This window comes from Triticum aestivum, chromosome 3A (genome assembly GCF_018294505.1).
Source record: "Triticum aestivum cultivar Chinese Spring chromosome 3A, IWGSC CS RefSeq v2.1, whole genome shotgun sequence".
Lineage (NCBI taxonomy): Eukaryota > Viridiplantae > Streptophyta > Magnoliopsida > Poales > Poaceae > Triticum > Triticum aestivum.
The window spans coordinates 336,543,213-336,611,088 of record NC_057800.1 but is presented as its reverse complement, the minus strand read 5'-3'; the positions used below and the strand labels follow the sequence as shown (position 1 = coordinate 336,611,088).

Genomic DNA, 67,876 nt, shown 5'->3' with positions numbered 1-67,876 from the left:
TCTAGATTTTAGCAAATCTGTTTGCTATGCTTTTGTGTGCAAAGAGGCATTATTTTCATTCGAGGACGTGTCTTCCCCTTTGCCTCCTGTTGTCACTAACATTTTGCAGGAGTTCGCTGACGTCTTTCCACAAGACATGCCACCGGGATTACCACCTATTCGAGGGATTGAGCGTCAAATTGACTTAATTCACGGTGCATCATTACCCAACCATGCACCGTACCATACCAATCCAAAGGAGACAAAGGAGATTATGCGTCAAGTACAAGAATTGCTCGACAAAGGTTATATACGCGAATCCCTTAGTCCTTGTGTTGTTCCTATCATTTTAGTGCCGAAAAAGGATGGTACGTCGCATATGTGCATTGATTGTAGAGGCATTAATAATATTACTATTCGTTATCGTCATCCTATTCCTAGGCTAGATGATATGCTTGATGAATTGAGTGGCTCTACAATATTCTCCAAAGTTGATTTGCATAGTGGATACCATCAAATTTGTATGAAATTGGGAGATGAATGGAAAACGGCATTTAAAACTAAGTTTGGATTATATGAGTGGTTAGTCATGCCTTTTGGGTTAACTAATGCACCTAGTACTTTCATGAGATTAATGAACGAAGTTTTACGTGCTTTCATTGGACGATTTGTGGTAGTTTACTTTGATAACATATTGATTTATAGCAAATCTTTGGAGGAACATTTGGAACATTTATGTGCTGTTTTTATTGCTCTATGTGATGCACATTTGTTTGGTAACCTTGGAAAGTGCACATTTTGCACCGACCGAGTATCTTTTCTTGGCTATGTTGTTACTCCACGGGGAATTGAAGTTGATAAAGCCAAGATTGAAGCTATTGAGAGTTGGCCGCAGCCCAAAACGGTCACACAAGTGAGGAGTTTCCTTGGCCTCGCTGGTTTCTATAGGCGTTTTGTGAGAGATTTCAGCACCATTGTTGCACCTCTCAACGAGCTTGCAAAGAAGGATGTGCCTTTTGTTTGGGGTACCGCACGGGAAGAAGCCTTCACGGTATTGAAAGATAAGTTGGCACATGCTCCTTTACTCCAACTTCCTGATTTTAATAAGACTTTTGAGCTTGAATGTGATGCTAGTGGAATTGGATTAGGAGGTGTGTTATTACAAGATGGCAAACCTGTTGCATGCTTTTCTGAAAAATTGAGTGGGCCTAGTCTGAACTATTCTACTTATGATAGATAATTATATGCTCTTGTTCGGACCTTAGAAACATGGCAACATTATTTATGGCCCAAGGAATTTGTTATACATTCTGATCATGAATCTTTGAAACACATTAAAAGTCAAGCAAAATTGAACCGTAGACATGCTAAATGGGTTGAATTCCTTGAGACTTTCCCTTATGTCATTAAACACAAGAAGGGTAAAGAAAATGCTATTGCTGATGCATTGTCTCATCGTTATACTATGCTTTCCCAACTTGACTTTAAAATATTTGGTTTGGAGACCATCAAAGATCAATATGTGCATGATGCTGAATTTAAAGATGTATTGCAGAATTGTAAGGAAGGGGGAACTTGGAACAAGTTTGTTCTTAACGATGGATTTGTGTTTCGTGCTAACAAGCTATGCATTCCAGCTAGCTCCGTTCGTCTTTTGTTGTTGCAGGAGGCGCATAGAGGAGGATTAATGGGACACTTTGGCGTCAAGAAGACGGAGGATATACGTGCTACACATTTCTTTTGGCCAAAGATGAGACGGGATGTTGAGCGTTTTGTTACTCGCTGCACTACATGTCAAAAAGCTAAGTCACGACTCAATCCTCATGGTTTATATATGCCTTTGCCAGTACCTAGTGTTCCTTGGGAGGACATATCTATGGACTTTGTTTTAGGTTTACCTCGAACAAAGAAGGGGAGGGATAGCATATTTGTTGTCGTGGATAGATTTTCGAAAATGGCACACTTTATACCATGTCATAAAAGTGATGATGCTGTTAATGTTGCTGATTTGTTCTTTCGTGAAATTATTCGCTTGCATGGTGTGCCAAATACTATTGTTTCAGATCGTGATACTAAATTTATTAGCCACTTTTGGAGATGTTTATGCGCTAAGTTGGGGCCTAAGCTGCTTTTTAGTACTACTTGTCACCCCCAAACTGATGGACAAACTGAAGTAGTCAATAGAACATTGTCTACTATGCTTAGGGCTGTTTTGAAGAATAATAAGAAAATGTGGGAAGAATGCTTGCCTCATATTGAATTTGCTTATAGTCGTTCATTTCATTCTACTACTAAGATGTGCCCTTTTGAAATTGTGTATGGTTTCCTACCTCGTGCACCTATTGATTTGTTGCCTCTTCCATCTTCAGAGAAGGTTAATTTTGATGCTAAAGAATGTGCTGAATTGATTTTAAAAATGCATGAGTTAACTAAGGAAAACATTGAGCGTATGAATGCTAAATATAAACTTGCTGGAGATAAGGGTAGAAAACATGTTGTGTTTGCACCTGGAGATCTTGTTTGGTTACATTTGCGTAAGGATAGATTTCCTAATTTGCGCAAATCAAAGCTAATGCCATGTGCTGATGGTCCTTTTAAGGTGTTAGAGAAAATAAATGATAATGCATATAAACTTGAGCTACCTACAGATTTTGGGGTTAGTCCCACTTTTAACATTGCAGATTTGAAGCCTTATTTGGGTGAGGAAGATGAGCTTCCGTTGAGGACGACTTCATTTCAAGAAGGGGAGGATGATGAGGACATCAATACCATTGTTACACCCACAGCCCCTGCTGCTATACATACTGGACCAATTACTAGAGCTCGTGCATGCCAATTAAATTATCAGGTACTTTCGTTTCTTGGTAATGATTTTAATGTTCATGAGAATATGATGCTACCTAAATTGGATACATTTGTTTAGCTTGCAAATGAAGGGCCTCACATGGATGAGGGGGATGAACACTGCAGCAAGACCAAGCATGGAGATGATGGCATGCGCAAGGGGATCCAGAACGGAGTTACAAGTGATGATTTCAGGACTTTGAAGCCACCATAAGGATTGCATGAAGCCTTGGACGAAATATACAAGATGCCACTTCATAAATTTCGCCCAGAGGCTATTCTATGTGCTACGTCACCTTATTATTGGGCCTAATGTTCATGAGAATATGATGCTACCTAAATTGGATACATTTGTTTTGCTTGCAAATGAAGGGCCTGGCATGGATGAGGGGGATGAACACTGGAGCAAGACCAAGCATGGAGATGATGGCATGCGCCAGGGGATCCAGAACGGAGTTACAAGTGATGATTTCAGGACTTTGAAGCCACCATAAGGATTGCATGAAGCCTTGGATGAAATATACAAGATGCCACTTCATAAATTTCACCCAGAGGCTATTCTAGGTGTTGCGTCACCTTATTATTGGGCCAGGCCCATGTATTTTTGAAATACTTAAGTATAGGTTGTTTTTAGAGTCTGTATGTGTGGGGAAACAAGAGTTAGGGTTGGTTTCGGACCCCTCCTCCAAGGGCCACGAAATCCCTCCACCCCCCCTCTTCCTCCATATATACAGCCCTTAGGGCGTCATTTAGACTTTGGGTTTTGTTTAGATTAAAATATCACCATAGCTGCAACTTCGCGTAGTTCGTATGTGTCCAACGACCAGACCAAGACGTCACAGAACCCCACCTTCATTAATAAAGCTTTCCTCTTTTATTCGCAATATCCATATTGCAATCTCAGTTTCTTGCTTGTTCTTCGTTTGCTCGCAGGAAATAGACCCTCGTGGTTAGGTTGATCGTGCTCCGGCGTGGTCAATAACCCTCGGAAGATGGTTTAGCGATTGCTAAGGCGCGACGTCTTCGCACGTTCGTAGTCGGATCGTCAAAGTCAACTCCCGCAGTAAACGATATCTATCTCATCGATACATCAGGACACCTTCGCCTCTATCACAAAGTCTAAACGATGCCCTAAGGGCTCTATATATGGAGGAGAGGGGGGGTTCCGTGGCCCTTGGAGGAGGGCTCTGAAACCAACCCTAACTCTTATTTCCCCACACATACGGACTCTAAAAACAGCCTATAATCAAGTATTTCGAAATTACATGGGCCTGTCCCGAAAATAAGGTCACGCGGCACCTAGGATAGCCTCTGGACGAAATTTATGAAGTGGACGAAATTTATGAAGTGGCATCTTGTATATTTCGTCCAAGGCTTCATTCACTCATTATGGTGGCTTCAAAGTCCTGGAATCATCACTTGTAACTCTGTTCTTGTTCCCCTTGCACACGCCATCATCTCCATGCTTGAACTTGCTCCAAGGTTCATCTTTCTTGTCCAAGCTAGATCCTTCATTTGTAAGCAAAACAAATGTATCCAATTTAGGCAGCATCATATTCTCATGAACATTAGAATCGTTACCAAGAAACGAAAGTACCTGGTAATTTAATTGGCATGCGTGAGCTCCAGTAATTGGTCCAGTATGTATAGCAGCAGGGGTTGTGGGTGTAACAATGGTATTGATGTCCTCATCAGACTTGAAGTACCAGAAAGAATGCCCGGAAATTGATTGGAATGCTCAAGCCATTTCGTCCTCTGATCCACGTACACAAGAGACCGAACTCCAAGTTTGGAAAATCATTAATTTGCAACAACTTGCAAATAACCTGCCGGGTTCATTTATACTGATCTAAAAGGTGTTACAAAGTCCTTAAATCTGGCCAGAAATGTGCCCGAAAGAGTGGAGGTACTAATAAAAACACTCAACTCCCTATTCCTAAAAAGAGGGGAAGTAGTACGACTTCTAACCTGGAACAAGCTTCCAGCAAGCAACAAAGGAAATCGGGGAGAAAAACCTCGGAGTCAGTAAATGCAAGTCAGCTCAACGTTGACAAACACCTTATGAGTAGTATACACCCAGTGGAAGGGCAACCTTCACGACCTAGCTTCAGTTTGCACACACTGGCTGGGCCATCGAAATACCCAAACTCACGCGTATTGGGAAATCATGAAGAGTCACTAGGGTTGCAGGAAATTTCCATCAACTATATCGATTCTGGAGAATCTTTCGATCGTAAGTCTACGATTGTCGACATTTATTTTGCTGAAAAAATTACAGATATCCTTCTCACTGATCATGATCCAAAGACTATCGTTGAGTGTCAAAAACACTCCGACTGGCCTAAATGGAAGGACGCAATACAAGCAGAAATTGCCTCGCTTAACAAAAGAAAGGTATTCACTGAAGCAATACCGACACCTCCCAATGTTTTCTCTTTGGGATTCAAATGGGTTTTTCTCTGAAAACGGAATGAGAATAATGAGGTGGTGAGATACAAAGCGAGGCTCGTAGCACAAAGGTTCATGCAGAGACCGACATTGATTTCAATGAGACATATTCTCTTGTAATGAGTGGAATCACTTTCTGATACCTTATATCTTTGCCAGTGCAAAATCATCTATCTATGCAGTTGATGAACGCTGTGACCGCATATCTTTATGGGTCACTAGATTCGGACATGTATATGAAGGTTCCTGCTGGAATCTCTGAATACAAGCGCAAAACACAACATGTATTGTGTAAAACTGAATAAGTCATTATATGGCTTAAGACAATCGGGACGAATGTGGTACAACCGACTCAATGAGTTCCTTCTATAGAAAGGTTACTCCAACAGTAGTGATTGCCCGTGTGTTCTTATAAAAAGTCTTCTACTGGATTTTGCATCATTTCAGTGTACGTCGATGATCTCAACATCATTCGCAACACACAAGACATTGATCAAGCACGCAATCACCTAAAGATGAAATTTGAGATGAAGGATTTGGATAAAACCAAATTTTGCTTAGGTATTCAACTTGAGCACCTTACCTCGAAAATCATGGTGCATCAAGCTGCTTATATCCAAAAAATATTGAAGAAATTCAATATGGACAAATCCTACCCATCTAAAACTCCCATGGTGGTTCGCTCTCTAGATGTACAGAAAGATCCGTTCAGGCCAAGGGATGACGGAGAAGAAATATTGGGACCCGAGGTTCCATATCTCAGTGCCATTGGAGCGCTTGCGTATCTCGCAAATTGCACGAGACCTAACCTCGCATTTGCCATGAATCTACTTGGTAGACATAGCGCAAGGCACAAAGGATCTTGGCCCATTTTTCCAGTTCCAAAGAATCGAGACTAATATGATTGGATACGCCGATGCTGACTATTTATCTGATCCCCATATGCCAGATCACAGACCGGCTTTGTTTTCCTACATGATGGAACTCCCATATCATGGAAGTCTTCTAAACAAACTCTGGTGACAACATCTACCAATCATTATGAAATAATTTCATTATTTGAGACATCAGACGAAGGTGTGTGGCTTCGCAGAATGATAAACCACATACAACAGTCACGTGGAATTGGTTCTATAGAATCACCTACCATTATGTACAAAGATAATGCGGGTTGTGTTACACAGATGCAAATAAGATACATCAAGAGTAATATCACTAAGCATATTTCTCCTAAGTGATTTTTCCCCATGATCTTCAGAAAAGGGGAAAAATAAACATCTTACAAATTAAATCATGCGATGCTGATTTATTTACCAAGTCTACCAAATTCTACATTCCAGAAATATGTTCATGAAATTAGTATGCGACGACTTCGGGACTTGCAAGAATCAGGTCTCCCTGAATTATACATGTTTGAAATATCATAATACATTTCTTTCTGTCTGTGAGTTTTATGTTTCAGGTTCTCATCAAGAATATTAATTAAGAATTGCTGGAGAAGAATCCTTTTGAGGTGACGATGCAACCTATGCAGTCTTTCATGATGACGATTCTACCTGATGATCATATGGCAATTTAGTATGGACAAACATAGATTAGGGGGAGTGTTGTGATTAACTAGCATGTATTAATTGGAGGGAAAATCTCCACTTGTTTGAACAGCATAGCAACGAACGCGTCTCTCTTTCTAACTGTTGCATCCCTGTAATTAGCAACGGACCTACGATATGACTGTTCGAACCATCGAGCCTGTTCGACGCATCTCTTCCAGTCATATATAAACTGTACTCTGACTATCAATCAATACAAGTTGATCTTTTGACTTAAACATTAACCCCGCCGCCCCATCTAGATGGCTCGCAATCGCAGCCCCATCTCGCCGGCTCACCACGGAAGTGGCACGCGCCCATGGGCCGTAGCTAGAGGAAGTACCACCTGGTCAGAACTCATCAAGCAAGGGGCGCACCCAGGTCGCAGGCAAGCTTGCGGACGGGCATTCCTTTCTTGTCCCATCTCTCTCACCAAGCAAGGTTTAACCTATGGTGGCAACTCGAGAGGGCAAAGGGAAGTGCCCTCCCCATCAAATTTATCATTGCTTTCTTGCAGATCAGTTCTGCTCGGTCTTAACCGAGGACTGAAGCAAAGTTCCAGTGGAGTGAAGTCTCAGTTGTTGCTTTTGGAGGAAACCGATCAGTCTGCAATTTCAGTAAACCAAATTTCTCAATTACCCGAAGCACCGAACCAATCAGTTGGGGGAACCGAATGCCCAGCCCTAACTGTTATATGTAACATTTTGATGTGGATGGATTCTTCACCCTCCTTTAATATATGATACGCATGCTTGCATATTCAAGAAAAAAAATGCTGCAAGAATCTGGTTTTTCACAATTATTTACCACAATACCAAGTTTAAAACCATCGTTTCGTCATTTTGTACACAACCACAACTTCAGCAGGTCATTCCTATGATAGTCCAGCTAATCCAATGTGATCGTCTTCTTCAGCACTGGGTCCATTGTGTGCTACAGTGCCCCGATTTCGAGCTGGATGTGAAATAAAGCAATGTTTGTCAGTGCATGGCAGAGTAAACTTCCAAAATCCGCTCTAGATTTATTTCACAACACAACATAGCATCACAAGCAAATCTAGTAAGCGAAAGAAAATGCTTACTGTAGATGGAAGAATGAAAAATGCTAGTCACAGAAATATCACTAGAAACAGAAAAGAGTTCCATTAAACCAACTCTCAATAACAGACTAAAAAACTACAGATGGGAAAAAGAAAAGGTGCTGTTTTTTAACTATGTACTGATGACTCGTCAAATATTATGCAATAAAAATGAAAATCGTGTGATTCAGTTTGCTCACTTGTAACATTTGTGATAATATTGGTGGTCTTTTGAGAGGCAAGAGCTTTTAACTTGTTCCCTGTAGCTAGCAGAAGTAAGTTCCTCATATGTTGCTTCTGCTCTTTTGGACTAGCAGTTTTGCTCAAACAATCATCAAAAGCTAGCAAATCTTCCTGCTTCATGTCTGAGAGGGATAGAAGAACCTACATGCAAGTACTTATTATAAGTCTGAATGCTCAACAGTCACAAGATTAAAATGCTCTACTATTAGTAATGAAAAGAACAGTAGTAGCAATCAAGGCACAAGAACATGGCAAATTCAGCGTATTTTCACTTACACTGTACCGGAGCCCCTTAAATGTTTCCACATAATCAACCTCTAATAAGGTTTAACCAATGTCATGGCAAGGTCTACAAACACAACTTGCAGCTTACTCACAATAGTATTTATTATTACTCAAAAGTGCAGGATTGTTCCTGTATTTCATAAAGAACCAGGAATGACCCCATTTATAAGAAAAAAACCAGGCCAAAAACCTTACAAATGACCAGTTTATTAAAAAAAACGGCTTAACCTACCTCATGTTCCCACCGCAATGTTCGAAAAAACCACACCATGCAAGATCATAGACGACGCCATACCGCAACAGTAGCTGCCTAGGATCCGGGGCATGCTGCATCACCTCGCGTGGTCGTTGGTATCACGTTTCATGAGTTACGGCATCCCCCCCCCACCCCCCCTATATAGGAGGCTTGGGGTGCCAAGTGTCCGGCACGGACACTGACTTGTACGCTATCCACATGATTATAACTCAAGTCCAAATATAACCCCACATTCTCTACCACCTTGAAGCCATCCATACGTCAGACCTGCACATAGACCGGGCTTTGGTTGTGGAACATCCATGTACATACATCGGACTTTGGGTTGTCTTCTTTGTAGCCCTACCTGGAGGATTTATTTGGTCTCAGACCTGCAGCTACTGTGGGACGCCATTGCTGCTCCTGCAAGTCAACTCTTCATGGCTCCAGTTGCAGTAGTGCTCCCTTGCAACTTGTAACATCATCATGGTCACCTCATCTTTTGACGAGTATTGTTGTAGTAGTATTGTACCAGGACCTAACTGTAAATACAATACAAATAAAGGTTGTGTCCAGGAGAGGACATGGAGAAATTTCCTCATTTACAACTTAGTAGGGGTGCAGGGTGGCGCCCGAACCCGTCCCGCTTCCAATTCAATGGCAATAGTTCTAGGCAGATTGAAGTGCGTCACATTAATTTATACTAGCTGTGTACTAACATTAGAGGGGAGCAAGAACTGGCAAGGTTGCTCCTGAGCTGAAGCTGAAGTTAATGCCAAATGAGGTCGTCGAGTTAGATGGGAGCAAGAACTACTTGAGTTGGTCTAAGGGCCAAGCTGATCCTTGGGACAAAAGGAGTGGAACACCACTTGCAGGAAACCTGTGTTGAACCTGTTGATAAGTACTGAATGGCGTATGTGGAATAGCACTAATCCAACCATGGTTGCATGGCGAATGGTATCTGTTTCACCATATCCATCGCTAGGATGGTGGAGGCCAACACAAATGCAGTAGCAACATGGGAGACATTGGAAACCATTTACTCTTGGAGCTTGGTGTGATGATGATGGTGGAGGTCCAGAGAAAGGTGGAGGCACTGAGGCAGGAAGAGAAAATTATCCTGTAGTACCCAAGGGCGCAACCACAGCCGCTTAACACTTTGCTAAGCCAACTATGCCCAGGCGGGTGAAGGTACTTAGGCTTAGGCTTAGGGTGTGTTTGGCATTTTGATGCGCAGGTTGAGACATGATGTTCCTCTTTGAGACATGTCAAGTCTAGACATGCTGGGTACACGCATGTGCAGTTGTTTGGTTGTGATGTATGTGTTGAGACATGCTCTGTCGAGACTGTGTTTGGTAGGCTGTATCTGAGGTAGGCTGCATCAACAAAGTTTTTTTATGCTAATACAATTTCGAACAATATTTCTAAATTTCACTAATCATTCAAGCAATAAAACATCACCGTTTCAACATAATCTGAACAATGAAAGATTATTTCGGCTATATATAAATATGAAGAAACAATTACTAGATTCATATCTCAGCATATTGGAGCAATAAACATAATCTCAGCAATATAACATCACTAGATTCATATTAGATAGCTTCATTGGATTCCAGTTAAACAATAAGAATTGCATAAAGCTGAAGAAATCGATTTCTTCTTGTGCTTCAGTAGTGCTGCTACTACTACTGAACCTACTGAACCGGACGAATGCATCAAGCAGCAGAACTATTACCAATTCCAATCAAAACCAAGAGGAAGGAACAAGTGAAACGGAGTGAGGAATGGATCAAAGGGGAGTGTGTGAGGTGCAACGGCGGCAGCATCTCCAGATCGAGGACCACTGTCAGGCACTACGGCGGCACATAGCGCGGAGCACGCGGTCGACCTCCATCCCGTTGACCAGCAGCAGCAGCTCGTTGGCGAACTCCCGCGTCTACTGCGGCCCCACGTCACGCCCGCGTCCGCCGTGAGCGCAGCCCCGCGAGGCCTCGCTCGCCGCCAGTCGCCGTCGCCACGGGGGTGGACGAACTGGCCGGAGCTCAGGCGTGGCAGCTGGAGGGGGAGGGGGTTAGTGGAAGTTAGTAAGGAAGGGGGGAGGGAGAAGGAGGTGAAAGAAGGGAGGAAGGGTGGAGGCGCTACCTCCACGGCGGCGGCGACGAGGTTGAAGAGGGGCGGCTAGGACAAAAAATGGGGTCACGAGGGAGAGGCGGGGTTCGGGAGGGGTGGTCGTTCGAGGGGGTCGTGGGTCGAACGCAGCTTAGCTGACCCCGGCTCGCCTCGCTGGGGGTGCTCGAGCGAGCATAGTTGAGGGCCCTTTTTGCATCAGTTGAGCACAGCCCACAGGAGCCCATGCACCCTACCAAACAGCAAAAAGTGGGTTCGATGTTGAACTTTTAGGCTCATGCACCCTCCATGCAGGCTACCAAACACACCCTTAGGCTCTTGCTTCAACATACATACAGCCACATGTAGACTGGATTGTAGCTTCAGAAGCTTCTAAGCATGTTACAGGTACCCTTGATGCTTACTCCGTCCGCCCACAAATAAGTGTACATCTAGCTTTTGTCCTAAGTTCTAAAACTTTGACCAACTTTTTAGGGAAAAGTAGCAGCATTTATGGCACTAAATTAGTATCAGTAGATCCGTTTTGAAATGTACTTTCATAATATACCAATTTTGCGTCATATATGTTACTACTCTTTTCTATATAGTTTTTCAAAAATTTAAAACTTTGACTTAGGACAAAAGCTAGATGTACACTTATTCGTGGACGGAGGGAGTATAAAACATATATCCCACTTACTCGGAAACAATTCAGATGTCTGATAGAACATGCCAACTGTTAGATATATGCCCTAGAGGTAATCATAGAAGATTATATTTCAGTATAGCCATGGTTTATTGAATGTTCATTGAATAATATTACTAGTATCCATGGTTTATTAGATGTTCCTTGAATAATATCAGTTGATAGATATATGCCCTAGAGGCGATCATAGTTGTTTGTGAAACTCTATGCTTGAGTGATTATTCTAAACTAGTCCCTAGTCAGAATTCATGTGAGGACACATGACTATTAGACTAGCACATGCATAAGTTGATGGTCATGTTTCACGTCATGGAACAAATAATGTCGAATAAATAATGTTGACATGTGATAAGGAACATGAGGTTCCACTGAAGGAATGTGCGCCCCCGGTCTAATACCTGCAATGCTCTTCGTCCCAGAATAAAAACATCCTGCTTATACAATAGAAACACAATAAGCCGACCCTTGCGCAATTGAGTATATTTTAACAGGGACATCGTGGGCACCTACTGGAAAAAACAAAGAACCGCCATGTCTGTTCCCCTCTCTAGAAGATCACACCCCAAGTCCCCAATCAAAAAAAGGTGAGCGAGAACGGCGAGACATGTATACAAGGAGGTAGAAGGGTTTGTTGTACTCGGAGTAGCGACCTAGCTTTCGGACTAGATAGAACAATAAAATCGTCCTACTGAGACCCTCCTCTTTCTCGCTAACTTACGAGTCTTTTTTCACATCTGCCCAAAACAGCACCTCGAAATCACCCCAAGTCCCCAATCAAAAAAAGGTGAGCGAGAACGGCAAGGCATGTATACAAGGAGGTAGAAGGGTTTGTTGTACTCGGAGTAGCAACCTAGCTTTCGGACTAGATAGACCAATAAAATCGTCCTACTGAGACCCTCCTCTTTCTCGCTAACTTACGAGTCTTTTTTCACATGTGCCCAAAACAGCACCTCGAAATCTCGAGGCATGCCACGATAAGACATTCCTGGAACACAACTAGTGCTTCAGCTCCGATATCAGACAACATTCGAGAAGAGGATGGGAGGGCTAAGAGGTAAACTACCCTATACTTTCATCCCTACCTTCGGCTGGAAAATGATTGCCCTCGGATAGCTGACGAGAGTGAACCACGGTAAAACATACTGCAGGCAAACTAGCTGTGGAGCGAAATCGGGTATTGTAAGAGCCTTGGGATGGCATCGAAGCCACAACAACCCACTCACGGTCCTCGTGGGACATTAACCACCAAAACGTAAGTATCCTTTGCCCTTACGCTCAGGTGGCCTGAGGCTAGGAGGAAGCACTAGATACACGCTCAGGCATCACCAAGAATCCCAAGGTAAAAATTAAACTCCATTAATCTTTCCTACTTATAAATGTTGGAGTTGGTGGTGAGTTCACATGTGGGATCACACAAATAAACAAATGCACTGCCCACATGTGGGAGCAGCAACCTTCCAAGAGACATAAATAAACAAATGTTACTTCTACTAGGTGTGGGAACCATCCCAAGTAAACAAATACACTGCTACCCTAATGATAATAACATTCTTATAGGAACACAAATTATAAATGCAAGTATGCCTCCAATTCAAAATAATCGCCGTGATTTTAGTTCCTCTGCCCAACAAACTCTTTCGGTTCCATGTCATAGCAGAAGAGGGCAAACAAATTACAATTCAATGCGACGATAGATTTTGTCCTCCTATCTAATCTTTGATCTTGTGCATTCAACTTATTCACGCCCATTCTCCTATGTCCCGATTTCAAAATGCATCTCACTAGAATCTTGCAAAGGACCTACTATGGTCGCTCGAGACTCTTCAGGGACTGCAACATGATCTTCTGTTATATTCGCACTCTCTTTTTAATCGTGAACCATGCAATAGGCGCAAGACACCATCATCTTATCATGATCTCCTAAGCCATTGGTGATTCATTGTTTTTATGGCTTCGTAGCAACGCACGGGCATTGTGCTAGTCTAATTAAAATACAAGTGTGCATCATTAATATTAGATTAACAGGACTTGACGGCCCTTACCACAAACCCTGCTTCTACACAATGATGGCCCGCTCGACGATACCCTTGCGCCAAAGATTGATAGCCCAGGAGGGGCATGCTAGCTCAAGTTGGAAAGGTTGATTGTCGGATGGGCCTCCAAGATATAGCGGCGCGGGATGCAAGCATGGAGCGGTCTAACCAATGCACGTCGCCCAAGTTGCTTGAGTCCCACAGGGGCTCCACCTAGCGAGTAGAGACCAACGCGAGACAAGAAGGCCGTGCGTTGAGAAGGCCATGATACCTACAGCGGCCAGCTTTCGCAAGTCTACAAGCAAGGTTTCGAACTCTCATTGATGAAAGCCAATGATCGCCATTCAAGAATCTCCACCAGGGGGCTTGAACTAAACTCGCTTACTAGTGATTGGCCCAAGCGACAGTAAAACCACTATGATCGACATGAAGACGTTATTGGCAAGCCTCCGACGTCACCCGCCATAGCACCGCCACATGCAGTCCCCCAAGACAGCACCTCACCTCATGATAGGCCACAACTCTCCACCCTGTCGGATCAGGACACAACAACCAAACCAAGCACCAGCGACACCCTCTGCCATGCGAGCGACTTCTCATACAAAACCTACACCACCTCCGCATATGGAGCAAGCCGAGCAACTCAGACGCCTGCAGCACCAGCCAGCCAACCACCCCACAACCTACAACGTCCAAACCCACCCTAGCCTTACCCTCCTATTAGCTTGGTCCATGGGTGAGCCCCACAAGGAACAGCCACACACCACCATGAACGCGAGCCCCATTCATACACCACCAACAACAATGTCAAGTTTTCACGATTTGAGAGGGGGGGGGGGTCGCTCTATTGTAACAAGTATTACCCACATCGGGAGGAATATGTGTGTGTTGTATATAAATAAAGGACTTCCGATTTAGGAACACTCTTTAATGTCACTTTCGTTTTAGCAGGTCATGAGTCATGACCAAGAAACCACTGGTTTCGCTTGGTGGTAAATTTGCGGGTTCAGTTCCTGTTGGATGCACGCAAAATGAGTTTGAACTCATGTTTAAACAAGGAAATGTACAATTTATCTTCTTATCCCGACTTGAGGTAAGGGGCCAATGGAGTTCGAGGTACCAATCGAATTCAATTGATTATGTCACTCCGCATTACTATAGAAGGCAGCAGCTTACTTAGTAGCTCAATATATTTACTCTTTACCTCCTTATGCATTCATAGCACAAGACTTCACTACTCAATCTGCTTTATATAGTCAATAACTCAAGCATTGTATACATCATTAGTCCGATTCTTTGTAGGAACTACCCATAATAACAAACTCGAGTTTTTACTGGCAACTACATACAAGAATTTGTATCTTGGATAGGGTCAACCTGCGCAGCATAAAAAACTTCTACAAGAAAGGAAAAAAGACCTCTTACTAACAACGGCTCTTGGCGTTAACGGAAGGGTGTCTACCGGGTCAGTTGATGGATAGTTGGTTAGTGGTAATTATGCCACCATATACCACCCTGATCAATACAGGACAACAGCTATGGATGCTTTAGCGAGTGAACTAGGTTGGTGGGCACTTTCACCATTCAGCCAACGATGCTTTAGCAAGTGAACTAGGTTGGTGGGTGCTTTCACCATTAAGCCATCGATGCTTTACCGAGTGAATTATAGGTTGGTCGACGCTTTCACAATTCAGCCATGGATGCTTAGCGAGTGAACTAGGTTTTTATTTGAGAGAGAAGTAGGTTTTTAGCAGTATTCCTTCTCAAGCTTCTATTTCTTCGGTTAAGAGAGATCTGGAATACAAAGAACCGGAGAACATCATGCATGGGAGAAGATTTAGGGAAAGGTACCCACCTTTTAACGGGAGAAAGGACAAGTCATTAGAGCAAGCATAGTTAGATACAAGATACTATCACTACCGCCTCGACAATTAGATAGTCAACCCATAACCAACAAGAACAACAACAAAGCCTGTAGTCCCAAACAAGTTGGGGTAGGCTAGAGGTGGAACCCATAAGATCTCATGACCAACTCATGGTTCGGGCACATGGATAGCAAGCTTCCACGCACCCCTGTCCATAGCTAGTTCTTTGATGATACTCCATTCCTTCAGATCTCTCTTTACGGACTCCTCCCATGTCAAATTCGGTCTACCCTGACCTCTCTTCACATTCTCCACACGCTTTAGCCGTCTGCTATGCACTGGAGCTTCTGAAGGTCTGCGCTGAATATGTCCAAACCATCTCAGATGATGTTGAACAAGCTTCTCTTCAATTGGTGCTACCCCAACTCTATCTCGTATATCATCATTCCGGACTCGATCCTTCCTCGTGTGGCCACACATCCATCTCAACATACGCATCTCCGCCACACCTAACTGTTGAACATGTCGCCTTTTAGTCGGCCAACACTCAGCGCCATACAACATTCCAGGTCAAACCGCCGTCCTGTAGAACTTGCCTTTTAGCTTTTGTGCCACTCTCTTGTCACAGAGAATGCCAGAAGCTTGGCGCCACTTCATCCCACCGGCTTTGATTCGATGGTTCACATCTTCATCAATACCCCCATCCTTCTGCAACATTGCCCCCAAATATCAAAAGGTGTCCTTCTGAGGCACCACATGCCCATCAAGGCTAACCTCCTCCTCCTCGCGCCTAGTAGTACTGGAACCGCACATCATGTACTCGGTTTTAGTTCTACTAAGCCTAAACCCTTCCGATTCCAAGGTTTGTCTTCATAACTCAACTTCCTATTTACCCCCGTCCGACTATCGTCAACTAGCACCACATCATCTGCAAAGAGCATACACCATGGGATATCTCCTTGTATATCCCTTGTGACCTCATCCACCACCAAGGCAAAAAGATAAGGCCTCAAAGCTGACCCCTGATGCAGTCTTAATCGGAAAATCATCAATGTCAACATCACTTGTTCAAACACTGGTCACAACATTACCACACATGTCCTTGATGAGGTGTCCTTGATGAGGGTAATGTACTTTGCTAGGACTTTATGTTTCTCCAAGGCCCACCACATGACATTCCGCGGTATCTTATCATAGGCCTTCTCCAAGTCAATGAACAACATATGCAAGTCCTTCTTTTGCTCCCTGTATCTCTCCATAAGTTGTCGTACCAAGAAAATGGCTTCCATGGTCGACCTCCCAGGCATGAAACCAAACTGATTTTTGGTCACACTTGTCATTCTTCTTAAACGGTGCTCAATGACTCTCTCCCATAGCTTCGTTGTATGGCTCGTCAGCTTAATTCCACGGTAATCAGTACAAGTCTGAACATCCCCCTTGCTCTTGAAGATTGGTACTAATATACTCCGTCTCCATTCTTCTGGCATCTTGTTTGCCCGAGAAATGAGGTTAAAAAGCTTGATTAGCCATACTATCGCTATGTCCCCCAGGCCTTTCCACACCTCAATGGGTATACAATCAGGGCCCATCACCTTGCCTCCTTTCATCTTTTTAAAGCCTCCTTGACCTCAGACTCCTGGATTCGCCGCACAGAACACATGCTGGTCTTATCAAAGGAGTCGTCCACTTCAATGGTAGAACTCTCATTCTCCCCATTGAACAGCTTGTCGAAGTACTCCCGCCATATATGCTTAATCTCTTCGACCTTCACCAGGAGTTGGTCTGCTCCGTCCTTGATGCATTTGACTTGGCCAACATCGCAATTAAAATAAATTTTAAAAATCCTCCTTATGCCCACGTTTAGGCCTTATCGAGACACAAGAGAGGGGGTGTTAAAGTATTTGTGGATTGCCCAACCTTCCCCGTCCGATCGATCTTTTGGTTATACTTGTTGGTGCATGAGATTTAAATAGCGAAGTCGTCCAAAAAAAGAGCAATAGTTATATAAACCGTAGTTATTTACACCAAGTAATTAGCTATAGCTTTGATAGCACTCAATCTTATGTATAGCATAAGAATCACTTCCAGGGTCTAAATACCTCTTGGAGAGGTAGAAACAGTTGTCTAAGATATAATTCTCAAATCACATATTTTCATCAAGTAACTAGATACTCTGTCATGATCTCAGAAAAAATACCTGTTTAGGTGCAGAATCTTTGTCTGACAGATAAAGATATATTTCTCGACAAAGTCCAATAAGCTCTGCACTAACAACGGCATTCAACTCAACAGATAAGCCCTGTATTATAGAAGAAAATAGATCGTTCCCAACAAACTGCCTCAGCTCAGCCCGGTTTGTTGCAACGGCAAGGTGAATCAATGCACCACAAAAGGGTATTACTTTAGTCACTGCTTCACTATCTGTCCAACTGAACACTTCAACAGTTATTCTCAAAGCAGGAAGGGCAGTGCCAACATTAAGCATAAGAAATCTGCAAATGATTAGTACCAGTCAGTCTTTGTTCATTTGTTGAGATGTTACTCGATGAAATTTAAGAACTAAGGTAAACACATATATGTGGCAAGAAAATTTCCCAGTACCCAGTAAGAGAGCTGGAAGCAAATGACTCCAGACTTTTAAGAGAAGAATCAATCCGGTTGACAGGTCCAAGTTGTTCCAAAGATGGAAGTCCACTGTTCAAACCAGGTAATGCTAAAACCCAAAGCACAGAACAAACTTCACGAGTCAAGTCTCGTAACAGCTTCTCTTCCATCACCTCAACCTTAAGTTCTGACCCAGAAATATTACCGAAGCTATCAGGAACCTTAGCTCGTCCCTCGCGTAGAAGACTGGACCATGAATAATCAAGAGCTTGCTGACAATGAACAAATATTGGCTGCAAAAGGTTCGCTGTCCATATCTGCCATAGTTCAGCAGGGCAATATTTAACCAAAGGAACAACAGCAAGGTGCATGAGTTGGCGCAAATGACGAAACTCCATAACTTGCACATTCTCCATAAGAGCAAGGATGACAGAGGAACCATCTATGCATCGGAAAAATGCCTCACCAAGAGTAGCTGCTAATCCTATAAGATTGTACCTGTAGTATGGTATTCTCACTTGGGTCAAAGATGGATTACAGGAGCAATGGCTATTTAACATGCAAGATGAAAATTTCTGGTAAGCGTAGCTCGACTGTTCTCGAGTCATCAAGGATTATCAGAACATCAAATTGAGAACATCAAATTCATGAACAATATAGATGGTACCAATAATGCTCTTTAAGATTGAACGGGGAATCAACAGAACTTCAAAAATACAAAGTGAATATTTGCAGTACTCGAATTAAGAATCCTTACCCACTGTCACGGACGCCACGTAACCAGTTTCTTATGTTATTTTCCTTAGACTCTCCCTCCCTTTGAACATCCAGTAATCCATCAGCAGGTGCAACCTGGCCCTTGGTAGGTTTACTTGTCTCTCCCAGCAGACTGGCCTGCTCCGAGATAGTCATGCTTTTGGCCGCTTTGATTTCTCCTGTCAGCGACTGAGCAAATGGCTCAGCCCAAAGTGCATGTATACATCTCAGCAGCTGAAGATTGGGCAACAAAAGGGAAACAGAAAGTATCAGATTAGCCTATGTATAATGGCTAAAGAGAAGTTAATGAAAATCTGGTGAAGAGCATGTATAGTCAGCCACCACACTACTGAAGATCATCCAACAAAAGAGACAAATAAAAACTGAGTCCAAACTATAGTCAGTCATCAGATTACTCAGTTCATAAGCTACAGAAGAATTAATAAAGGATCCTGGTTATAAAACTTCCATCCTTGATGTCTTGTCCTTATTATCTAAGCTGATAAAAACAATGTGTCAAATTACCCTTAAGAGAGGGGGCAGAATCCATGATAGATGTGAAGACATCGGATGCAGATAACCAGTTGCTGTTGTTGTGGTGATGGCTGCTTGCGGAGCTGTTGTAGACCTTTTGGTACCGCTCCGTTTGAGTGCCTTCTCAAAGAACGTAACCGTGTGATAAATTGACCACATAAATTGGGTGTCAGCAAACATGTCTGTCAAGCCAGATGGGTCAGACAAGTATGCAGTTTGCCATTCCACTTGGGTCCATGTTTTGTTAAGAGGTTCAAGTAACCAGGCCAGGACTTCCTGTTGCTGTTGAATCCTACAAAGATGTTAAAATATATGAAACTAGTGGAAGCAACATCATGTTATCATAGTTGCAAAAATATATGTGAAAAAGGTGTTACGGCGAAATACCCAGACGAGGAGGCCATAATAAGAAACGCTTCACATAGGTGATCATGCTCAGCCCGTAGTAAGCGGCCCTCTCCTTGAAGGTAAGCCATGGTATCGGCAATGTTCTGCATCATTGGCAAAGCACTTTTAGCAACCAAATTTCTGAAAGAAAACAGATGCGACAGTGAACTGCATTCTGTAAAGCAAATATACATGACGCTGCCGAAATAGGTTAGAATGCAGATCATTCTAATCCAGTTCACGTACTTTTTTCCACCTAGTTGAAGGCTGGCTACAAAGTTCATCGACTTATAAATTGCTGCCAGACGGCCAGCAAGGCGTACAACGTACAGGGCATGCGGTGATGTGTGAATCATGTCCAAGAAATAAAGAAAATCAAGGTAAGAGTCAGCCAGAGGAGAGTCCAGGAGGTGGACGAACTGAATCAGGAACTTGAGTTAAGAGACAGAATTAGGAAGATGACTTGGGAAGAGTTCAGGAAGCATGTATCAAATACATGTTTCAGGATGTTTCCTGATTAGAATACAGCAGGTCAAATTAGGATGTGGTAGTGTCAGCTGTGTAACTTTTGAGGGAATCAACCAAGAAGAATCACTCTATTCTTCAATCATACCCTATGTATACCTCTCCCCTTGCAGCCACAAGATAAGGTCCGCACCACTATAATTTAATGGTATATCTTTACAAATTGACTGAACTATACCAAACTGGACGGCCATCAACAGAAATCACCTACACGGCGAGCATGTTTTCCTCATATATACTTCGAGATTATGGAAACCCAACTATTCTTCTTCTACAAACTGGCTTATCCACAAAAGATAACTTTAATCCAAACAACACAAGTGCAATTAACAACTTCAAGATGGTACTGTAAGTACCCTGTCGTAGATTCGCAAATAGATATAATCTGCCATAGCCTCACAAAAATAGTCTGCGTACAAATGTTTTTAAGGCCGCGGTAACCTAAGGCGAGCACCCGCCGTCCTGATGCCTAGGTGTCATAATTGCAAGGCTTAGCTTGCGCTTGCCAGGGTGCCTTGCCGCCTAAGCGTCACCGAAGCATCTAAGGCGGGTCACCTTAAAAACAATGCTGTGTAGTGCAGACCTTCATGTAAGATCAAATGGTACTCCTTCCGTTCCAAATTAGTTGAAGTTCTAGCTTTGTCCTGAGTCAGACAAGTTAAAGTTTGACCAACTCTATAGAAAAATGTACTAAAATCTACATATATATTACGAAAACATATGTTAATAGAGAATCAGTCAGTACCGCCATGCTAGCGCTAGCAGCAGCACTGTCAGGTAAGCACAAGCTAAAGGATGTGGCAGATTAGCTGGCCCAGCAGGAGCTTGCGTGCATTTGAAGAGTATAGGCTTGGGTGTGTGCTGGATAGTGGACTTTTTGTGATAGCCATTGAGGCCCATGGCCCTGTAAAGATGGCACTATAAAATGTACTAAGAAGAGATGACTCGGTACCTAATGAAATGACAAATGAGAATCATTGCCTCGTCTCTCTTCTCTGTTCTTCCCCAGGTTCAAATCCTTCCCCTAGTCCCTGATCTGCTGGATAATCACGGCAAGGACGCTAAAGAATCTAATGAATGTTCTATATGCTATATTTTGATATATTTTCCTATAGGCTTGGTTAGACATAAATAAGTTTGACTTATGACAAAAGTACAACTTCAATTAATTTCGAACGGAGGGAGTGACAGAATCAATTGTGAACAGAGCCTAACCTTCATATGAGGCAGAAGTGCTTTATCAGCAGCTCTTGATATGCGAATGAATGATGAGCAAATCTGTAACCTAGCTTGCCGGGAATTATTTGATGGACCCTGTTGCTACAACAAATGACACAAAACTAGAATTAAAACATAGAATTGTACCAAAACAATTTAAATAGAATGAACAACAGAAGGGAGATAAAATGCATGAAATGGTCGCACGTGGAGATAATTGTTGAGCTCAATATAGCATCAGCATATTAGGATTGAACTGGGTGAAGGATTTACATCCAGCATAACATCCTCACCGAATAACAACATCAGGGTAGTTCATTTTATTTCACTGCCACGACGAAAATGACAAAGTACCTGAATTGTAATCGGGAGAGATGTCAATAGTTCAAAAAGCTTGTTCACAACACTAGCAACTACATCTGGATAATGTCTCAAGTACAGACCCAGAGAATCCAAATAATGACCATGAATAACTATGAGGCTAGGTTCTGTCCACTTCAAAGAAAGAAGCTGCTGAAGTAAGCCTGGTTCACAAGCAGAAGAAAGTAAGAGGGCTGTAGAACCAACAATAAATCAGCCATAAAACACAGATCAAACCTTCAAAAGTCCTGTGAATTTGGAATTTTGCCTCATGGTCAGTCTTTGCATAATCACCCGAGCCATCAAATATGGCACTAACAACTGTTTCAAGACCCAGCTGGGCACCTACCATAGCGTCAAGATCCTGAAACAGATAATTAGATAAAAACATGAACTAGAAGGTTACTTTCTTTGAGATAAAGTGGCAAAAGACAAATCATTGAGTTGAAATGGTAAATGTATGCAGGTATTCGACCTGGGGGGATTTTGTTGTTTGATTAGCATCTCCAGAAACAACATTTATTCTCTGTACAATGTTTGCTGCAGCAATAACAGGCCTTTGAGAAGCAATAACTCTTATGAGATCCAGCTGCAGGAAGAATCAAAATACGTGTTTAGTAAAAAGCATCATATGCAGGTTTTATCAGAACATACAGTAAGTAGACTTGTGGCAAATATATTGCTGTTACCACAAATTACAAGGCTAAGCTGAAAGGATGAAAAACGATAACAAGGCAGTAGGCAAATGAATATGATATGCTCGAAGGTAAATGATTACAACTAGCATGCTTTGCCTTGGCATATGTACAAGGTATAGCTGATAACAATTAATAATCATGTCTTTTTAATAGGCATCCTATGGAACCCATGACCTTCTGTTAAGTGTCTCGATGAGAAGATACTACCACGCCACCCATCATTCATTTTATGAAAACACAATTTCTGATTCCTGAGCTCCATCTTTAACATGGAAGAAATTTGCTCATTCAAAATAAACAGATCAATTTGCAACTGTGGAAATTCTGCACTTTTTTAACATAAAGGAAAAAGGAATTGATTTCATCCAGATAAAATTTTGACATTGAATAAATTGCGGTAATTCAGCATTTAACTAAAATAATGACTTTTAGGTTACGGAATTTTCAATTCAAAATTCAGCTCTCAAACAGAAAACTTTGGTTTCACCTGGTAATTTTTTTTAGCTTCGAATAGCCCACAAAAGGGCAGAGGTCAAAAATTATGGTGCAACAGATCAAAAGGAGGCATATGTAGGGGGCCATTAATAGCACCAGAGAAGAAGCAAGGCAGCTGTGTCTAGGGTTAGGAAAGAAACCAGATAAAGGAAACAGGAAAGGTGGTGTGCCGTGGAAACATGGTGGCAGACGAGCCAGCGGTTGAACAAGTAGGAGGATATGACAGGTCGAGAAGAAGAGGAAAACACAACGTGCGAGCAACAGTACTGGACATCCACAAGGCCATAGCATCCTCTACCCAGCGAACTGAAGTCATGTGTGGACATTGATGTTACGAGCACGCGAGCATCTATTGGAAGGTGATACCGCAGCGCAACAGAGCAAGGGGCATTAACGGCGCCAGGGAAGAAGCAAGGCAGTTCCGCGACAGTCGAGCATGAGTTTCATCTAGGGTTTGGAAAGATATCAGATAAAGGAAACAGGAGGTGGTGTGCCATGGCTTGGCTGGTGGCGGCAATATGGTGGCAGACGAGCCAGTGGTTGAGCGGGTAGAGGGAGAGAATGGCAGGTGGAGAAGAGGAAAAAACGACGTGCGAGCAACAGTACTGGACACCCATGAGGCCATGACATTCTCTACCCAGAGGATAGATGTTACAATCACAGGCGTATCGACTGGCGGTGATGTCGTGGACTCCACAATCTCCTTCACTGAGGTTAATGGACATACATAAGTGTAAACCAGGTGAATGTGTTTCAGTAGACAGTTATACTAACATTTGACACAGAAAAGTTTTATTTGATTTTCACTAATTGTCTGAACAAATATGGTGAAGGCAAATACTAAAAATCAATACTGAAAATCGTTGACGGCAAGGGGCAAGGGCCATATTGAAGCAGCACAAAGGTTGTGAAGGAGCAACTCCACCTTGCTGCTACAATGTGTACAGCACAAGTGTTGAAGGAACAGCTTCAACGTGCTGCGCTAGATATCGCTCTAGAGGCAAATGTAGGCTGATAGGGCAGCAAGAGTTCAATCCAGAACTCCTAGGGCACAAGATCTACTCCAAGATCTTAGATAAGAACAACAAGTTCTATTATAGGTAGGGGTACATAGTCTGGGTACAAAGTAGAGGTGAGGACCTCTATTTATAGGGCTTTGGGAAGCCTTCACATACTTCTACTTATAGCTGGAATACTCTAGAAAACATTATGTAAGTTTCACCATTCTACTCATAGCTACTCACAACTAGAAGACTCTAGAAAACAGTAGGTAGGATAGAAAAGAAAAGGAAAGAAATACTACACTAGAGTGGAAGCATCTAGAAGTAGCCAAACAGATCTGGCATGTGTTTTCTTTCTTCTCATCTAGTGTTCCTCATCATTCTCCCCTGGTTGTTTGGAACTCGCCCTCGAGTTATCTTCATAGAGCGCTTCTTCCGGGTGGTAGAGAGTCAAGTCCGCAACATTGAAAGTGTTGGAGATACCCATGTCACTTGGAAGATCTATCACATAAGCATTATCATTTATCTTCCTCACGATAGAGAAGGGCCCATACCTTCGCTGCCTAAGTTTTCCTTCAACACCTAAAGGCAGCCTCTCTTTTCGGAGGTAGACCATCACCTTATCACCGACTTGGAATGATTTTGGCCTCTTTTTGCAATCAGCAAGTTGTTTATATTTCTGATTTTGTGCTTCCAAAGCGCCGCGAATCTCTTCAAATAACTCGATGGCAGCTTCACCAGGTCGACCACATGTGTTGGAACTTTAGTGTAGACAATGGGAAAAGGGCTCCTTCCTGTGGATCTATGCTTGGAGTTATTGTAGGAGAACTCTGCAAGAGATAAAGCCAAATCTCATTGTCCCTTTCTTTCTCCACAAATGCAACGGATCAGATTACCCAAAAACGTGTTCACCATTTCCGTTTGTCCATCTATTTGTGGATGAGCAGTGCTAGAAAATTTCAATTCAGTGTTGAATTGCTTCCACAAAGTGAGCCAAAATGCAGCAAGAAACTTGCTATCACGGTCTGAGACAATGGACCTTGGAACTCCATGAAGTCTGACCACTTCTCGAAAGAATAGGTTTGCCACATAATGAGCATCCGTTGTCTTGCGGCATGGGATGAAATGAGCCATCTTAGGGTGTGTTTGGTTTGAGAACAAAGTGGAATGGAATGTCATGGTTCCATTCCATCGGAATGGGTCGGTTTCGTTCTTGTGTTTGGTTGAGCACAATAGGTGGAATGGAACTGTTACATTTCAGGGTTTGGTTGAAGAGATGAAGTGGAATGGATTTGGTTCTTCACCATTTGTGAGATTATTCTCACATCCATTTGAACAATTATAACTTTTTTATGTTTAACAGCAAACTATACAAATGTGCAATAATATTAGAATTGTATTTGTAGTATAGATTATTCATAAATTCACTCACAAGCAAAAATAGTTATCAGCGACAATGATTTATCATCATCATATAACCCGCTTTTTATGTAAATTTTGTAGTCACAACAAATTTTCTGAAAGTAGACAACAAAATTTGTCACAAATCTGAATAAAGAGGACATAGATCTACCATCAAACAAGCTGCTGACCCTGCTGTTATCTGCTTCATGACGCGTCGCTGCTAGCCCAGGAGATCTGCTGCTGTTGCACGCCCTGCCTCCCGCTGATGCATGCTGCTGCTATCCCGTTCTCGTGCACCGCTGCTAGCCCAGGAGAGGGACGGGGATGGGATGCCTATTTTCTGCTCGCCGCCGCCGTTGCTCCGCCAGGGATCGTACCTTCTGCCGCCGCTGCGACCTGAGCCGCCCGCCGTCACCCGCCTCTCCGGCCGCCGCCGACCATCTTACCGGCCATGAGTCGCGCGCCCGCCGGTGCCACCAATGTAGGCCGCCGTCGCCCGCGTCTCAGGCTACCGGCTGAGCACTGAACGCCGCCGCCCGTATTCCCGGCCGTGAGTCGCGCAACCGCTGCAGCCGCTGCTAGCCGGCTTCAAGACGACCACCCGGCAGCCGATTGAGGAGACAAGGGAGAGGAGCAGCCGGTAGTGTCAATGGAAGAAGAGGAGCAGCCGAGGAAAGAGGGAGAGGCTCGGTTCCATGTAATTCCACCGATTCGGCGGTGCCACTCAATTCCGGATATCAGGGGTATATTCGCTTTCGGGGAACGGATGAGTTCCGGTTCCACTTGACTACCAAACACTAGAACAAAGGTCAGGGACGGGTTGGACCCGTTACATTCCACCCCTGATACAAAGCAAACACACCCTTAGAGAATCTATCCACGACCACAAATACAGCATCACTTCCTGGTCTTGTTCTTGGCAAGCCCAAGACGAAGTCCATAGAGATGTCCTCCCATGGAGCAACAGGAACAGGCAAAGGCATGTATAACCCTGTGTTCTGGACTTGGCCTTTGCAGGCTTGACATATTGGGCACCGTTGAACAAACTTTCCAGCATCTCTCTTTAGTTCTGGCCAAAAGTAGCGAGCTTCTAGGTTAGCGATAGTCTTGTCCCGTCCAACATGGCTACTAAGATCACTTGAATGGAGCTCTCTAACCAACTTGTCATGTAGAGAACTTCTTGGAATGCACAAACGATCATTTTTGAAGAGATATCCATCTTGCATCAAATAGTCATCACCTAATGGTTGGCCCCTTGCGTGCTTTACCCAAACATGGCCAAAGTCTTCGTCACCCTCATACAACTCCTTTATTTGATCCATGCCCGAAAGTTCAGTTTAAAAGAAGTCAAGAGGCATGCACAACGACTCAAAGCATCGGCCACTTTGTTAGTTATTCCAGATTTATGCACGATGAGATAGTTAAACCTCTCCAGATATGCTGCCCATCTTGCTAGCATGCGGTCAACATGCTTTTGATTTCTAAAATGCTTCAAGGATTGATGGTCGCTATAAACAATGAACTCTTTAGGCAGCAAATAGACTTCTCAAGTTTTCAACGCTCTGAAAACGGCGTATAATTCTTGCTGATAGGTTACTTCATTTCTGTCTAGCTTCACTTAACTTCTCACTAAAGAAAGCAATGGGCTTCCTTTCTTGAGATAGGACAGCTCCAATGCCTACTCCACTTGCATCACACTCCAACTCAAAAGTCTTGTTGAAATCAGGTAGTACCAAGACAGGAGCTTGTGATAGCTTTTATTTAATCTCATTGAAGCTAGCTTCAGCTGCTTCTACCCATTGGAACTTTCCTTTCTTCAAACACTCGGTAATTGGTGCCATGATAGTGCTGAAATTCTTCACAAATCACCTATAGAAAGTTGCAAGGCCATGAAAGCTTCTTACCTCAGAAATGGTCTTAGGAGTTGGCCATTCTCGGATTGCTTCAACCTTAGAATCATCAACACGAATGCCGTCACATGTTATGACGAATCCTAGGAAAAGAAGTTGTGTTTGCAGGAAAACACATTTCTTCAAGTTGACGTAGAGCTCATTTTCCCTTAGTACTTCTAGCAGCTTCCGGAAGGGGAGCCTTGGCGCAGTGGTAAAGCTGCTGCCTTGTGACCATGAGGTCATGGGTTCAAGTCCTGGAAACAGCCTCTTACAGAAATGTAGGGAAAGGCTGCGTACTATAGACCCAAAGTGGTCGGACCCTTCCCTGGACCCTGCGCAAGCGGGAGCTACATGCACCAGGTTGCCCTTTTACTTCTAGCAGCTTCCGAATGTGATCAAAGTGTTCATCCTCATCCTTGCTATAGATCAAGATGTCATCGAAATAGACCACAAGAAAGTGGGATAAGAAGGGTCTAAGGACTTGGTTCATTAAGTGCATAAAGGTACTTGGTGCATTTGAGAGTCCAAATGGCATGACTAGCCATTCAAACAACCCTTCCTTTGTCTTGAAGGCGGTCTTCCATTCATCCCCGGGTCTTATACGGATTTGATGATATCCACTTCTTAAATCTAGCTTTGTGAACGCTCCTGCTCCACTAAGCTGATCCAACATATCATCCAGACGAGGAATAGGAAATCTATACCTTACGGTGATCTTGTTAACGGCTCTACTGTCCGTACACATGCGCCAAGATCCATCTTTCTTTGGCGCGAGTAGGGCTGGTACAGCACATGGGCTAATACTTTCTCGAATGTGCCCCCTTTGCAACAATTCCTCCACTTTCTCCTTCAATATATCATGCTCTTTTGGGCTCATTCGATAGTGTGGAAGATTAGGAAGACTTGCTCCCGGAATTAAGTCAATTATATGTTGAATTCCTCTCATCGGTGGCAAGCCATGTGGCTCCCCAAGTATGTTCTGAAATTCTGCCAATAAACCACGTACCTTTGCTGGAATTTCAACAGTCAGGTGCTCTTCTCCCTTTACAACAAGTGCAGCACACAAATCTGCCTCCTTCAAGTCTTCCATAAACTCATGGGAGGTATGGGAGATAGTTAACATAGTTTTCCCCTCCTTCTTAGAGGTATTACCTTCGGTTTTGTTTGGTAAGATAATGATCTTTCTCTTGTTCCAAATGAAAGAGTAAGAATTTTCCTTGCCCTTGTGTGTAGTATCCACATCAAATTGCCAAGGCCTCCCAAGAAGAACATGGCTGGCATCCATGTCAACCACGTCACACAACACATTTGAGCGATAATGCTTACCCAAAGAAAGTGGCAGGTTGCATTGTTTGGTGATCCTCATATCCACTCCTTTCTTGATCCATCCAATAGTGTAGGGATTTGGATGACCATGGGTTTCAAGCTTTAAATGGTCCACCAACTTCTGGGAGATAAGATTCTCGCAGCTGCAACTATCAATCACTAGTTTGCATACCTTGCCATTCACCGTGCATTTGCTCTCAAATATTTTCTTCCTTTGTGTGTCATCGAGTTGTGGTGTGGAGCATAGGACACGCTGGATCACACATATCACCTCTTCACCTTCTTCTTGACAAACCTCTTGTCCGTCTACATCTTCAGATTCGTATTCTTCCTCATCGCTTTCACTATCATGGATAGTGGTGTCAACAAATTTCCTTAGTGGGCAACCGATGGATATGTATCCCTCTTTACCACATTTATAGCACTTTGGGCCTTCATTTGCCTTACCCTTGCCTCTAGTTTGTTTCAGGATGGGCTGTTTTGTCTTTGGTGGAGTGGCCTTTTCTTCCACTCTATTAGGTTGGCTCCTAGATGAGCCTTCGGTATGAGGATATGGAGGATATGGAGCCTTAGTTGTCTTTCTCATCCTCACAAACCTCTCGGCCTTTAAGGCTAGAGCTTGTGCTTGATCAACGGACCAGATTTGTTGCATCATCAATCGATCTTGAATAGCATCATTAAGACCATTGATGTACCTTGCAACTTGTTGCTCTTCAATTTCAGCAAGGTTGCACCTCACTTGTAGCCTTAGAAACTCCTCCGTGTAATCTGAAACAGTCCTATTTCCTTGAGCACAATTTTGAAATTGGATAAATAGGATCTGGTCATAATCAGCGGGCAAAAATCACCCTTTCAAGAGGCCTTTCATTTGTCGCCAAGTTCTAACACGAGGTTCTCCTCTCAGCCTGCGCTCCTCTTGAACACGATGCCACCATGCACCGGCTCCTCCTTTCAGCTTGTATGCGACCAAAGGAACTCTACGATCTTCCGGAACCTCCATGACCTCAAAGAAAGTCTCTACTTCATATAACCAATCCAGGCACCCTTCAATGTCAACATTTCCATTAAAACTTGAGATCTCGGCTTTCACCTTGTATGTATCTCTTGCATATGTAGGGTTGGGTGCTCTCCGATATGCGTAGAGATTTGGTTCCTCAAGGGCATCATCATATTCTTCACCTTCAGAAGCTTCAACATAAATTGGCTTCTTGAAGCACGTTGAACAACATGTTGTTGTGGCGGTCTTGCTCCAAGATTACCTCTCATTCTTCCTTGATGAACATCTTCCTCTTCTTTCGATGAATCTCCTTCATTGCTAGCAGGGGGGACACCCTTTCTTATCATCTCAACCAGCTGGTCAAATCTCCTATTAAGATCTTCACGCAACTCTTTGATTTGTTGTTCAGCAGCATCCATCCTCTTCTCCAATTGCTCCATTGCTTGCTGCAACTTGCTCTCGAAGAGGACAGCAAGAACGATTATGGGTCAACGAGGCTCTGATACCACCTGAAGCAGCACAAAGGTTGTGAAGGAGCAACTCCACCTTGCTGCTACAATGTGTACAACACAAGTGTTGAAGGAACAGCTTCAACGTGCTGCGCTAGATATCGCTCTAGAGGCGAATGTAGGCTGATAGGGCAGCAAGAGTTCAATCCAGAACTCCTAGGGCACAAGATCTACTCCAAAATCTTAGATAAGAACAAGTTCTATTATAGGTAGGGGTACATAGTCTAGGTACAAAGTAGAGGTGAGGACCTCTATTTATAGGGCTTTGGGAAGCCTTCACATACTTCTACTTATAGCTGGAATACTCTAGAAAACATTATGTAAGTTTCACCATTCTACTCATAGCTACTCACAACTAGAAGACTAGAAAACAGTAGGTAGGATAGAAAAGAAAAGGAAAGAAATACTACACTAGAGTGGAAGCATCTAGAAGTAGCCAAACAGATCTGGCATGTGTTTTCTTTCTTCACATCTAGTGTTCCTCATCACATATAGATGCCAAGAAAAAACAAGACATACCAATTTGGTACGATAGTTGCTGAAGTCACTCTTCCCCTCAAGCTCTTCATTCCATAGTTCCAACAGACTTGAAGATGAATTCGCACTTTTCTTAAGCATTCTTTTGAAAGAAACGTCCAATAGTGTACTGTATATTTCATCGGTAATAAATAATGACACCCCTTTTTTCTCCTTTTCAGTTGAACTAACACCAACAGAACCAAAATTTCCAGCAGGAGAGGTATCACCAGAAACACGAGCAACAGACTTAGCTTTCGATGGTTCCCTCAATGCCACCTACATAAATTTTGTGTTAACTTCTTCAGAGTTAAAGAACAACCTGGCACGCGTTTGAACTACACAAGAGACCAGATGCATACCAGCCAAAACAACAAAGATTGGAAATGGAGTGCAATCCTGTAATGTTGGTAATATTCCAGCATCTGTTTGGAACAAAAACAAATTAAACACAAGAAAGTGAACAGCGAGAACCAACTGGTAACATGTAGAGATCTTCGTGTTGATGAGTATTGAAGACATGCACAAACTCAATACAATATCCAACTAGTCATCTGGTGACAAGTCAGCTAGCACTTGGACAAAATTAGAAGGTAAGATGCTACGTAGAACTAATCATTTGGAGAGGTGTATTTGGAAATGCTCACTTGTTGTAGGAAGTGTGAAGTTCTAGCTCCATCAACCAGTATGCACTGCATGTTAGAAGAACCTAGAGCAACTACTGTCTCGCAAATACAAACTCCAAACTCGTATTCACTTTCATCAATAGCCATGGGCTGCATCCTAGATTTGGTTAAAAATTCTTGGGAGATGTTCATCAACACCTGGAAAATGTTGCTCATTGCTGCATCATACTCGCAAACTGCAACATCTGCAGGTCGTTTTCTGAGCTAGGTTGCATTGCACAAGCAAAGAACATGTCAGAAAAGGCACCCATAGAACAAGCTTTTAGTTATGAATGCATCAGTGTTACTATACCTGTGACAAACTATTTTAAAGAACTCGCAAGCAAGGAGGCGAAAATCACTGTAAGAAAGCAAGGACCCACATCTGCAAAATAGGAAGGCACTTGAGATAAATGAGATAGAACATAGTGAAACCTTGAGAATCAGATATTCAAGCCAACAGACCCATGAATTAAACCATATTTGGCAAGATCTGTTACAGGAGCCCATTCAGCGTATGCATTGATGGCATTTAGAACAGCTGTTACTGTCCCTACATGATGTTTAGCCAACTCCATTTGCTGCCTCGTGTGCTCGCTTAAAGCGGCTACAAAATGTTTCTCAACTAGCTACAGAAGAGATATCAGAAGATTCTTAAGTTAACATGTCCTGTACATGGTGCCCCAAATTTGCTAGACAAAGTGAAGACAAACTTACAGAATATAACAGAGGTAGAATTTGTGGCAGTGCCTCGGTAAGGCCACGCAACAGTGCTCGTCGTTTATCACCTGTTGAATGTAAGTGGCAATTTATAATAAGTAAAATGAACATGTTTGTATATATATATATATATACATATATATATATATAGTTTCAAACAATGACGGCAGAGAAACTGCAAAAAACAAAACTGACCTTCTAAATCCTCGTTGTGAACAGTGATATCCTCTGGAAGCCACCTTAGAATCATAGAACCTAGCTCAGCCTACCAGTTATAGACAATACAGTTACAAGATCCAAAATGGGGTGATCAAAGCACAGATCTTTTGCTGCAGTACTGTGAGAAACATACCTCAACAGGGCCAGCGTTAGACAGAGAAACAATAGAGGGAAGTAATGTATTTAACAATGTAACCCCCTCTCTTCTAACTACCTACAGAGATAAGATAATTGCTAAGATATAGTAACTGAAGTACAACAAATGTGAAGAGAAAAGAACACATGAAAAACCTCTGCTACTAATGCAGCTGTTTGACTCTTCAAAGCCCACTCCTCATGAGGACCAATAACCTCTGACAACAAATTGATGGTCAAGTTAGCAAATTCATTTCGTTCTGCAACACTGAGTTCCTCCCATCTCAATCTCACCAAGTGCTGTATACATCAACAAGATAACCATCAGAGAAGGATAGCGGCAAGAGACAAACAGCTTCCTATGTAAAAAAACTGCAGTGGAAACTGTCCCTAATTCAATCATTGCAATGGAAATGACTAATGAGGTCAGGCCATAGTTGTAGTTGGCCTGTTTGAGTCATATTTAGAGTAATATTTACTTTGTATCATTAAGTTGATCATACACACGGTTTTCCTCTACAAAAAGCTCCTAGCCTGACACCATAACTAAGATAAGATAACATTGTGAGTTGGGACAACAACTTGTTGCCATGCCCCACGATGCAACATATGTGCTGTGAGCACATATGCATGTGCAGGAGAAAAAAATGACATTCATATTTTATATAGATATAAATCTCAACTGGGCATCATATACCGGTTCATTATCCTAGAAAAGCCCCAGGCTGAAAATTTTCCCTAGTTTGAGCTTTCAGCTACATAAAAAAAATCATTTAGGGCCAGTGTAACTGGATTATAAAATTATATAGGGCTAGGCACACAGCTTCTGGTTACCTCACTCTCCTAGACCATATCACACTCAACAATACATACATGGTTAGATCTTTGGGTTTCATCCTAATTGTTTCCAATACATGTCCACCGTGAGATCTCAAAGCATTCACATTTGACCTGGCATGGTTTCTGTTAAAAGTTGCCTCATCAATAATCTAAAGCAAGGCACCAATAGGGACGAGTAGCTATGACCTTCCTCGTGGCTCATGCGCGCACACAAAAGAGAAGAGAAGGACTTAACTGTAGACACCAACATGTATACAAGTGTTACTACCTCCATCCGGGTTTATTAGGCCCCTCGTATTTTGACAGAGACTTTGACCATCTATATAACTAATAAAATATATAAAGTATAATCTACAAAAAGTGCATTATTGGATTTGTATTTGAAAGAGCTTTCAAACGGTATAATTTTTGTGGCATATATTTTACATTTTATTAGTCAAATTTATAGGTCAAACTTTAGCCAAAAATAAGAGGAGCCTCATAAAGCCGGACGGAGGGAGAACACACCTAAAATCCAAGTGTTACTACACACCTAAGATCCAAACATTCACCACCAAAAATCCAACATGTATAGACACCAACATGTATAGGAGAAATTAACTATTTGACAGGACGAACGTCAAAACATTCATTCTCCACCTAAAATCCAACTGTTGCTACACACCAGATTTCGCATGGAACTAATAGCCTAGTAGGAGGACTGTGATTTGCCTTCATAGAAGAGATGTTACGATCACTGTTCCAAATATAGGTCAGTTAACTGCTATTTGGACCCCTCCCGATACGAGAACGTGCTATTCGAGCCATTAACAGTTAGGTCCAGTTAATTTGCCTGACAAGCCGATTTATCAGCTGTCAGGCCGACTTATCGGCTGGGCCAATTAACTGCTAGGCATTTTTTTAGCCCAAAACTGGCCTGAGAATGCCGCCACTTGGATTTGAACCGAGATGCTTCAGCACTGCTTCCTAAGAGCAGCGTGTCTACCAATTTCACCATGGCGGCTAACTTCAAATAATAGGTAACGTGTTCCCTCCCTACTGTTCTTGATCAGAACATCAAGGCAACAATTTTCCTTATTGCTATGTGGCCTAGGATTGCATATCTAGACACTTAGGGCGTGTTCGGTAGTGGTCTGGCTTCTCAAATCCTCGAATCCGCGCATGGAGTCCAGCCGAACGCGTCAATTCCTGGAGTTTAGCTACAGAAGCTGGCGCGGAGCGCAGTGCATTTTTTGTGGAGTCGCGGAGCTGGTCATTCCGGGCTCCCAGGTTCTTCAGGAGTTGGAGTTTGGTCAAAATTACCTGTTGATGCCACCGCCAAGTGAACGTACCGGTTCAAGCCTTATTTCACGAGCGATACATACAGCGAGCACCTACTGATTTTCTCTCTAGTGGCCCAGGCCAATCCTAACGACAAAGAAGCTGTGCTGCCGAACGGATCGCTCGATCGCGGCGCTCTCGTGAGAAGCTGGCGATGGGAAGCTGGTGGTGGAGTTCAGGATTTTGAGGCCATGGAGAAGTACCGAACAGGCCCTTACTACACTGCATGTTGCTATATACCCTAGGATATATAGGTATGGCCCTAGTTAACCTCCCGATAAATGGGTTACTGATAAATTCAGTTAAATGGCCAATTCGCCGATTAATCCCTACTCAGCACCCGACCGATATGGTACCAGTTACCAATATCCTGAACATTGGTTACGATGCATGCCAGCAAGCACAGAAATATAAAATAATACCTGGAAGTAAACTATTGAGTCAAGTTCTTTCCTAGATTATTAATCAAAGAATTCTGATGTCTCAAATCAATACACAACTTCTAAGGCAGCGTACACACTAACAGAACACCGATTCTTAAAAACGTCAAATGCTACGTTGTTTTTTCACTTGGTTATTTTTACTACCATAACAGAACACACTCAAAGCAACACCATTTCCAAATTATTGCACTACAGTGATAAATTCACCAATTTAGCATACCTCATTGTGAGAACATTTGAATATTTGCCACTAATAACTGTTACCAATTAAATATTTACCGAACCAGGTGTTTACAGCACACCATCAGAAAACATCAAAGGGTAGTAAAAGCTGCATGAATTCACATTTACAACTTAAGGTAGTTCTGCATTTAAATATTTTCCTATTTTGCCTTGTCAGCATTATATGAGATCACTAGTCACTTAGACAAATCTGCACCACACTATTCCTCTTACACCTACCACATCAATCACTTGCAACAAATCTACTCACATACGCTAGAATAATTTAGATAGAAAGGGTTTACAACTTTTTAATAGATTAACATGTTTCGGTATATTAATGTGTGTTTTCCAAGTCTGCATATAATCCATTTCTAACTTCTGCAATATGCATGCAATTGCCCCCGTTACATAGAAGTGCATGATTTTTGTAAGGCTAGAAGCAAAAAAAGAACAACCTTAAGTTCAACTGTTTGCATATTTTTATGTAGTTTACCAGCCGAATAGTTTGGGTTTCTAAAGCAATCAGGACAAGATCAATCACTAAGATCGCAATTTATAAGATGCAGAGTTCACCTGCAACATTTTAAACCCATGTAGTCGGATCTCTGAAGCCTGGTGCTTCCGGACCAATAGAAAAGATGTGCTCGCTAACGCTCGGACATCTCCACTTTTGACCTGCAATTGGCAAGTCTCACTGTCATGCCATTGGCCCCCAACAGCATTACATCTTTAGCAATGGAGCACTACAGTACAAGTTTTTTATTAGTATTACAGAAGATTAGCAATGGACCACTACAAGTTTTTTCATAGTATAACAGAAGAAATGTGCATAGAAATGGAAGGGAATTCAACTATTTGATCAGAGAATTGGCCTTGTCCTGCCAAATACGTGCAGAACAGAGCCGCACGGATGCATCAGCGTTTCTGTCAAAAACATTCGAAGCAGCTCAAAATAGGAAACTTCGAAATCTTAAGTGCCCGGGTAACGACACGACGGCAGCACCACCAACGTCAGTACAGACACAGAAGCACCAATAAGAACGGGGATTAGAAGGAGGACGGGACTAAGCACGGACCGATTCGAGATAGGCGAAGGCGGCGTTACGGGCGTCGGGAGAAGATCGCCAGTCCATCGCAGCGGAGATCGCCGCAGCCACGGAGTCCGCGGCAGGGTCCGCGGCCATCTTTGGATGGGGTATTCCTTCTGGAATGCGAAGGGGGGCTAGCGGGAGGTGGATACCAGGGTACGGGGGCGAGGCATTGGCGTGCGGAGCCGGGGGGGTGCTAGGGTTTCCGTGCTCGTCGTGGCCGGAGATGCGTTGCGTGGGTTTAAGGGGAGGAAGTAGAGAGAGAGAGAGAGAGTGGGTGAGTGTGAGGGAGGAGGACAAGCTAGGGTTTCGGTGTTCGTCGCAACCGGAGATGCGTTGCGTGGGTTTAAGGGCGGAAAGAAGAGAACTGGCCCAGAGCGTGGAATGCGCAGCAGGACAACACAGGTCGGTGGTCGTCGCCTCGTCGGCTCGTGGGTCGCGGCGGTCGTGTGGCCCGTTTGCCTCGGATGCGTTCGTGCGCTTGACGCGTGTCTTGTGCCGAGTGCGTGTTCTTCTTCGAGGTAAAGGCATGGGGTCCTAGAGATGATGGTTTGGTCCTACAACTTATAAAATGGACCTAACCAGTCCCACAACTTGCAGTCAATGTGTAACTTTGGTCTTGGACCAATCAAAGCTCGACAAGTGGACTTCTCGGATCCGAGTCGGTCAGCGTCCACATTTTTGCAAAGAGCCCCCTCCCTTTCCTTGTTATCAACCCGCGGTACAGGCTAGATAGCCACGGGGAGTACCTCAATTTATTATGTCGGGGAACTCCTGTAGCTTATCCTCCTCACTCTTCCCCCCTTCTTCATTCTTCTTTCTATTGGGGGACGCGTGGATGTTGCTGACGTCAGCAACCATGGCTGCCTCGTAGAAGCTCTTCGGCGGTCCAGTGCCGCCTCCCTCCGCTCACCTAGTCCGGCCGCCTGTTGTCTTCCCTCCAGACTATGGTGGGTCGGCCTCTGCTCTACACCTCCTCTCCCATGTTCCTTTTCTGCTATGTGCCCGGTCAAGTACGGGCTAGTACAACATATCCGTGCGATTTGGAGGTAGATCCATGGTTTTGTATTGCTTTGATCTTGCAATGTGGCATTCCTACCATGAAAGTAAGCTAGGGTTTTGAGTTATGCATTTAGTCTAAGGTTTCTGCAAAAAGGTGTGGGTTTCGGGCATGAAGATAGTGTTGTTGCGTGGAAGCACCCTATATGGTATTTCTTTTGTGAAATTGGTAATTGTTTTCTGTAGATTCGCTTGTAGTCCCTGTAGTGGTGGATTTCGAAGCATGTTGTGTTCTATCACTATAATAGTGAACTATCAGTTAGGGTTTTGATGAAGAAGGTGGCTCAGTGGCTATTAATTCATTCCTATGGTGCTTCTATATGTAATTTACACTATTGCAGGATGTTGCTAACGCGACACTATGATCAGAGACCCTTCAAAAAACTGTGTGCGATGCAATAATCGCAAACGGTGGTGTACGAAAACCGTAAAAAATGTGCAAAACGTTTGCGATGAAGGATGCATCAAACACGGTTCAGATTTTAGTTGCGTGTGCGATTCAGGCCACACGGTTAACCCGTTCGAACTGTTTGCGATGAGGCGGAACAAAAGAAACGGACAGCCATATCAATGTGTGTGCGATATACGGCATACAGTTCGCTCTGATAAATCGTTTGCTATTAGGGAGTGCAACATAAACGGTTAGCCAGATCAAGGTGTGTGTGATATAGGGCATATAGTTCACTCGAACGAACTGTTTCCGTTTAGCGAACGCAATAGAAACGGTTCAACTTAACAAGATGTGTGTGACACGTGGCAAACAGCTGACTCGGATGAACTGTTTGCGATGAGAAATTACAACACAGACGATTAATACAGTTAGTTCGTGTGCGATTCTGTGTGCACAAAAAACTTTGAAAAATGCAAACTAGTTGCTTGCGGTGGCTAGGAGTATCGCACACGATACGTCTACGAGTACTCGTGTGCATGATTAGTAAGTTACACATATGTTTCCTTATATTAACACTTGTGTATAAATAACACGTGGCACCGGATACGGTATTCGGTTTGTGTGTACGCTCCACTTAGTCTTTCCGCGCTCCAGCGAATGCTTCCCGCGCTCCACATGGATGAATTGTAAAATCCACGCATATTCCCTCACCGGTTTCCTGCCACCAACTAACGGCTTGCTGCATATAACCCAGGCGGCAACGCACCGCCGCGACACTCTGCGAAGATCTAGTCCTCACCCATCTACCATTAGTTATTCCAAGCATGCTAGGCAACGACCAAAGCTTCGACGTCGACGCCTACCTGCGTTACATCTTCGGCGAGGAGAACGAGCCGAAGCAGGTCGGGGAGCAAGAGCTTCATCGGCCGGTGCAGGCACCATGGCCCATTGGCAGCGATATCGGCGTCACAGTCCTTGGGAGCACAATCGATATATTGCAGAGGAGATGTGATGAGCAGTTTGCCATCCACCGTGCAAAAAATCCAGAGCTGCTCGGCGGCATGATCGACGACCCACCCGAAGAGCCGCCGTCATCAGTGCTCATCGAGAGCCTGATGCCCCGCAAGGAATGGGCAGAGGACCTCTGCGATTTAGTCAAGATAAAGGCAGCCTACGGCTTCATCATTGCCCGTGGCGGCCGTGTCAACCTCGATCCCGATGATGTGGTGGCCAGGCTCGAGTGCATCCTTGGTGGAGTTGACGTCCCCGACAAAGTAGAACATCGCCAACGTGATATCTTGAGGATGCAGGTGATCGATGGAATTTGCTACCAGGCTAGAGACATGGAAATGGAGTGGTTCCGCAGAGTTGTCATGCGCACGATTGCAAGCTGTCAAGCTCTTCTGGAAAAGGCCCAGTAGCCCCAAGAGCCTCCCAGCACCAGCAGCTCCGTAGGGGAGGCGGGTCGGGACACTCTGAGTGAACGGACGCAAGGGTGCTATGCTGATCATGGAGTTCGAGAAGACCATTATCGGAAGGCCGCTAGCTCAGCCTTTTAGCTTATATTTTATTATAATTGTATGCATATGTAGGTCGTGAGTGTTCTGGGCCTTGCCGCATTTGGCATTTTAAATTATCCTAAATATGTAAGACAATTATTAACAGTTGCCATTGTAACTTTGCCTCAATGGCGAGCAGAGCGCACGCAGGGACGTCAGAGCGGAGCGCGCCACGGCTGCCTCAACGGTGAGCAACCACGTGGTCAACCTTCTGCCATCAATAAATTTTGACCTTATTCTCGTCACATGGCTGATTACAACGCAATAAGTAATTGCAAATCTATTCACACCTATCAAACTAATATGTGTTCACACTTAGCACCAGGCTATAAAAACTACCCACTCGAAAATTACTTCACAGTTCCTCTCCTCATCACCCACAAAACTGGTTTTCTCTGTCAAGTCATTCCGCCATGACCGGTAGGAGGAGTTTAGGGTGGACATATAATCAGGCAACAAAGACCAAGGCCGCGGAAGCACTAGAGAGGTCTCGTAGCGAAGCCGCAGCTGCAGCAGAGATGTCCGAGCGCGCCGCAGAGCCCTCAAACATGCTCTCACGGGCACGCGAGGGCTCTCACAAGCACATTCGCGGTGTCGGCCATCGTGACGAGCGGGCGTTCCTGAAGTCCTTCGCCGGCGACGATGACATTCTCGCTGGCGTCACTACGCGGCAGGAGCTGGTTGACGGCTTGATGAAGCTGCTCAAGATCAGCGATGCCTCGGTTGACAAGGTGACCGACCTCGTCGAGCAACTCATGGATGACAATGCGAAGCTCCTCAAGTTGGTGCCGAGAAGGAGGAGGAGGCCGCCGGCTGTAAGATGTTGCATGAGCAAAGCAGTGCCTCGGAGATGATGCTGAAAGCGATCGTCGAGGAACTGATGGGTGGCTTGAGGAAGCTCCCAATCGAGCGCGAGCAAGAGGTGGAGGAATCCATGGCTGCTTTCAAGCAAAGTCGTGAGGAATTGAAGAAGGAGCTGGAGGATTTCGCCACCCTGCGATCCATTGACGAGTAGAGACAGTAGCGACCCAGATCGTTGTCTGCAATTTCCTTCTTCTCTTGCCCCTGTGTCTTCCGGGCTTTGCCGCATGTGGCATTTTAAATTATCCGAAATATGTAAAACAATTATTACGTGCGCCATTATAAATTTGTCGTCGTATTATCCATTGCCATTTTATTTGTGGTCGTATTATCCGTTGCCCTATATGGCAATTTAAATTAGGGCGAAATACTGGTTGAAAACACGAACAAAGCAAATGCTGCCATGGGATCACAAGCAAACACCCTTCGTCCAGATGCTTTAATTAACCCATTAATGGAGAAGTTATGAGCGAGGCGGACGGCGGCTGGTGCATGGAGGTCAAAGAGCTCGCTTTCCGGTGAGCATGGGCAGCCTTGCTGCTCGCACGTGTCCCGTCGAGCCTGCGAGGTGGACAGGATGCACGCGTCCCGTCGAGCCAGCGCGGCGGACTGCTCGCACGCGTCCTATCGAAGATGCACGGCGGACTTCTCGCGCTCGCCCCGTCTAATCAAATAGCTGCATGCACGCCACCGAGTATGGTTAAATTCCGACACGGTAAAATATAATACAGTCATTTGCGATATTAACATGTCAGCTTTTTGTTTCAAAAAGGACTTCGTTGGCTATTAATGTGTGCGCCTCTTCTCAAATTGGACGATTTTTTTACCACGACATATATGTGCTATGTCATGAAACCATGCCAAGTTTTATGTTTTTTGGTGACTTTTTTATTTACTAGGATTTAAAAACCGAGATTCTCATTATTTCAGGACAACAACAAGTTTGTAATTCATTCTCATTCCTTAAACGAGACCTAAACATGCACCCAATGACACATGTACGATTTCCCACCTATTTTGCTTCACTGGAGCATGTGGTTGTAGTTCAAATTTGAATTATGGACTACATTAAATGCATAGAAAACTTAGTAATTAATAATATATATACAATGGCCAAATGAACCCTAAAAAATTTCAAAGTTCAGCCCGACACTCCTATTATTCTATGTTGCATGTAGAAGACAAAGTTCAAGGCGAGAAGAGGCATCGATTATCGTTTCACCCACAAGGGGCATGTTTCCCTACCGAAACCATGAGGGTTGCGACAGGCTCTGATTTGTAAAAGGCTTGTAATATAGCTTCGCCCAAACTGGACAATTATATATACCATGTAGTGACACCATGCCAAATTTCATGATTTCCTGGTGAGTTTTGGATTTACAGACATTTAAAAACCGAGATTCGCAATGTTTGTGGCCAGGCCAGGACGGCGAGACGGTTGAATTCATTCCCGTTCATTCCATGGGACCTAAACATGCACCCCAAGGAAATATGTACGTTTTTTCTAGCCATTTTGGTGCACTGGAGCATGTATTTGTAGTTCGGATTTGAATGATGGACATTAAATGCCTAGAAAACTCAATTAATGAATAAAAAAGGGTCAAACGAACCCTGAATAATTTCAAAGTTCAGCGTGAATCTCCAATTGTTCCGTGTCGCGTGTAGAAGAAAATACGCTAGAAGATGGAGTGATTATCATTTGGCCCACAAGGGGACACGTTTTCCTATCGAAACCACGAGGGTTCTTGCGACACGCTCCGGTTTGTAAGAGGTTTGTAATAAAGCTTGGCCCAAATTGGCAATGTTTTTACCACGACATATATGTGTGCCATGACATGACACCTTGCCACCTTTGATGACTTTCTGACGAGTTTAGGATTTATGGGGACTTAAAAACCGAGATTCAAAATGTTTAAGGAAGAGCCACGACACCGGTACGGTTGTAATTCGTTCCCATTCCTGGCATGAGACCTAAATATGCACTCAAGGACACATGTACAATTTTTCTAGCCATTTTGGTGAATTGGACCATGTATTTGTAGTTCAGATTTGAATTATGGACATTAAATGCCTAGGAAACTCAATTAGTGTATAAAAAGGCCAAACGAACCCTGAATAAGTTTAAATTTCAGCACGAATATCTTGTGGTTCCATGTTGCCCCTGGAAGAAAATACAAGGTGAAAAGAGCCAGTGATTGTGTTTCGCCCACAAGGGGAACACGTTTCCCTATCAGAACCACGAGGCTTCTTTGAGAGAGGCTCCAATTTTCATAAGAGGTTTGTAATAAAGCTTGGCCCAAATTGGATAATGTTTTTACCACGACATATATGTGCCATGACGTGACACCATGCCACCTTTGATGACTTTCTGGTGAGTTTAGGATTTATGGGGACTTAAAAACCAAGATTCGAAATGTTTGAGTATGAGCCATGACACCAGTACAGTTGTAATTCGTTCTCATTCCTGGCATGGGACCTAAACATGCACCCCAAGGACACATGTATAATTTTTCTAGCCATTTTGGTGAACTAAAGCATGTATTTGTAGTTTATATTTGAATTATGGACATTAAATGCCTAAGAAACTCAACTAGTGTATAAAAAGGCCAAACGAACATGAATAAGTTTAAATTTCAACACGGATATCCTGTCATTCCATGTTGCTCGTAGAAGAAAATACAAGGTGAAAAGAGGCAGTGATTACGTTTTGCCCACAAGGGGGACACGTTTCCCTATCGGAACCATGAGGCTACTTAGAGGGAAGCTCCGGTTTTGTAAGAGGCTTGTAATAAAACTTGCGCCACAATGGACGAAAAAAATTCCTCGACATATAAGTGCGATGTCGTGACATCATGGCAGGTTTCACGATTTTCAGCTTAGTTTTGGATTTATGGGGATTTAAAAACCGAGATTCTTCTCACAAAATATTTTCAAATAGCACACGGTTCACTCACGAAAGCCGATATTCAATGAAAATTTCGTGGAAACCATATTTTAAAGTTTCATAAAAATCTGAAAAAATGTGGGATGTTAAGAAGGTGATGTTTTATTGCGACACAAAATTTCAAGTTGAAAAATATTACGAGATGTGAGCTATGAAAAAGACAAATTCCATCTTGAATAGTGACATTACTATTCGGCACTATTCAACACTGATTTTGTCTTTTTCATAGCTCACATCTCTTAGTGTGTTTCAACTTAAAATTTTGTGTGCCAATAAAACATCATCGTCTTAACATCCCACATTTTTTGATTTTTTTAAACTTCAAAACATATTTTTCTCGTGGTTTTCACCGGTTTCCACCGAATGTCGGTTTTCGTATGATATCACCCCCCCCCCCCGCTGCCCGCGCGATCTGAGTCCGGCGTTCTGACTGGCCAGAAACCAACCCCCACGGATCGTACGTGTGCACCGTTGGATGCTCCCAGATCGAACGACAACCCTGAGCCCTTTCGACAGCACATGCAATACATGGGTAAGCACCGTGCGCATGCATCGTATAGTTCACGCTTCCTTCTCTACTAGATTTTCATTCAAAACAGACTACCGTTTCTCGCCACTCCTCTCATCGGTTTTCCGCCTCTTCTCCCAGATATGCATGATGTAGATGTTCGTTTAATTCTTATAGTTCATCTCATCCAAAATCAATTAGTTATTCAAAAAAACTATTTTAAAATTCATGGAATTGTGCATTGTAAAGGTAAAAACAAAAAGTGACAATTCATTTAGGAAAAAAAGGTTTGGGCAATTAAGATATGGAAGATTCTAGAGAACTAAGGAGAAGTGCTTGTGTTTAAAGGTTTGTGCATTATGCTTAAGTTCAACCATGGAGTCTGATACGTCTCCAACATATCTATAATTTTTGATTGTTCCATGCTATTATATTATCTGTTTTGGATGTTAATGGGCTTTATTTTACACCTTTATATTATTTTTGGGACTAACCTATTAACCGGAGGCCCAGCCCAAATTGCTGTTTTTTGCCTATTTTAGTGTTTCGCCGAAAAGGAATATCAAACGGAGTCCAAACGGAATGAAACCTTCGGGAGCATTATTTTTGGAACAAACGTGATCCAGGAGACTTGGAGTGGACGTCAAGAAACAATCGAGCAGGCCACGAGGCAGGGGGCGCGCCCTCCACCCTCATGGGTCCCTCGTTGCTCCACCAGCCTACTTCTTCCTCCTATATATATCCATATACCCCGCAAACATCCAGGAGCACCACGAAACCCTATTTGCACCGCCGCAACCTTCTGTACCCAAGAGATCCCATCTTGGGGCCTTTTCCGGAGCTCCGCCGGAGGGGGCATTGATCACGGAGGGCCTCTACATCAACTCCATGGCCTCTCCGATGATGTGTGAGTAGTTTACTTCAGACCTTCGGGTCCATAGCTAGTAGCTAGATGGCTTCTTCTCTCTCTTTGGATCTCAATACAAAGTTCTCCTCGATTCTCTTGGAGATCTATTCGATGTAATCTTCTTTTGCGGTGTGTCTGTCGAGATCCGATGAATTGTGGGTTTATGATCAAGTTTACCTGTGAACAATATTTGAATCTTCTCTGAATTCTTTTATGTATGATTAGTTTATCTTTGCAAGTCTCTTCGAATTATCAATTTGGTTTGGCCTACTAGATTGATCTTTCTTGCAATGGGAGAAGTGCTTAGCTTTGGGTTCAATCTTGCGATGCTCGATCCCAGTGATAGAAAGGGAAATGACACGTATTGTATTGTTGCCATCGAGGATAAAAAGATGGGGCTTACATCATATTGCATGAGTTTATCCCTCTGCATCATGTCATCTTGCTTAAGGCGTTACTCTGTTCTTATGAACTTAATACTCTAGATGCATGCTGGATAGTGGTCGATGTGTGGAGTAATAGTAGTAGATGCAGAATCGTTTCGGTCTAGTTGTCGCGGACGTGATGCCTATATACATGATCATGCCTAGATATTCTCATAATTATTCGCTTTTCTATCAATTGCTCGACAATAATTTGTTCACCCACCGCAATATTTATGCTATTTTGAGAGAAGCCACTAGTGAAACTTATGCCCCCCGGGTCTATTCTCCATTATACAAGTTTCCAATCTATTCTATTTTGCAATCTTTACTTTCAATCTATATCATAAAAATACCAAAAATATTTATCTTATTATTATTATCTCTATCAGATCCCACTCTTGCAAAGTGGCCGTGAAGGGATTGACAACCCCTTTATCGCGTTGGTTGCGAGGTTCTTATTTGTTTGTGTATGTATGAGGTGACTCGCGTGTGGTCTCCTACTGGATTGATACCTTGGTTCTCAAAAACTGAGGGAAATACTTACGCTGCTTTATTGCATCACCCTTTCCTCTCCAAGGGAAAACCAACGCAATGCTCAAGAGGTAGCAAGAAGGATTTCTGGCGCCGTTGCCGGGGAGATCTACGCCAAGTCAAGACATACCAAGTACCCATCACAACTCTTATCCTTCGCATTACATTATTTGCCATTTGCCTCTTGTTTTCCTCTCCCCCACTTCACCCTTGCCATTTTATTCACCCTCTTTTTCCATTCCCCTTCGCTTTTCCAGTTTGCCTCTTTCGCTTGCTTTGTCATTATGGCTAGTCCTTTATCTACTCCTTATCTCTCGAGAATGAGGTCCTTAATTTTAAACAAAGGGAGGGAGAAAATCTAAAAGATGCTTGGTTCATCATTTGCAATGCGCAAAATAAATCTACTAGGAAACAATCTACTTCCGTTCTTCTTCGCAATTTTTATGTAGGCATCACTCCTTGGAATAGATATATTCTTGATACCATTACCGAAGGAAATTTCTTGGGTAGCCATACTTTTGATTCTTATAATGCTATGATAGATTTGTTTGGCACACCACCTCTTTTGGTTAATGGAACTATTTTAACTTTGGAACATGTGATGCAACGGCTTGAAATTATTGAAAATAAAGTTGCCACCGTAGAGTTAATTGAAAATTTGGATAGAAAGATTCATAACCAAATTACCCAATACGGATCTAAAGTAGGAGTTGCTCTTATTTTTTTTAAAGAAAAGGTACCTATGGTTAATGAAAAGATAGATCAAGATTCCACTAGAATTGATAAAATTGAGGATGTTATTACCAACCTAGGGTCTGCCTTTTATTCCATGAAAAACACTCCTCCTAATGCTAATATTGCCAAATTGATGTATATTCCTGAAAATAAGGGTGAAACTTCTAGTAATGGAAATGCGGACCTCAAATCCATAAATGTTCACCCCAAGTTTCTCACTATCCTTAAGGAACCTTTTGCTACAAATGTTTTTCTCGATTTTGTGCCTAGGAGCTTGATAATTAATAAAAAGAAAGAAACTCCTAGGAGTTATAGGTGTCTTGTTGAAAAATTACCTACCAAAGATGGCAATACCTAGATCTATCCTTGCTTTTATGTCTAGCTAGGGGCGTTAAACGATAGCGCTTGTTGGGAGGCAACCCAATTTTATTTTTATTCCTTGCCTTTTGCTCCTGTTTAGTAATAAATAATTTATCTAGCCTATGTTTTGGTTGTGATTTTTGTGTTTAATTAGTGTTTGTGCCAAGTAGAACCGTTGGGAAGACTTGGGGAAAGTCTTTTTGATCTTGCTGTAAAAAACAGAAACTTTAACACTCATGAGAATTGCTGCCATTTTTTATTGGAGAGTGCTATTTAGTTAATTCTTTTTGCAGATGATTAACAAATAAATTCCTAACGTCCAGCAATTTATTTTAGAATTTTTGGGCTGCCAGAAGTTTGCATTTGTTACAGATTACTACAGACCGTTCTGTTTTTGACAGATTCTGTTTTTCGTGTGTTGTTTGCTTATTTTGATGCATCTATGGCTAGTAAAAGAGTTTATAAACCATAGAGAAGTTGGAATACAGTAGGTTTATCACCAATATAAATAAATAATGAGTTCATTACAGTACCTTGAAGTGGTGTTTTGTTTTCTTTCGCTAACGGAGCTCACGAAGATTTTCTTTTAAGTTTTATGTTGTGAAGTTTTCAAGTTTTGGGTAAAGATTTGATGGATTATGGAACAAGGAGTGTCAAGAGCCTAAGCTTGGTGATGCCCATGGCACCCCAAGGTAAATCCAAGGACACCAAAAAGCCTAAGCTTGGGGATGCCCCGGAAGGCATCCCCTCTTTTGTCTTCGTTCATCGGTAACTTTACTTGGAGCTATATTTTTATTCGCCACATGATATGTGTTTTGCTTGGAGCGTCTTGTATGATTTGAGTCTTTGCTTTTTAGTTTATCACAATCATCCTTACTGTACACACCTTTTGAGAGAGACACACATGAATTGGAATTTATTAGAATACTCTATGTGCTTCACTTATGTCTTTTGAGCTATATAATTTTTGCTCTAGTGCTTCACTTATATATTTTAGAGCACGGCGGTGGTTTTATTTTATAGAAATAATTGATCTCTCATGTTTCACTTATATTATTTTGAGAGTCCTTTAGACAACATGGCAATTTGGTTTTAGGCATTATAAAACTTTCATATAAGTGTATTGAATACTAAGAGAAGTTTGATACTTGATGATTGTTTTGAGATATGGAGATGGTGATATTAGAGCCATGCTAGTTGAGTAGTTGTGAATTTAAGAAATAGTTGTGTTGAAGTTTGTGATTCCCGTAGCATGCACGTATGGTGAACCGTTATGCGATGAAGTCGGAGCATGTTTTATTTATTGATTGCCTTCCTTATGAGTGGCGGTCGGGGACGAGCGATGGTCTTTTCCTACCAATCTATCCCCCTAGGAGCATGCGCGTAGTACTTTGTTTCGATAACTAATAGATTTTTTCAATAAGTATGTGAGTTCCGTATGACTAATGTTGAGTCCCTGGATTATACGCACCCTCACCCTTCCACCATTGCTAGCTTCTCTAGTACCGCACAACTTTCGCCGGTACCATAAACCCACCATATACCTTCCTCAAAACAGCCACCATACCTACCTATTATGGCATTTCCATAGCCATTCCGAGATATATTGTCATGCAACTTTCCACCGTTCCGTTGTTATGACACGCTTCATCATTGTCATATTGCTTTGCATGATCATGTAGTTGACATCGTATTTGTGGCAAAGCCACCGTTCATAAATTTTTCATACATGTCACTCTTGATTCATTGCATATCACGGTACACCGCCGGAGGCATTCACATAGAGTCATATTTTCTTCTAAGTATTGAGTTGCAATTCTTGAGTTGTAAGTAAAAAAGAAGTGTGATGATTATCATTATTAGAGCATTGTCCTAGTGAGGAAAGGATGATGGAGACTATGATTCCCCCACAAGTCGGGATGAGACTCTGGACAAAAAATAAAAAAAAGAGAAAAGCTGCCAAAAGAAAAAAAAGGGAAAGAAGGCCCAAATAAAAAATGAGAGAAAAAGAGAGAAGGGACAATGTTACTATCCTTTTTCCACACTTGTGCTTCAAAGTAGCACCATGATCTTCATGATAGAGAGTCTCTTATGTTGTCACTTTCATAAAATAGTGGGAATTTTACATTATAGAACTTGGCTTGTATATTCCAATGATGGGCTTCCTCAAATTGCCCCAGGTCTTCGTGAGCAAGCAAGTTGGATGCACACCCACTTAGTTTCTTTTGTTGAGTTTTCATACACTTATAGCTCTAGTGCATCCGTTGCATGGCAATCCCTACTCACTCACATTGATATCTATTAATGGGCATCTCCATAGCCCGTTGATATGCTTAGTTGATGTGAGACTATCTTCTCCTTTCTGTCTTCTCCACAACCACCATTCTATTCCACCATAGTGCTATATCCATGGCTCACGCTCATATATTGCGTGAAAATTGAAAAAGTTTGAGAACATCAAAAGTATGAAACAATTGCTTGGCTTGTCATCGGGGTTGTGCATGATTTAATATCTTGTGTCATGAAGATAGAGCATAGCTAGACTATATAATTTTGTAGGGATAACTTTCTTTGGCCATGTTATTTTGAGAAGACATGATTGCTTAGTTATTATGCTTGAAATATTATTATTTGTATGTCAATATTAAACTTTTGTCTTGAATCTTTTGGATCTGAACATTCATGCCACAATAAAGAAAAAATACATTGAGAAATATGTTAGGAAGCATTCCACATCAAAAATTCTATTTTTATCATTTACCTACTCGAGGACGAGCATGAATTAAGCTTGGGGATGCTTGATACGTCTCCAACGTATCTATAATTTTTGATTGTTCCATGCTATTATATTATCTGTTTTGGATGTTAATGGGCTTTATTTTACACTTTTATATTATTTTTGGGACTAACCTATTAACCGAAGGCCCAACCCAAATTGCTGCTTTTTTTGCCTATTTTAGTGTTTCGCCGACAAGGAATATCAAACGGAGTCCAAACGGAATGAAACCTTCGGGAGCGTTATTTTTGGAACAAACGTGATCCAGGAGACTTGGAGTGGACGTCAAGAAACAATCGAGGAGGCCACGAGGCAGGGGGCGCGCCCACCCCCTGGGCACGCCCTCCACCCTCGTGGGCCCCTCATTGCTCCACCGACCTACTTCTTCCTCCTATATATATACATATACCCCGCAAACATCCAGGAGCACCACGAAACCCTATTTCCACCGCCGCAACCTTCTGTACCCAAGAGATCCCATCTTGGGGCCTTTTTTTGGAGCTCCGTCGGAGGGGGCATTGATCACGGAGGGCCTCTACATCAACTCCATGGCCTCTCCGATGATGTGTGAGTAGTTTACTTCAGACCTTCGGGTCCATAGCTAGTAGCTAGATGGCTTCTTCTCTCTCTTTGGATCTCAATACAAAGTTCTCCTCGATTCTCTTGGAGATCTATTCGATGTAATCTTCTTTTGCGGCGTGTTTGTCGAGATCCGATGAATTGTGGGTTTATGATCAAGTTTATCTATGAACAATATTTGAATCTCCTCTGAACTCTTTTATGTATGATTGGTTTATATTTGCAAGTATCTTCAAATTATCAGTTTGTTTTGGCCTACTAGATTGATCTTTCTTGCAATGGGAGAAGTGCTTAGCTTTGGGTTCAATCTTGCGGTGCTCGATCCAGTGACAGAAAGGGAAACGACACGTATTGTATTGTTGCCATCGAGGATAAAAACATGGGGTTTACATCATATTGCTTGAGTTTATCCCTCTACATCATGTCATCTTGCTTAAAGCGTTACTCTGTTCTTATGAACTTAATACTCTAGATGCATGCTGGATAACGGTCGATGTGTGGAGTAATAGTAGTAGATGCAGAATTGTTTCGGTCTACTTATCACGGACGTGATGCCTATATACAGGATCATGCCTAGATATTCTCATAATTATTCGCTTTTCTATCAATTGCTCGATAGTAATTTGTTCACCTACCACAATACTTATGCTATCTTGAGAGAAGCCACTAGTGAAACCTATGGCCCCGGGGTCTATTCTCCATTATACAAGTTTCCAATCTATTTTATTTTGCAATCTTTACTTTCAATCTATATCATAAAAATACCAAAAATATTTATCTTATTATTATTATCTCTATCAGATCTCACTCCTGCAAGTGGCCGTGAAGGGATTGACAACCCCTTTATCGCGTTGATTGCGATGTTCTTATTTGTTTGTGTAGGTACGAGGTGACTCGCGTGTGGTCTCCTACTGGATTGATACCTTAGTTCTCAAAAACTGAGGGAAATACTTACGCTGCTTTACTGCATCACCCTTTCCTCTTCATGGGAAAACCAACGCAGTGCTCAAGAGGTAGCAGAGTCTTCTAGATTGTACATGTGGCAAAATCTGGTGGAATGTGGATGATATCCAACCGCTAGTAGTGCTCAGATTTGCCATCTCCGTACCGTCGGATTGGCTTCATCCAACGAGCAACTTTCATAGTTATTCGCACACTATATATGTGTATAGATGTATAGATATATATATAGATGTGTCCCATGCTAGACAAATGAAGTTTGAGCGCATGCGTGGGACGACCCCCCCCCCCCGTTGTTGCCTCGAAGTTGGGAAACTGACATCATAGGTATTGAACCAGGCTTGGAGTCGGGTACGGTGTTCGGTTTGTAATGTACTTGGTGTGGCCCATCAAAGTTGTTCATTTGGGATTTAAACACATCATACACCATCGTACCCATACATATTTTCGGGCCGCATGCAGTGTACACGGGGTCTTCTGATCGACCACGTCTCCCTTGTGCGGTTTTTTGTGACGACACAGATATCTGTGGGCTCCCCGAGTGTATATATATCATCCCTTTGACCGATAATGAGGGGTATGTGTTGGCCATGAATGGATTCCTCCTAGTTCATGTTAGGGCCGGTCACCGTCAAATGTCAGTCAACCAAAGCTCGAGCTCATGCATTGTTAGGATTCCCTCCCAGATGCTCGGATTGCTGGGTTCGACCTACATCAAACCCTGCGTACGTATCTCGTCCTTAACTACCTTGCCTTCATGGTTGTTGTCTGTATTGAGAGGTAGGAACCACATATGAATTGTACATTATTCTATATTGAAAACACACATCACCCCTTCCCAACGTACATGATTTTGGGCCACATGCAAGAGGTGCTGGTTTTGTGGTCCCTCTCGTGCGATGTTTATGATGGTTCAATCTATTAGCCCAAGCGGTTTATCGACAATAACACCTGTCATTTGACCAAACGAAAGATTCATTTGTCCGTCTTATGGTAGGTCATGGCGACATGCATGTATGACCAAAGTATCGATCATTACGTGCACCCGCCCCGCTGACACGAAGTGGGAGGTGGTGGGCCAAGCATCCTAGCTAGGTACGACATTATGTCATTATATATATCCTAGCTAGGTGGTTGTTAGGGTGCTTTCGGGTTTGCGAGGCAGGTGCCACCAAAGTTATGCATTGTTGTAGGATCGAAAGTATGTCTAGAGGGGGGGGTGATTAGACTACTTGACCAAATAAAAATCTAGCCTTTTCCCAATTTTAGTTCTTGGCAGATTTTAGCTATCTTAGCACAAGTCAAGCAATCTCCACATAATTCAAGCAAGCATGCAAAAGAGTATATGAGCAGCGGAAAGTAAAGCATGCAACTTGCAAGAATGTAAATAGAAGGGTTTGGAGGATTCAAACGCAATTGGAGACACGGATGTTTTTGTCGTGGTTCCGATAGGTGGTGCTATCGTACATCCACGTTGATGGAGACTTCAACCCACGGAGAGTAACGGTTGCGCGAGTCCACGGAGGGCTCCACCCACGAAGGGTCCACGAAGAAGCAACCTTGTCTATTCCATCACGGTCGTCGCCCACGAAGGACTTGCCTCACTAGCGGTAGATCTTCATGAAGTAGGCGATCTCCTTGCCCTTACAAACTCCTTGGTTCAACTCCACAATCTTGTCGGAGGCTCCCAAGTGACACCTAGCCAATCTAGGAGACACCACTCTCCAAGAAGTAACAAATGGTGTGTTGATGAGGAACTCCTTGCTCTTGTGCTTCAAATGATAGTCTCCCCAACACTCAACTCTCTCTCACAGGATTTGGATTTGGTGGAAAGAAGATTTGAGTGGAAAGCAACTTGGGGAAGGCTAGAGATCAAGATTCATATGGTTGGAATGGAATATCTTGACCTCAACACAAGTGTAGGTGGTTCTCTCTCAGAAAATGTGTATTGGAAGTGTAGGTATGTTCTGATGGCTCTCTCCATGAATGAAGAGTGGGTGGAGGGGTATATATAGCCTCCACACAAAATCTAACCATTACACACAATTTGCCAAACTTGGTGGGACCGAATGGTTAAACTCGATCGGACCGATTTAGCAAACCTAGTGACCGTTAGGATTTTCGGTGGGACTGAGATGCAACTCGGTAGGACCGATATGGTTAGGGTTAGGGCATAACGTAATCTCGATGTGACCGATTACACAAACTCGGTAGGACCGATTTTGGTAATAAGCTAACCAGAGAGTTGGTCAGGTAAACTCGATGGGACCGATTCGCTCATCTCGGTGAGACCGAAGTGTTACAAAAGGGAAATAGAGAGTTTACATTGCAATCTTGATGGGACCGATCGCTCATCTCGGTAAGACCGAAACGTTACGAAGGGAAACAGAGAGATTACAATCCCATCTCGGTGAGACCGAGATCCCTATCGGTGTGACCGATTTGCCTAGGGTTTGTGGCAGTGGCTATGACATTCGAAACTCGGTGGCGCCGGATAGAAAGAATCGGTGGGGCCGAGTTTGACTTTTGGTTTAGGTCATATGTGGATGTGGGAAGGTAGTTCAGGGTTTGGGAGCATATCACTAAGCATTTTGAGCAAGCAAGCCATTAAGCAACACCTCATCCCTCCTTGATAGTATTGGCTTTTCCTATAGACTCAATGTGATCTTGGATCACTAAAATATAAAATGTAGAGTCTTGAGCTTCAAGCTTGAGCCAAACTTTTTGTCCTTAGAATTTTGAGGGATCCACTTTCCTCATCCATGCCATGCCATTCATTGAGCTTTTCCTGAAATATTAATCTTGGAATAATGTTAGCTCAGTGAGCTATATGTTGTTAGGAATTACCAAAACCACCCAGGGATAGTTGCACTTTCAATCTCCCCCTTTTTGGTAATTGATGACAACATATAGATCAAAGCTTCGACAAATGATAATAAGAGTGAAAGATATTGTCACTTTGAGAAGTATGTGAAAAGCAAGAGCTCCCCCTAAATTTGTGCATATCTTAAGATTTGCTTTGGACTGCAAATGCACAATGAGTTAGGATCATGGGTTACTCTTCCATGTCACATACATCTTGGTGGAGCGCTCAAAATGATAAGAATTAAATACATGCACTCATCACCAAGCAAAGAGAATGATCATATAAAGATAAGTAAGATAATATCATCTAACAAGCATAAGTGTAGCTTATGATCAACCACATGATCATCAATGTCTCACAGATAATAGCATAGTATCTCAAGCAATCAAAAGACAAACAAAGTTCAACCACCAAAGCAAGAGAGAATAAAAAGCAACGCTCTCTCTCGAAGCCTATGATCTATACATGTTTCTCCCCCTTTGGCAACAAGTTACCAAAAAGTTCATAGAAAATGCATAGCACTAAAACGTCTCTCAAGCTTGGTCTTCAGGTGGTGGTGTCCGGAGAACTCCAAGAACGAAGACTTCAGTCGAAGTAGATGGAGCTGATGGAGTAGGTGCTGGAGCTGGTGGCACTGAAGCTGTAGCTGGTGCAGATGAAGTGGCTCTGGTGTTTGTTACTGGCACTGCAGTTGATCTCTGAGCTCGAGGCACTCTGGCAAATGCATCAATGGTTGTTCTGCCCTTCCTCTCCTGCATATCATCTTGTAGCTGCTCCACAACTGACTGAATCTCAGTTACTTTGACATCTAAATCATAGAATTTTTGCTCCACGATTCTTTCCAAGCTCCCCTGGTTTTGAGTCAGGGTGGCCAACCCCTTCTCAATCCTCAGAGTTGATGCTATCAAATAACCAAGCTGGTCCTGCTTGCTTTTCAAAAAGTACTCAGATGCCTCCTCTTGAGTTGGCATCTTGGCAGCCTTCTCTTTCTTTGCTTTCTCCTTCTTCTCTTGAGCTTGTACTGATGATGGTTCATTCTCATTCATCACAACTTGATTGTCCTCGAAGTCTGGGTAGATAGGCAAGTGTTCCTTATCCAACAGGTATGTGCATGTGCCCATCTTTGAGTTTATCAACTCCTGGATTTGTGGGGCATATCCACAACTTCTCTTTTGGTCTGTTGCAGTCCTCTTGATAGTCTCAACTATAAGGCTCATGACCTTGAACTTCTGTGGCACATCAAATATATGTAGCAAGTTAATTGCATGGCCTCTGATCATTCTGTGATCACCAAACTTGGGCAAGAGAGTGTGCCTAAGGATCTATTGATTGTAGGCAGCCCTGACAGCAAGTGTTTTACTGACCCAAACTGGTGAGTCTCAAGATCATCTCCAGGAATCTCCTTGTACATGTTTGTCATAGAGTTGTGATCCATCTTCGTCTTGGCATAGACATCCAAGTCATCTTCTTCTTCCTTAGGAGCATTGATTAGATTTGCCCATTCCTCAATAGTTGAGTGGTACCTTGTACCTTCAGACATCCATACTATCCTGCCATCTGGATAGAAATGTGTTGTGGAGTAGAATTGCATAATGAACTCATCATTCCAGTTTGTGAGCTTCTGCCCAACAAAGTCTGCAACTCCACACGCACTGAAGCTGTCATACACTCTAGGATAGTGTTCTTCATTCTCCTTCATGTAGGTCCAGTCGACCCACCTCATATCACACACTATAGGCTTCTTGTCCAACAAGATTGTCTCATAGAAGTCATGTTGTTCCTTTGTGTGGAACCTGTAATCAACATCAGTCCTTCTCCTAGTGGCATATGGATCTGACTCTCTCCATAGCCTCAACCCTGAGTCTCTCATGATCTTCATGTTCTCAGCCACAGGATGAGCATTAGTGTGGTCTGGAATCTTGGGTTTGAGCTTCCTCGGGCTTGTCCTTCATCATCTTCATCAGCAGCAACTTCAGGCACTGGGGCCTTGTTCTTCTCAACAGCTGGTATACTCCTGGTATTCCTCTTAGGTGCACTCTTGGGCTTGGAGGCTGCTTTGGGTGCTTCTTTGGGCTTTGATGTTGCATCCCCTGACTTTATAGCATCACCCATCAGCTTCTCTGCCTTGGGTGCTGGTGCAGCAACCTCTTCTCCCTCTTCCTCTTCAGAATCTCTCATGATTGAGGACCTCCCAAGCACTCTAGCAGTGGTCTTTTTGATCCTCTCCTTCCTCTTCTTCCCTTCTGCAGCAACCTCTTTGGGTTCAGATCCCAAAGGGACTTGAGTAGATGCTCTGGCCTTAGACATTGGAATTCTCTTTGCGGAACCTTTTGCTTCATGCCTGGCTTGGTGGCAGTAGCAGTGCTATATTCCTTCTTAACCACTTTCTTCTTGGAAGTGGCCTCATCCTCAACTGCCACATAGTCTTCATCCTCAGACTCTGAAGTTTTCTTCTTCCTTGTTCTGGTGGCAGCTTTGGGCAAGTTGCTGGGAGTGCTCCTGCTACCATCATTTGAACTGCTAGAGGGACTAGTGCCCTCACTCAGGTGAACCTGCTCCTCTGACCTGTTCTGGCTGTCACTCTGATCAGACATATTGCAAACACTGACAACAGACCCTGTGAATAGATATAGATGAGATAGAGTGGATGAGCATCACAAAATGCAGAGGTTTTTGCAAAAGAATGAGTCAAAACTTAGTTTTAGTTTTCCACAGAAAGCATTTCGGATCACCTAATTTGTAAACTCGATGATACCGAAGCAGCTGTTGGAACCTAAACCAGTGAACTCGGTCAGACTGAGTCACAGTTCGGTGGGACTGAGACTGCTAGGGTTTCACAAAGTCCTGAACTCGGTCACACTGATTTGCAATTCTCGGTCAGACCGAAAATTACATGTGCAATGGCCTGAGCCGAATCGGTGGTACCGAGTTCCACAACTCGGTGGGTCCGAGATGGTTTCGACGGAAACCTAACCCTAAATTTTCAATTCATGACTAAACTACGGAGTGTTTTGACTGGATAAGAATGATCTCAATCGTGGCAAGATACATGGCGAACACAATGTGCTAGGAATCAGATAGGGATAGCACAATGATCGAGTTCATACCCTAGTTCGGCGATGAACTCGCTACGGCGGCAACAACGTGGATGATTCCATTGACAGCGGCGGAGACCAGCGACAGGAGGCGGCTGGCGACGAGGAAGACGATCCGGAGACCCTAGAGGCAGAGCGAGCTATGCGCGGGCGAAGGGGTTTCGGAGAAATTTCCAAAATTTTGTCCGTGAGTATATATAGCCCGACCTGTCGGTGTGACCGAGTGGAACAACTAGGTGGCACCGAGATTCATAACTGCAAGTAGTTACTGAAACTCGGTGTGGCCGAAAGGTTCAAATCGGTTGCACCGAGATTGAAAACCTAGATCGACTTAGTGATCTCAGTATGACCGAAATGGAGGAATCGGTCAGACCGAAAAGCACAAAGAAGTTTTGGAAGTTTAAGTCTATGACGAATCGGGGACTCCGAGTGCTCCTCACACAGAGTGGTTCGAATCTGACTTGATCAAATTTTGTGATGTAGCATGAATAGAGTTTGAGACGAGAAAAGCATAGATAGCTAGAGAGGGTTCTTAGGCATTCTTGTCCATCCACTTGGCAAAAGAAAAGAAAAACAATCAATCAAAACAACAAGTGGATGTCCTCGAATGAGTGAAATATGCAATCAACATGCTCACACAATAAAATGGTAATTGAAATATGTGGCAAAGCATGCACAACCAATTCTAGCATCTATCAAACAATTTGCGATGACTAGGTCATCTATATATGAGTATTGACTTAGGAGTCAAATGAGAACATTTGATCATAGGTCATACTCATCGTTTAAGCACAAGTGGGGTTACCACTTTTACATAAAGCATTGTTGTGTTCACACCATTAGAGTTGCTTTAGCTCAATTCTTCGAGTAAAGCTCCCCCTAGATGTGAGATCCCCCCTAAGAGGGATGAACTAACCTTGGGTTTTGTCGATGATGACTTCATGTAGATGTTGAAGATGTGGATGCTCAATGTTGATGTAGATCATTTGGAGCTATCCATTGGAGTGAGTTGCACTTTCAATACCTACACGGGTTAGTCCCACAAGGAACAAACAAGGATATCCATAGACATAGAGTGATGCACACACAAGATGATGTCTATGAAAGCTTTTAGGTTACCTTGTCCCTTGTCTTACCAACAAGAGGGTTTGTGACTCCTTGAACTAGTGCAAGATGTGGAAGTTGATTGCACTTGTTCTTGCCAAGATGATAAGAGTGAAGTATGTTGGCGGAGTCACCCTCAAGAACTCTCTAGTTCTTCTTCGGGGTCCACACCATCTTGATGGGAATCCTCGGTGTTGTTGTTGTACTTGATGAAGTGGAACTTGAAGTAGTCTTGGGAACCCACTTGACCAAGGCCTTAGGAGCTTCTCCAAATGCATCAATTTCCTCTTGAAGCTTGTCCTTGCCTTTTTGCTTGTGGTCTTGTGGTGGAAGATCATCTTGAGCTTGTGTCCCTTTGAAAGAAGTAGGATCATACTTCTCTTGTTGAGGAACAAACTTCGTCTTGGGGTATTGATCTTCTTCCCACTCAACTCCATTGGCATTGAACTTTCATTCAAAACCAACACCTTGATTCTTCCGGTGCCTTCCTTGCTTGCGTACAATTTCCTCGAATTGCTTACTTCTGGCAAGGCCCTTGTAAACACCTTTCTCTATAATTCCCTTCAATAAGCTATTTTCTTGCTCAAGTGTAACTTGGCTAAGAGAATCATTAGTGGAATCAAGGGAACTACTAGAAGCAACAATATTGGATTTAGCATGATTATTGTTACTACTAGAGGAAGAATCTTTCTTGTTCTTGTTACTAGACTTGACTCGAGGCATGTAAGTGGATAAGAGTAAACGCTTGGCAATGTAAGAAGAACTTTTCTTGCGAAGATCATCATTGATTGCTTTTAAGAACTCATGCTCTTGCTCAAGGTTGAGCTTTTCAAAGCGTAATTTCTCATGAGTCCTTAAAAGTTCTTGATGATCTCCTAAGATAGTTTCATGAGCTAACTTAAGAGTGTTTAGTTCTTTAGTTAGAGACTCAATCTTCTCCTTATCATTGTCATTCATTTTATCTTGATTAGCATGATTAATTGATGTTTCATCATAGTATTCATCACTAGAGTTGTCAACAAGTAAATCATCATCACCTAACAAGTCATCTTCATCACTATTGAAATCAACATACTCGGGGTGTGATACCTTTGGGCCTTTAGCCATGAAGCATGTTCCAACTCCTTCATTTGGTGAGTCAAATATGTCGTAGGAGTTGGTTGTCACAAGTGCTAGACCGGCAACACCTTCATCTTGAGTATATTTGGAGTCGGAGTGATAACTTCTCTCGGAGTGGTTGTCGGAGTCGGAGCCGGATACCCATTCACCAACATGAGCTTGATGTCTTCGTTTTGTGTAGCTCCTTGATGACTTGTCCTTTCTTTCCGAATCCTTGCTTCTCCGTGAGGGTCTTCGTTCATAACAATCATCTCTACTCCTTCTTTCTCTAGATGGCGATCCTTCTCTTCTACTTCTTCTCTTGGGAGAATCTTCTCTTCTCTTGTAGGGGGCCGTACACTCATTGGAATAGTGTCCGGGCCTTCCACAATTGTAGCAGTTTCCTCTCGACTAGAAGATCTTTTGTCATTGTAGGACCTTGACTTGGAGCTTCTCTCTTTGCTTCTACTCTTGTAGAACTTGTTGAAGTTCTTCACCATTAAGTTCAATTCTTCATTGAAGGTTTGTTTCTCACTCGATGATGTGGGGGCTTCACATGAGGCTTTATAAGCACCACTTGATTTGTTGTGAAGTTCCTCTTTATCCTTGAGTGACATCTCATGAGCAACAATTCTTCCGATGACTTCCATTGGCTTGAGATCTTTGTAATTTGGCATCATTTGGATCAATGTGCACACGATATCATATTTTCCATCCAAGGCTCTTAGGATCTTCTTGATGATGAATCTATCGGTCATCTCTTCACTCCCTAAGCCGGCAATCTCATTTGTGATAAGAGCAAGCCTAGAGTATAGTTCAGCAACACCTTCACCATCCTTCATTTTGAACTTGTCAAGTTGACTTTGAAGCACATCCAATTTGGATTCCTTGACGGAGTCGGTACCTTCGTGCATATCAATCAAAGTATCCCAAATTTCCTTTGCATTCTCAAGACGGCTGATTTTGTTGAATTCTTAGGGGCACAATCCGTTGAAGAGGATATCACAAGCTTGAGCGTTGTATTGCAGCATTTTCAACTCTTCCGCGGTGGCTTCACAGTTCGGTTCTTTCCCGTCAAAGAATTCACCTTGCAAGCCAATACACACAATAGCCCAAACGGCGGGGTTATGTCCAAGAATATGCATTTTCATCTTATGCTTCCAACTAGCAAAATTAGTGCCATCAAAGTAAGGACCTCTACGGTGATAATTTCCCTCGCTAGACGCCATACTCTCCTAGGTTGTGAAACCAAGGCTATGACCGCCAAAAGCTATGGAAATCAAAGCAAATGGAGATCAAAGCTCTGATACCACTTGTAGGATCGAAAGTATGTCTAGAGGGGGGGGGTGATTAGACTACATGACCAAATAAAAATCTAGCCTTTTCCCAATTTTAGTTCTTGGTAGATTTTAGCTATCTTAGCACAAGTTAAGAAATCTCCACATAATTCGAGCAAGCATGCAAAAGAGTATATGAGCAACGGAAAGTAAAGCATGCAACTTGCAAGAATGTAAAGAGAAGGGTTTGGAGGATTCAAACGCAATTGGAGACATGGATGTTTTTGTCGTGGTTCCGATAGGTGGTGCTATCGTACATCCACGTTGATGGAGACTTCAACCCACGGAGGGTAACGGTTGCGCGAGTCCACGGAGGGCTCCACCCACAAAGGGTCCATGAAGAAGCAACCTTGTCTATTCCATCATGGCCGTCGCCCATGAAGGACTTGCCTCACTAGCGGTAGATCTTCACGAAGTAGGCGATCTCCTTGCCCTTACAAACTCCTTTGTTCAACTCCACAATCTTGTCGGAGGCTCCCAAGTGACACCTAGCCAATCTAGGAGACACCACTCTCCAAGAAGTAACAAATGGTGTGTTGATGATGAACTCCTTGCTCTTGTGCTTCAAATGATAGTCTCCCCAACACTCAAATCTCTCTCACAGGATTTGGATTTGGTGGAAAGAAGATTTGAGTGGAAAGCAACTTGGGGAAGGCTAGAGATCAAGATTCATATGGTTGGAATGGAATATCTTGACCTCAACACAAGTGTAGGTGGTTCTCTCTCAGAAAATGTGTATTGGAAGTGTAGGTATGTTCTGATGGCTCTCTCCATGAATGAAGAGTGGGTGGAGGGGTATATATAGCCTCCACACAAAATCTAACCGTTACACACAATTTGCCAAACTCGGTGGGACCGAATGGTTAAACTTGGTCGGACCGATTTAGCAAACCTAGTGACTGTTAGGATTTTCGGTGGGACTGAGATGCAACTCGTTGGACTGATATGGTTAGGGTTAGGGCATAACGTAATCTCGGTGTGACCGATTACACAAACTCGATAGGACCGATTTTGGTAATAAGCTAACCAGAGAGTTGGTCAGGTAAACTCGGTGGGACCGATTCGCTCATCTCGGTGAGACCGAAGTGTTACAGAAGGGAAACAGAGAGTTTACATTGCAATCTCGGTGGGACCGATCGCTCATCTCGGTAAGACCGTAACGTTATGAAGGGAAACAGAGAGATTACAATCCCATCTCGGTGAGACTGAGATCCCTATCGGTTAGACCGATTTGCCTAGGGTTTGTGGCAGTGGCTATGATATTTGAAACTCGGTGGCGCCGGATAGTAAGAATTAGTGGGGCCGAGTTTGACTTTTGGTTTAGGTCATATGTGGATGTGGGAAGGTAGTTGAGGGTTTTGGAGCATATCACTAAGCATTTTGAGCAAGCAAGCCATTAAGCAACACCTCATCCCTCCTTGATAGTATTGGCTTTTCCTATAGACTCAATGTGATCTTGGATCACTAAAATATAAAATGTAGAGTCTTGAGCTTTAAGCTTGAATCAAACTTTTTGTCCTTAGAATTTTGAGGGATCCACTTTCCTCATCCATGCCATGCCATTCATTGAGCTTTTCCTGAAATATTAATCTTGGAATACTGTTAGCTCAATGAGCTATATGTTGTTAGGAATTACCAAAACCACCCAGGGATAGTTGCACTTCCAATTGTGTATTTAAAGTTTTAAACATCCCCAATATCCATACATATATTTGGACACTTCCAGGTGGTTCTTGACTTCTGGCCCCTCTCATCGATCTTCAATGACGCGCCCAACCGTGGGCTCGCGGGGTCAAAGTTGTATATATTTGGGCCACATGCTGGTGTGGCTGTCTTTTGACCCTCCCTAACGTTATTTTTTGCTGCAAAGACTCTGATGATCCTCAACTGACATGGGGGTATAATATCTAAACCGTGTGCGGTACAAGTGCGATGTGAATCACCACGACCGCGCAAGCGCGAGCTAATTAAGGTGGAGGTACTGGCTCAACCGTGTGCGATGCAAGTGCGCTGAAATCACAACGACCGCGCAAGCGCGAGCAAAGGGTGGAGGTACTTGCTCAACCATGTGCGATGCAAGTGCGCTGAAATCACCACGACTGCGCAAGCGCGAGCAAAGGGTGGAGGTACTGGCTTAACCGTGTGCGATGCAAGTGCGCTGTAAAACCAATGTCGGTGTCAAAACCGGCGGATCTCGGGTAGGGGGTCCCGAACTGTGCGTCTAGGATCGATGGTATTAGGAGACAGGGGACACGATGTTTACCCAGGTTCGGGCCCTCTATATGGAGGTAATACCCTACGTCTTGGTTGATTGATCTTGATGAATATGAGTGTTACAAGAGTTGATCTACCACGAGATCGTAACGGCTAAAACCTAGAAGCCTAGCCTGTATGACTATGGTAATGAATATCCTTTCCGGACTAACCCCTCCGGTTTATATAGACACGGGGGGGGGTCTAGGGTTTACATAGAGTCGGTTACATAAGAAGGAATCTTCATCTTCGCTCGCTAAGCTTGCCTTCCACGCCAAGGAGAGTCCAATCCGGACATAGGTACAGTCTTCGGCCTTCATGTCTTCACAGCCCATCAGTCCGGCCCATGGATAACAGGCCGGATGCCCGAGGACCCCTTAGTCCAGGACTCCCTCAATAGCCCCTGAACTTGGCTTCAATGACGAGGAGTCCAGCGCGCAGATTGTCTTCGACATTGCAAGGCGGGTTCCCTACTATTCGAACTTCAAGATAGTCTTCGGATGCGATGATATTATCTGGACCTGTCACACACACCATACATAACCGTAGAGAGAATATATTTTTACACGAGTCTAATATGCTGACAGCTTTTTACAACATGACATCATGTCTGTCCGGTTATAATTTCGAACTGTTTTTCGTCTGCCGCTCCACGTTTCGAGACGCGGTTGTCATTGGCACATCTCGTCGAAGCAGATATCGTGTCCCCTTATTACGGGATTCTCATCAATATGGGCGTGGGTGACCCAACCGTGCCATTCGCACGGCCCTTGGGAATAGGCGAGTGGGGAGACACTTGATATTCATGGCCTTTATACAGGGATAAGGATTCCCTTTCTTCACCCACACCTCGGCTCCTACTCAGTCCGTCCATCCCTGAGCTCCAGCGCCCAAGCTTTTAGCTTTTCCCTTGTCCGAGAAAGCACTCCAAAGATGTCCGGATCCGGAGCTGGGGGTAAGTGGATGGCCTCCTCCGTCAAGAAGAGGGATATCAAAGTGCTCCGGGAGGCCGGATATCTGACCAAGGAGATCGCTCACTGACTCCCAGCTAAGGGACAGACCGTCCCTACTCCAGAGCCCCACGAGAGGGTTGTGTTTCTTACACATTTCATCCGCGGGCTGGGCTTCCCTCTTCACCACTTCATCCGTGGACTGATGTTTTATTACGGGCTAGACTTCCATGACCTAGCCCCCAACTTCATCCTCAACATCACATCATTCATTGTCGTGTGCGAGGCCTTTCTTCGCATCCCGCCTCATTTCGGCCTATGGCTGAAAACCTTCAATGTGAAGCCAAAGGTGGTGAGCGGCCAACAAGCAGAGTGCAGAGGCGCCATGGTGGGAAAGATGCCCAACTTTACTTGGCCCGAAGGCTCATTCACAGAGACGGTGAAAGGGTGGCAATCGGGGTGGTTCTATATCACAAGTCGCGTGACGCCAACTGGGTGGCGGCCCCCGAATTCCGATCCGGAATCCCGATGCGGCTCACCTCCTGGCAAGAGAGGGGCCTAACCTGGGGTCCCTCGGACGAGCTGACAGGGCTCCAGACGTGCGTCCAGAACATGATAGATAGGAAGATCAAGCTTGTCAATGTGGTCCAGGTCATGCTCATTCTTCGGGTCCTTCCGTGCCAGCGCCGGACTTGCTATCTGTGGGAGTACGATCTGCCAAGCACCAGACGCTACTAGAGCTTTTTAGCACGACGCACGAAGAAATCTAGAAAGTGCTCTTCAAGGCCGGCGAGACGCCACCACCCATGACCGAAGATCGCGGGCTTAGCTTAAAACGTCAGGCTAACCCGGTAAGTTCTTTTGATGTTTTCAAGGCGTACCCTTTACTAGCATATTTTAAGAAAAAGCCTAAGCTTTCCTACCCATGTTTTCAGGCCTGGATCAAGATACGAGGGGATTAACAGTCCGGCTCCACTGCCCGAAGACCAAGAATTCCCATTATTGACGAAAATGCTTTTTCCGGCACCTTATGAGGTGCGAGAGAAGACGACCAAGAAAGAGGCCAAAGGGGCCAAGAAGGGCCCTCGCCAAAAAGGCGCTCCGGACGTGACGTCTGAAGATGAGACTTCCTCTTTGTCCGCTGATGACGACGAAGAGGAAGAAGAAAATGACTCCCCACCTGAAGTGGGGAGGACGAAGAGAGCGCCCCCCACAAATCCAGAGGCGGAAGCGCCTAAGAGGGTTAGAGGCTCCCTCGCGGATAACTCCGCGTGGGATGTTGATAGCAGTCCGGAGTAACCTCGCCGGACCAAGCCTCGAGCCGCCTCGTAAGTACCAGAATCCACAAACATCTGGCCTTCCCGATTTGTAATATTGATATATCTTAAACCTTGCAGTCCAGCACGCGATGGCTCCCCGCGATCCTCGATAGAGGGATTGCTAGACTCAAAGGAGATGGCTAGCATGTCTCCGCCATCTGCTCATTCCGTCTCTCCCAAGGGTGACGATGAGGTGGTGTCGCAGAAGACCTTCGCCTACCAGGGGGAGCTTCCGGAGATTGTCGGGGTGGCGCCCCAGGACGATTCCTCAGTCGCCGGACACATGGGGGAAAAAGCCCCTATGGGGACTGGAGACGGGGGCCGAGTTCCCTTCTGACCTGAGCCGGATACCATTCCGGAGATCTACGCGGCTCCGGAGTCTAGTGAACGGCATTCCCTAAAAGGAGGGAATGTGCCTGTTTCGCCAGTGACCTCTATCTAACCAGAGGCACCAGATAATCTGCTGGAGGCGGTACGAGGCGCCTCTATTGTGGATGAACACCACGCTCTTATGGGCACGGTAATAGAGAAGGTTTAGTTCATCAAAACTGGACTGGCCGAAGCCTGCACTAGCCTTCTATCAGGCTTTGAGGTAAGTAATGCATTTGTAGGAAAAATATCATAGTATAGACAGTAGCCCCTGATGCTCTGTTTGGTGTTCGGAAAGAAAAAGCCGAACAGAGGATCAAGAAGAAATATCGCATGAGTCTAACATAAGTTGTCTATGTGAATAAGCAGGTATCGTTGCAGGCTGCCACTTCTCATGCTGTGGAGGTCTCCGGACTGAAGTGGAAATTGGAGCGGGCCGAGGAGGAGCTCGGCCTCGTGAAGAAGCAGCTGGAGGATAGCCAAGGTATGCAGTAACATGTGGGTATTTTTAAGAAAAAAATGAATATTCCGTCCGGACTAAGGTGTCATAAACTTTATTAGGGGCCACGACCAAGGTGGCAGCCCTCAAGAAGGCGTTAGCCGAGGCCGAGGACAAAGCGGCCAAGGAACACACCGCGTGCGAGAAGCAAGAGGCCCGGATTGGCGAGGCGCAGCAACAGCTCCAGGGCGCGGTCGAGATATTTGAGTCCTTGGAGTGCGATTGTAAGGCGCAAGAATCCAAACTGGCGAAGGCCCGCCAGAGCGCTAGGATGCACGGATCGAATCCCAGAACACCCTCCAGGAAATTCAGGTGGCCAGGGAGATTGCAGCGGGTAATTCTTTCACCATGCAAAGCAAGTATGTAGAAGAAATTTTCCTTGTACTTATCCGAATTTGGGTTTTCTAGGGGCGTTCACGGATCTGCCGTGCAGTATATCAGATGCTACCGAGCATTATAGAGCCGAAGAAGGGATGTATACGGAGAAGCTATTCTGGTCCCAATATCTTGGACCCGAACATCCGTTGTCCTTCAGCGACCAGCTGAAGCAGTTGGTCGAGCTGCACAGGTCAGCAGAGCTAGCCATGAAGGACCTGATAGTCCGGCTGTGGCATGCCGAGCCTATACCTAGCAGCTACTTCGGACTTGTTAAGCGGCTTGTAAGTGCATGTCCGCGGCTCGAAGCCGTGAAGCGGTCGATCTTTATTGAAGGTGCTCGTATGACATTTGCCCGCGTCAAGACGCATTGGGCAAAGCTGGATGCCAAGAAGCTGATGACCGAGGGGCCACCAGAGGGCAAGGAGCATCGTCGACCCGATCACTATTTTGATGGTGTCCTGGAGGGGCCCCGTCTTGCGGCGGAGCAATGTTCGAAGGATGTCATATTCCCATGAGAACATTTGTATTATCCTGTCCTGTAATATGGAACAATGATGTTCTGCATTATAATGCTTGCGATTTACTGTTTACCTCGTGTGCGACCGTTTATGAAATATGAGGGTTGACCAGTCATCGGCTTCTGCCCCCACGTAGATAGTACGGGGGTGTTCAGGATAAGTCTAAACACTCTTCACTCCACATTCTGGTGCTTAAAGGAGGTGTTTAGCACAATGAATAAGGCAATCAGACTATGCGGCCTTTACTGCCCTCACTTAGCCATAGGAGTTTGACAATTAAGAAAGTTGGCGAAGCCCCTGGTATTCGGAAGGCCGAACTAGGGGCATTGTACACACCTAATCGGAGGAAATGATTCTTTGCAAGAAGCAAAAAAAATCTCTAACGATTTGGAACCTCTCAAACAGCTGACCAGCTCTCGCCGCATCATGATAGTCAGTTTTCGGCTTTCTCTATTGAGGTGCTCATCCGGAAGAACCGGAACACAATCGCAGTAGTTCTCCCTTTACTACCCTAGCCGATATAGCGGAACATAAGGTAGTAAGCACATGAGCCGGGCAACCCAACTATTGATCAGAGACATGATTCAGAGTCGATGCATATAATGCTATAAGTTTGGGGTGCCGAACTATACTGGAAAAGTGTTCAAACTTTTATTGTCATAATGCGGTGTGTAATGAAGCCCCTGGCGCAGTAATACGTACCATGGTGTACATGTGCAATAAGTAATAAATACGAAGGTGAGGAAACAGGAAAATTAAGTAATAAGCTGACGCCACCATTTATTCACCAGTGTGATGTAATTAGTATGTCGAGGTGTACTTTGTGCAAGTAATGCGATAAGCAAGTAAAGCTATTTAACATGCCGCAACCAAGGGCGAGCTACGTGCGGGTATGTAAAACAAGTATGGCAATCGTTTAATAGAGACCACCTGGGGATTCCCTTGTACGCCAGAGCTTCGTGCCTCCTTGGTGTGTTCTGCAAACGGGTCGTCCGTATAGACCTTGAAAAGAGAAAAAACCCGTAATAAAAAGAAAAAATAAAGGCGTGCGAATCCCAGGGTCGGTCAAGCCGCACTGTGGATCGCGAGCGAGGTATGCCTCCTTCAATACCCATGGGGTTTTGAGTGCGTAGTTATGTACGCGCGGTACGGATGCCATTTCCTCATCGGGACTGGGACGGAGGCCGAATTTACTAATTCAGCT

The 67,876-nt window shown here is 43.7% G+C and overlaps 1 protein-coding gene across 6 annotated transcripts; it reads right to left on the bottom strand.

Annotated features, from left to right (window-relative positions):
- Nucleotides 1-7,472: 7,472 nt before the first annotated feature.
- On the bottom strand, nt 7,473-36,664 carry LOC123061258 (protein HASTY 1). 6 transcript variants are annotated; one of them, XR_006428822.1, is made up of 24 exons: nt 36,280-36,664; nt 35,777-35,878; nt 32,532-32,675; nt 32,374-32,454; nt 32,217-32,286; nt 32,019-32,089; nt 31,767-31,930; nt 31,615-31,686; nt 31,284-31,521; nt 30,999-31,061; nt 30,640-30,915; nt 22,274-22,387; nt 22,036-22,162; nt 21,793-21,962; nt 21,436-21,540; nt 19,696-19,799; nt 19,300-19,600; nt 18,776-19,008; nt 18,016-18,516; nt 17,612-17,906; nt 9,069-9,243; nt 8,699-8,989; nt 8,139-8,322; nt 7,473-7,814 (listed from the first exon to the last, which is right to left on the bottom strand). XR_006428822.1 is itself a non-coding variant. In XM_044484272.1 (22 exons), exons 1-22 carry the CDS (start codon nt 36,385-36,387, stop codon nt 7,735-7,737), a joined length of 3,558 nt encoding a protein of 1,185 aa, XP_044340207.1. In that variant the 5' UTR covers nt 36,388-36,664; the 3' UTR covers nt 7,473-7,734. The 6 variants fall into 6 exon arrangements, 4 of the variants coding, with proteins under 4 accessions (XP_044340207.1, XP_044340206.1, XP_044340205.1 ...); XR_006428823.1 differs by lacking the exon at nt 7,473-7,814 and adding an exon at nt 8,458-8,596; XM_044484272.1 differs by lacking the exons at nt 8,699-8,989; nt 9,069-9,243 and having other exon boundaries at nt 18,776-18,963.
- Nucleotides 36,665-67,876: the final 31,212 nt, after the last annotated feature.

What these genes read in the sequence shown, in the direction of transcription:
- LOC123061258 (XM_044484270.1), bottom strand. Translation starts at nt 36,387, where the DNA reads ATGGCCGCGGACCCTGCCGCGGACTCCGTGGCTGCGGCGATCTCCGCT. An exon ending in TCACAACGAGGATTTAGAAG is followed by an intron (nt 32,090 to 32,216) that starts GTCAGTTTTGTT and finishes TACATTCAACAG; the next exon opens with GTGATAAACGACGAGCACTG. An exon ending in AAGATTCTGCACCTAAACAG is followed by an intron (nt 8,323 to 17,611) that starts GTATTTTTTCTG and finishes ACTTGCATGTAG; the next exon opens with GTTCTTCTATCCCTCTCAGA.